The sequence below is a fragment of the Ambystoma mexicanum genome, chromosome 2q, assembly GCF_040938575.1.
Source record: "Ambystoma mexicanum isolate Mex_15411 chromosome 2q, UKY_AmexF1_1, whole genome shotgun sequence".
NCBI classification, from domain to species: Eukaryota; Metazoa; Chordata; class Amphibia; order Caudata; family Ambystomatidae; genus Ambystoma; species Ambystoma mexicanum.
Genome location: NC_090924.1, coordinates 510,498,129 through 510,570,217, shown reverse-complemented (window position 1 = coordinate 510,570,217; position 72,089 = coordinate 510,498,129).

Genomic DNA, 72,089 nt, shown 5'->3' with positions numbered 1-72,089 from the left:
CGATCTGAGGATTGTGCTTCTCTAACCAAGGAATTCCTAGAATAATCTGGAACTGAGGGGCCTTGCTCACATCGAACACGATCTTCTCATGGTGTCCATCTTGACTTACTAGCGTCACTTCTTGGGTGGTATGCGTTACTGGTCCGGAGGCTATCTCCGTACCATCCACCGTAGTAATGACGTCCTTTACAGCCTTTGGACAAAGAGTCAGATTCATCCTCAAAACCATTTCATGATCCACATAATTGCCGATGGCACCGCTGTCGACGTAAGCTTCAATCGCATGTAATCGATCCGGATGTTCAGGGCTAATGAGGACCATAGGTATCACGAAATGCGAGGTCACGGAACTGGTTTTAACGCTCGGCAAGAGGACCTCTATTCTTGTCGGGCGAGGTCGTTTCCCTGCTCAGAGTTTGTGACCCTGGTAACTGCAGCTCCTACTGCCTTCTTGGCTGGTTTCACCGGACAGTCTCGAAGAAAGTGCCCCGAGTTTCCGCAATAGAGGCATAATTGCAGCTGTTTTCTCCTTTCCCGCTCCTTTTGTGTTAGTGGTCCTTTCAGGCCCCCTATTTGCATGGGTTCCCCGGAGTCTACTCCTTTGGTAGGAGTTGGTGGTTTGGAAAATACTCGAGCATCAAACTTGGAACGATCGGCCTTCTTGTTCTGCAGTCTGTGGTCAATTTGAACGACTAAGTCAATATAGTCCGAACAGTCTTGCGGGGGATTCACTACTTGGGCTAACACATCTTTGAGCTCTCCACGTAGACCTCTATAAAACAGCGTAATCCTTTTGTCCTCAGGCCATCGAGTTTCCACTATCAGTCTGTTGAAAGACGCAATATAAGCCAAAAGGTCTTGATTACCCTGTCGCAATGAAAGGAGCTCATTGTCCAAGGCCTGCCCCTGTGAATGTCTTGCAAACAGTTTTTCCATACTGAGCTGAAAAGCTTGAAAATCATGGAGAACCGGATCATCTTGATTAACTAGAGGGATCGACCAGTCTGCCGCATTGCCACTAAGGTACGAAAGCACGAAAGCTACCTTAGCTTGATCAGTTGGAAAGGCAGCTGGCCGGCATAAGAAGTGCAACCGGCACTGATTAATAAATACTGCAAACCTCTTTGGGTCACCAGAAAATCGTTCGGGCGGAGCCAGAGGTACATTCCCAGGTAGGTTGATCTGCACTGGGTTCGTAGAGGATGTTGAAGGAAGATTTGCCCCTGATGCGGGTAACGGAGTTTGTCCGGCTTGTGACTGTAGCAATTGTCTAGCGAGATCGTCTGTTCGCTCCTTGGAAATAATCAGTTCCCTTCTTAGAGCATTCGTTTCCTGACGGGCTGCATGCACTTCTGCTCTTAGTTCCCCAAGTAACTGGGCTAGCTGGTCGGTATCCGAGGTTTCCATAGCGCCTGGGTGGGAGTTTTGCGGTTGGCTTTGCGTTCTGTAACGCTCACCTGATTCCCGCAGAGGCGCCGGTCTTGACTGGGTGAATGCCGTATCTTCAAAGATGATGTGTAACACACGGTTGGCTCTTTGGGCTGGACCTCTGTGCACTGTATGTCTGGCTCGAAGAGTAAGATGTCTGCAGATAGAAAATATGGGATTAATGAACTGGGGTTGTTGGGTGCCTCTCTCCTCTTCCCTTTCTCTTCTCCTGTAGAACCCCATAGGTTAACGCCCTCACCTTAGGCAAGTGAACGCCAAGCTCTCCATCTGCCTCGGGGCAGGGTGCCGTAACCAGTTTCTTCACTGGATAAGGGTGCAGGCCTCTTGACCTCAGAGGACTGCTGTCCGTCGTTAACTGCACGAACGGTAAGTTCTGGGCACTTCAAATGTCTTAAAAGTCTTTTGTAATGATATCTCTTGTTTTGCAGGGTTCCGGCGATGGCGGATGGCGGGCTGATGAGAGTTGAGTATCGAACCCGCGTGAGGAATAGAAGCGCCTGGAAGCACGTAAGTAAGCGCTTGTAGCCTGCTTCACGATGCGCACTAACTGTCCCTTTTATCTTGCAGGTACAAGTTCGGAGCTTTAGAGAAGCTGAAGGGTGCTGGAATACCCACTGGATTCGGCGTGGGAAGGAGTAATGGCACGTGAGTAATAAAGTTGCCCAATGTCTTTAAACGCACCTTCTTTTGTCTTTCAGATGCGGGATGCAGCGCCGAAGGCCTCCGGAGCGTGCGAAGAGCTGGTAAGCTTTTGTCTTTCAGATGCCGGAATGCAGTGCGAAGACCTCCGGAGCATGCGAAGAGTAGGTAAGCCTTTGTCTTTCAGATGCCGGAATGCAGCGCGAGGCGTTGGTGACAGCCGATGGACCAGGTAAGAGATGCGCTGCCACTGAAGACCGTAGTGCTAACCTGTTCTTTCTTTGTCTTTACAGGTGCTTTACAGACTGGATTCCAGGATGGTAAGCCTTTGTTCCCTTAGGCCCAGGATCAGAAGCAGAAGACACGATGAGCGTTCTGCTGCAGAGAATGCAGAATAACGCAAAGCAAGATTCATCCATCGGGTGTGGTTTAAATAGCCTCCTGTAGTGCTTGGGTGTCTCCTTCCACAGGCACGCCTAGGTAAGAAAAGAGTTCCTGCTTTCCAGAAGAGTTCCAGTGTTCTGAACCTAGGGAGTGGCTCCTGCCCCACCCAACAGGAAAAGTAGTCCCAAACAGAAGAGGATCAGGGGTTCAACTGGCAGGTAAGTAAGCAGCATGGTCTGCTGCAGGTAAATCCACCCAAGCATTATGAGCCCGGCGCTTCCAGTGCTGGGACTGGGCATCTTTATGAGCCTGGTGCCACTGGCGCCAGGACAGGGTCCAAAAGGTCCCAATTGGGACTGGCTGGCACTCGGAACCGGGGTTATGGGTCTGCTTCCAAGGGATTTGGGCAAGTCCTGATCTTTTGGAAGCAGCGATCATGACAGCTTTTGAAAGTAACTTTAAAAGTAGTTGTTTGCTGTCTAGAAGCTACACTACGTTAGAATGTTGAGGTCTACTGAAAGCACCCAGAGAAATTGCTACAGTACGGACATTTTCCTGAGGACTTATAGCTGATCATAAATGGAGAGTAATATATAGAGACTGACATACTAAGGAATCTCTTTTCTAATGTTCTAGTTGTACTCATTTTCATCTTTAGGAATGAATTCCACTGTGCTGCTCCCCTTCTTACCAAGAAGGATCATATAAATTGGCTGGCAAAGTAGCTTTAAAATTAGTTGTTTGCTGTTCGCTGGCTCGAGGCCCCGCGAATGAGGTACTGGTCATTTTGTGTTTTAAATAATATAAATAATTGTTTATAACTCCCCTTAGCAATTGAAAGCGGGCCTTTGGCAATCAAAACAAACAAAATTAAGTAATCTTTTTAGTAACTCATAAGTGTGGTTATTGATTGCTGCATATCGATCAGGGGCTCGCAGCTAAACATGTGTTTGTTTGATAAGCAGGAGAATCCTGGAAACTCTGTGTTTGTGGGGTGGGTGGTTAAGCACGAGAGTGATATAATAACTCGTAGTTAACCAGCCTGCATGGGAAAACACTGTAATATGCCAAGGGATAGGACATAATAAAAAGGATAACAACATTGGTGCCGTGTTCTGTAATTACCAGGCATACTGCTGAGGGGTGGTTTAGTAGGAGGTAGGGTAAATTTCCTAGTTAGATAAACTTGGGCAACACTGCACACCTATAGCTGGCAACTGGCCGCGAAGGAGGCTTTCAACTAATTGTGCAAAATTGCATAAGGAGGCGAACTAGCCCTACATGTGTAACTGGGTGTCCTGGTAGAATGAGAGAGGCACAGTATCATCAAGCAATATAGCCCAAAGACTAAATATATTGCAATACATCATGACACTGGGGCCTCGCCTGTAAGTATAAGTGGGTGGAAACTGGTGGGTGGTAAATTATCTAATCTAATAAATACTGGTTTTATTGCACTTCCACATTTGGTCTGCAAGTGTTGCTAAAATGGGACCCAAACTGCGCTCATATAACTTGAAAAAGAAAAAGGGGACCAGTAGTACCCCACAGATTAGCCCAGTATCAGTCACTAAAACCACCCAGAAAGGGAGAAAAAGTGTAAGAATGGGAAACAAAAAGAATTGGACTAAGGATAGATTGAGTATGGAACAGCCTAAAATTTCCACTAAACTAACTAACTAAAAAGGACACTGTTAATGAACATATGAATGAGGAAATAACATCACTGCCGGAAAACAGTTCCATGATAGACAATAATTCTTTATTAAAGTTATGCCATGATTTTAGATGGCAATCGATTGGACTCCCCGTGAGACTGGGTCTTTCACACGTGGAAAAAAGTAATGAGAATCTGGATAATATGGATAATGTGATTGGTATTAATTTGTCTGTAATGCCCGATCTGGGGAAATTTGCTCAAGATGATACGATAAACGATGTTGGGGGTTATACATGGAATGACCCAGAATACAGGATGAAACAGGTGGAACGGGGGTGAAGTATTTCAATATCCCTATCAATAAGGTAGTCGAATACTTGAATGCCAGAGAAAAAGATGTATACATGGGAGAAATGGAAAGATTGGCAATGTGTAAAAATAGAGGAGGAGGAAGTAAAAATCTGTTGAGTGGGCAAAAGGATAATGAGACCAGGGTTCTAAATTTGGGAAAGAGTATCAAGATAACTGAGAGAACCACCCAGGAGGAAACCCTGTTTTTAAATCATGCATGGTTGCTAGAACACCTGCACAAGATTCCCCAACTTCAAAGCATTAAAACCACAGATATAGAAAGAGTGATACTACCAGAATATGGAAGTCGGGAAAACTGGGCAATCATCCAAATTGGGACGGCAGTGATTGTAGACTTGATAAGGGAAAACTCAAAGGCACTGTGGGGCAAAGTGTTTGAAATTATAATATGCAATAACATTGGAAATACTGTCCTAAAAAGAAGTACCCTACCTAATCAAAAGGTGTATAAAGACTATAAAGACTTAGGTCCAAAAGGGGGTAAGAATATGGACAGGTGGATCCCGGATAGGCCTTATTTTGAAGATTGAGATGAGGCAGTTGGCAAAGAGCCAACAATCATATCTTGGAACAGCAGAGGTTTCCGATCAATGTTACACAAAGATGGAAATAACTTGGTGGAAGAGTGATATGTGTTTTCCCTGCAGGAGACGTGGGTGAGTGGGAGGATACATCTTGATGGGTATAAAATGTTGACGAAACACGCAATCTGTGGTGATAAGGGATGCCTGATAACGGGGCTTTGTGTAGGGGCCAAATGCCACATAACCATTAGAGAGTATGATGAATTTGGCTGTTCATTGGTTGTCATGTGCACTATTATAGGGAATTTGGGTCACATTGGGAACATGCTACTTATTAATGTCTACTCCTGCCCGGGGGTATCAATATGGTAGCTATAGGAAAGGTACAATTGAAAGTTGGATGTTGGAATCCCCCGGCACAGGATTGTAACGCTTACAGTGATGTGGCTAAGGAAGAGATGGATAAATAGAATGATTTGTGTGGAGAGTATGAGGCAGCCTTGCCTTCTAAAATGGGAAAATATGGAAATAAACAAAAGCACCAACTACAAATTATTAATGGGATCACCTGGGTAAAGCTTTTTCAGAACTTGGGGTTTTTATTATCTGGAGACAGGGGCTCGGGGGTTAAGTGATACAACCTGGACACATGGAAAAGTGAGCTACCGCCTAGACTACCTGTTTGCCAGTAAAAGGATAGGGAAACAAATAGAATGTTTTGATCGGAATACAATTTGGAAAAATGTGATAAAATGTTCAATATACTCCTCATAGATAGACAGGAGATTGCCCTTAATGGTCTGTAATGATCCAGAAAACTAATAGCAGAGTTAGTGTAACACAAAGAACAGGGAACACGTATAAAAATCTATATGATAGCCAGATCAATGATAAGAATAAGGTAGTCAAGGAGAGGAAATACATATTTTAAAGAAGGATAAGGAGATGGAAGAGGGGTTAAAACAGCAGAGAATAACAGCCATACAGAGAAAATATAAAAACTGGCTAAAAGCCCACAGACAAAGTCAACAATGCTAATGGGTGAATGATTTATGTTTTATGTAAAACATACGACTCCAACAAATTCTGGTACTTATACAGACAACATCTGCTTGAAGAGACGAATAAACATGTAAATGCTGTCTCGCAGGAAGAATGGATAAATATATTACACAACTCTTCTATGTTAAGAATAAGAAAAGTAGCATAACTAGAATGTGCTGGGATAGTGGTAAAATGACTTTTCCATTTGATATAGTATACATATTAAACATAATAAATAAAATGAAAACATCCAGAGACCCAGGGTTAGCAAATATAGTCATAAAATGTAATCCGAAAAAAGGGGCCTGTATCCTGTTACAAACATTTACATCCATATGACAAAAAGGTAAGATACCCGATAGTTGGCGCAAAGCCATATTTGTACCCATCTTCATTAGCTATGGCCGACACTAGCTGCAACATTTCCTGTTCTTCACTCTTAGAAAGCATTAATAAATGGAGTAAGGAGAAAAAGTTACTTTCACCACAACAAACTGGGTTTAGAGAGGGCATAGTACCCTAGACAATATGGTAATGCTAAACCACATAATCTCTGACACAATGGATAATAAGGGTACTAAATGATTTGAGTGTTACATCGACTATTCAAAAACATTTGATAGTGCTGACAGAGATAGAGTCTGGAGCAAATTAGCCGACCGGAATATCTGCCCATTAATATTACACTTTCTAAGAGAAATGTATTTTGAGACCACAGTCACAATTTGCCTAGATAAAGGCGCTAAAACTTCCCCAGCAATTAAAACTAATATGGGCCTGAAACAGGGTTGTGTTACTTCTGCCATATTTTATAATATTTAAGTAGCCGATATGTGGAAAAGGTTTGTAAGTATAAATAACAACCCCCCTAAAGTTGGAGAGACGACCATTAGCTCGTTGATGTACGCGGACAACACAGTTATATTAGAGAAAACACTGATAGGTTTGCAGAGGATGTTGAACGCGGTACAGCAATATTTCAAAGATAACAATCTAAGTATCAACATAGAAAAAACAAAGATCATACTGTTTGGGGGATATAAAAGGAAGAGGGACAAGAACTCTTTCAAGTGGAGGATCGAAACGGAAATCATTGAGGTGGTAGATATCTACCCCTGCTTGGGTATTCCAATTATGAAGAATCCCCCACTAAATTTCTACCAAGAGATGATAGAATTCAAGGTGCTTAAAAAATGGAATATTATGAGAGGCTATATGGCCAAAAGGGGGGGCCACTCCATGGACGGTTTCTTGGAAATATACAAGAGCTGCATTGTACCGAGGGAATTATACGCACTTGAATCGGTGGGGGGGGGAAACACACAGAGGACTTGGGGTAAATTGAGGGGAAGCTGTGGAGACCTGTGATGGGACATGCCAGAGCTTACCCCGGTGGAAGCAATAAGATGCAAATTGGGGCTAACTGCATTTAAACATTGTGGAAAATAAGATGTTGTAAGCTCGGAACTCTGAAGATGGTTTGATGAGTGTGATTGATAAAAGCTTGACAAAGAGGGATAAGATTAATACGTTTATGAGGAATTTGAAAAGCACAATCTCTCCTTTTGAAATGCTGTTGATCTTAGGCTGCGAACGGAAGTAGGCGAAATTAAATGCATGCATAAACGGCTGAAAACCAAAGCACTAGAATGGGAGGTTAGTGATAATTTGACCAATCTATATAAAAAGAAGCGATATGTATTGTGTGGCTTGCAGGGGCTAAAACCATTTCAACCACATAGTTGTCTGTGGGAGATTAGGAATAAAGAATTTGCCAGATTTATCACTCATTTACGATTTAATATACTACCATCTAACGAGTACGTGGGTGCCTGGACTGGTGTACATAGAGAGGAAAGAGTGTGTAGGTACTGCTGCAGAGAGGTCGAGACCATACTAACTGACTGCCAAAATCTGCAAGAATGGTACTATTAGGGTTACAAAGACTTTGTAAGTGATCAAAGAATAATAACAACAGACCAGTTGTGGTCAATGATCTACATGTCCGAAACCTTGGTGTATGTAGCGGCAGCATTTTATATATGGAAGAGTGTTGTGAGCAAATTGGCTTGATAATATGACAAATAATGTTTTGAGGGTATACCATTAGAAATATACATAAACGTTATAGAGGGGTAGATGCAGTATCAATTGTAAGGGGAAAATGATTTTAATAAATGGTCTGTATTAAATTGTATTATTGTTGTTAGAATGTACCTTTGATGCAAAAATGTTATACTGATATATTTGTTTTAATATTGATATGTTGGTTTTATTATTGTTATGAATGAAACTGTGTATATAAGCTTGTAAAATTGTAAACTATTTTTGGTTTAAGTATTTTATAAATTGTATAAGGTTTTAATGAACCAATTTGCACTATAAACTGCATTAAAAAATACATTTGCACATAAAAATGGTGGCCGAGACATCAGCCAATGATGACAGTTGGTTTGCCTTCCTGTTTTCATGGATTCCTTATTGGATGGCGAACGTGTTCAAATTCCTTACAGCAATATTGGTGATAATCATATTTGGATTCTGTTTGATAAGGATAATAAATGCACAATGCAAGAAAACTGCTAAGAAATCAGTAGGAATGAAGATCATGATTGATACCAAAGATTAACTGGAAGCAAAGGAGCTGACTGATGACGCCATCAGAGATTACATAAAGGCCAGCATTGTAGCACCTCAGGGAACACAGTTCTGGTATCCAAAGGATCATAAGAAACACATGGGACAATGAGTCTACTGTACCCCAAATGGACAGTGTATCTACATGACTTGGAGTGTGGAAGAACACATTAAAACAGAGGGCACCCTGAGGGGGGTGACGAAGGTATGGACACCAAAGAGACATTTCTTCAAAAGACGATAAAAGGACATCGAGAGAATTGAGGAGGAACTGGTTGAGTACTCGACCAGAGGGGGGAATGTAGAGGAGCAGCTGTGTGCCTCTGCAAGAGATCCTGCCCTCTACATCCCATGTATTGGAGACATGAAATCGTGCCATGCCTAACACCAGCCATAATACCAATACCGCAGCAAGTGTTTGAAAGAAGATACCCATTGAGACAACCCTACCGAATGTATCCTCGACGTGATGATAACCTGCAGGAGGAAAAACCTGAAGGAGTGTGAAAAGAAGCTGACCAAAAAATTCATGATGTCATAAGAAGTGTGCATGATGTCTCGAGATGCTGGCTAAAGATGATGTATAGATCCTGAAGAAACGAATGATGAAGTAAAGAATTTAGTGAGTTTCCCAATATAGAAAAGGAAGATTACACATGCTCGAAGTGCTGCAGAAAAATAACCTTTTAATAAATGTACAGTTGCTGAAATGAAAGATAGATAAAATCATCATAGAAGTTGGCTATGAGTAGTGAATAGAATGCAGGCAAAGCCGCTATTGTATGAAAATTGGATATTGGTATCACAAATTTAGTAGGCCAGAACCCATGAAGCTGGAATAGAAAATTGTGTTGCAGCAAGAATAATCAGCTCAAGAAGCTGAAGGGCAAGGCTGCCTGTCCTAGAGTCAAGATTCAACAAGCAAGTTCAGCTATCTGTTTCAGAGAAAAACTAGTAGGCAGAGTATGAACCTTTTAACATTAAAGTGCAAGGTAGAATACTAAAAATGCCAAACTTTAATTCATTTAGAGCATTTAAAAGCTGCAAAATGGACCAAATCGTGGTCTCCCATCACTTGAGCCAAGAATAGAAATAGAGCTTGAACTCGAAGTCCCAGACACGATAGCATGTGCCCTCACTCCGGTGCTTTCCAAAGACAAGGATATTCTGCAAGGCCAAGTACAAAGACAATTTCATGGCAGAAGGCATGAGTGATGAGAGATGTTGGGCTAATTGGGTGGTGAGGTAGCTTCATGACCTACCTCCCTTCACTGGGTCTTGACGTACATGCTGCTAAGTGAGCTGAATGTTCCAGACATGGCACAAGCGTGCCAACCAATTATATTTTTCCATATAACGAAGGACCTTATAGTTTGAAGACCAATGAGAAACTGTGAACCTAATGTTTATGAAATTACATGTTTTTTAGAGGAAGGCATAAGTTGTCCACCTGATAACGGCCAGCCAATAACAATCCTAGCTCTTATAGAAAAGTATACTTAGATGTTTTCCTTAACCAATCCAAACCCTCAATAGGCTTTTCATTATTGCCACGTAGTATGATGTCACTCTGACACATTATTGTTATAAAAAGTATGTTTTTTGTAGAGGTCATTGAGAGACTTAGCTTAGGTCCGATGATGTTCGTTGTAACCTCCCTGTTTTAGATAATTGTTAATAAAACAGTACTTTGCCATCTTCTTGAGCTGGTTCCATTATTTGGATCCAGAATTACTCTGGTATGATCCCATCCGTTACATATGCACGTTCCTAAAGGGGCATAAACTCACTAAAATTCACCATTCCTTTTTTAACTTCATTACTGCTGTGCCAGTATGCATTTCACCAGTTGTTTGATCAATCTTTGAAGAACCACCAACAAAGAGCACTTCCCCTCCTCTGGGAGCATTTTCTCTAACATGGGGAATATTATCTTGTAATTCGGTATATATTGTGCAGTCATGTACATAGTCCTTCTTTTCTTCTGCCTCTGCTATATCTATCACTGGATTCACTATTCTGCATCTAACAATTTTGGTTGCTGGATTTGAAATAATCACTTTGTATCCAGACTCTCCTTGTGTAGTTCATTTTTAAAACGTTGTTTTTATTATTGTTTATTTAGTTCAAAGTATTTTTACACAAATGTATCAAAAAGAGATTCAAGATAAGAACAACAAATGTCATCATCAGAACAAACCACTAAATCAATATAAAACATCAATTCATTACCTCAGTCAGACAGCACACTTCACTACACAATTGAACACAGAATATAATACAATAAAACTACCATCACATAAAATATAGTATCAAAATGAAAATCATGATAGGAGCTAAGAAAAGCCATATATACATTCCATAATATCTAATCACATTTTTTTTTTATTTAATTAAAGTGTTTATTGGTTAATTAAAACCTTATACACTACAAAAGACAAAAATGTTATATCAACCAAACACAAATACATATTACACATACAAAAGGCATACATCATATTACTCGCTTCCAAATATAAAAGGCTGCCCCAGTAAAAACCTTAATCTCTCCATCATAAATAACTGACCAACATTGGTCAGTTTCAATCCTTTGCATGTCCTCTACGAAATGTGCATACCCTTTAACATAACATTCCCTTAGTTTGGTGCATGAAGTTAAAATATGTCTTGCTGTCTCCACCTCTATATTACAGTGCCTACACAATCCTTCTGCACGGGGAATATTTGTTCTTGCCCCGATAATATCATTACACGGGAGAGTGTTCAGACGTAGTTGCAAGATAAATCTTCTCAGAGCTCTGCTTCCCGTGTTTAGCAGATATTGTCTTGGGATGGCAGGTTTGAGGCCTTGGAGAGCATAAACAGAGGATCTAGACTTATTATAGAGATAAGATTGATTTTCACATAGATCCCAAATAAAAGCCTTATCTTTAAGACTTTTCTTAATACACATTCTGTTATCTTTTTCCATGCATTCATTATAGCCAAGGGCTTCTAGAAAAGATAGTACTGTTTTTTGAAGATTAAGCATATAGGAATTCTTAAATCTGCCTTCACTTTTATTTTGTCTTATAAGGTTAAGCAGACTTCCTTCATCCCCATCCCCTGAAATTATTCTAAAATAGAGTTTGCAACATTCGATTTTCCACAGAGTCGAAAGGGATATGAGACCCAGTTCGCACCTTATAGCTTGTATTGGTACTGAGTTGGGGAGTCCTAGGGCTGGTCTCCAGATCTTCCCTTCTAGTAAGTGTAGTTTACTCAGATATTTACTTTCTACTGTTTCCAGTGCATACAGAATACCAGGTATAATGCAGCTTTTGTATATCTCAAGTAAACCTTCAATTGAGTGGCCGCCTTTACTAGTCATATATTTCCTTATGACATTCCATTTCTTTAGTACTTTTAGATTAACCGCCTCCTGGAAAAAATTTATGCAGGGATTGCTCAGAATGGGCATCCCCAAATATGGATAGGCCTCAACAACCTCCAATTTAATAGAGTTTATCTGCCATCTTGAGGAAAGTTTTTTCTTTTCTAACTTTGTAGCTCCGAATACCATTACCTTAGTCTTATTAATATTAATACTGAGGTTATTCGCTTCAGAGTAAGCTAGTAGGCCATTCAACATTCTTTGTAACCCTATCGGAGTCTTATCCAAGAGGACGGTGTCATCTGCATACATAAGGCCACATATGGGTTTCCCCGCCACTATTGGGGGAAAGTTATTTATGGTGGTGAAGCTTTCCCACATATCTGAAACATACAAGTTATACAATATAGGCGATGTAACGCATCCCTGCTTCAGTCCAGTATTCATAGCGATCTCCGGTGATAACATCCCTCCTTTGCCCAGGCATATGGAGACAGTAGTTTCCCTATACATTTCTTCCAAAAAATGCAGAATGTTGGGACAGATCTTTTTCTCTCTTAATTTCTTCCACAAAAGTCCCCTATTAACACTGTCAAAGGCTTTCGAATAATCAACGAAACACACATAAAGTTTTTCCCCCTTATCCTTAGCCCCTGCTATAATGTGTTTCAACATTGTTATATTATCGATGGTGCTATATCCTTTGCGGAAGCCAGTTTGGAGAGCAGACAGAAGCCCCTTTTCCTCTATCCAGTTATTTAAGCTGTCAACTAACAATGAACAGAAGATCTTACAGCTACTGTCTGCCATGGCCAGTAATCTATAATTATCGGGCAATTTTCTGTCCCCTTTTTTAAAAATAGAGACTACTATAGCTTTCCTCCAGCTATCCGGTATGCGGCCTGTTTCCCATATAGCGGAAAATAGCTGGAGCAGAGTCACTGCCCATTTCATGGGATTTTGTTTTATGACAGCATTAGCTAACCCGTCTGGGCCGGGGGCACGTGATGCTTTCATTTTAGAGATCATTTTAATAATATCCCGAATACCAAAGGGAAATGTATTATAGCTGTATGGTTTTATACCAGTAGGGATAGCAGGCATAAAACTAATCTTGAAGTAGAGATCAGTAATAAACTGTTTCCAAGCCTCCTGGCTCACATTAGTATTTTCCCTGCAATCTTCCTCCATCAGGAATTGTCGGTATAAGTACCAACATTTTTTTGAGTCATGGGTTTTGCATATCTTATATAAGCACCTCCAATTGACATTATTAGTACTATACTTATAATCCTTTAGCCAGTTTTTATATTGTGTCTTTATATTACTGATTCTCTTACTTCTTTCTTCGTCATCTGAGTCACATGTCTGTTTTAGTTTACGGATCTCACCAATCATTTCTTTTTTCCTGTCATAAATCACTTGATCAAATTTGTAGGAATGATTTTTTCCCTTTTTGTTTTTCACTATGAGGTTACTGTTTGTCCTCCGTATTATTCCCAACAAATTCGTTATCAAATTGAGGCCGTGACGCGCAATATCCAGGTCATCAATGATCAGGCGATCAAACAGCTCATTAAAGATAATTAAATTTTTATCCGACCAAGTGATCCTGTTTCCACCTGCAGAAAATTGGATATCCATCACTTTGCCCACATCCCAGCTTTGCTTTATCGGGCCATTGTAGAATTTACCCCTGATGGGTGTGTGGTCACTCAAAAAGATATCTATATGTTCAAAATGGATCATAGATTGGCTTAGTTTTTTATTTACAAACATATAGTCTAACCTATATCCTACCTTCCCATTAGTCCAGGTTGCCCCAGTGCCTGGTCCTATATTAGGTTCCAAATATTCTAACCCCCAGCTAGACATAAGGTTCATCCACCGGCTTTCCCTGCACGGAATGGGTATTTAATCCATCAACCAGGTTGCCCTCCTGTGTTACCAATGATGCGGTAATGAACGTTTCATCCCACAATTCTTTGCACCTATTCATCTCCCTTACAGCAGAGTCACAGTGGGCGTTAAAATCGCCCACTATACAAATTTCGGACTGAGGAGAGTCCAGGGTCCAGCTTTCAATGGTATGGTTTAGAAACTCCCCAATCTCATGAACATTATCCCCCCCTGGTTGAGAGTAGATGTTAATGAGAAGGAGGTTCCCTGATAGCCTTCCCCTATCTATGATTGCACACATAACATTAGGTAGGCTCCCATGCTTCTCATAAGGTTTAAATGAAAGATGTTTTTTTACCCCAATGCATAGCCCTCCATACGGCCGGCCCTTTTCACCTTTGGAAGCAACTTTACTCCAAATATTATATCCATCGAGTAGAATTTCCCCAGTTACCCAAGTTTCTTGTAAGGCAAAAACATCACTCTCCATCAGCAATTGGATACCATCCTTGTGTAATAGGGAATAAAAGCCTCTACTATTCCAAGAGAGGAGATTGAATTCATTAATACATACCTCATCTCAATTTTGAATAGTAGTATTTCTCTCCAAAAAATTTACTTCTACATTTTTATTTCTTAATTCCATAGTAGAAGGTGAAGCTCCCACCAAATTCATGTTTTTAATTTTCCGATCGTTATGAGTTGCGGAGTGGCATATCACAATTTCATAGTTATTGCCCCATATTCCATTAGAGTATTCCCTAATAAGGTCAACAAAAACTGCGGATCTAAATTGGACAATGACCCAGTTATCCCAGCTTCCATATTCCGGCAGGATAATAGATTCAATATCCCCTGAGTTAATATTTTGTAGCTGTGGAATGTGTGACAGTTTATTCAGTAGCCAAGTCCGATTTAAAAATGGGCTTTCATCCGAAGTAGATTTTTCTATGATTTTAATACTTTTCCCTACTATAAGTTGGGGTTCTTCATTTATTCCCACAGAATTTGCCATACTTGTTTTTTGGTTACTATGCATAGCCAATCGCTCCATCTCTTTGATATATATTTCCCTCTCCCTTTTTGTGAGAGGCATAATATTGTTGTTATATGGAATTTCAACATATTTAAAATTAGTTTCTATAGATACCATGTCCTCACATTCACTTTCCTCTATTGTATTATCCTTACCCTTTAGCCAGTTTTCTAATCCCTTACTTTTATTTACCACTTTTTTCCCACTGTCCGACTTCCGCTGATGTTCAATAATTTCATAGTGGTTCCCCACTTCAACGCATTCAGAGTCTAAAGGTGCTGTATTTGCTAGGGCCAGGGAGTTTTTTTTAGCAGTCTTAGTAGTTTTGGTCTTGTCCATCGCCATCCTCTTACGGGTGGATTTTTTATGTTTTCTATTTCACCTAGTGCGCCTCCTAGAGCCTTGAGCTGCCCTTATTTCTACCTCTCTCACACTAATAATAGTCTTATCAGCCGAGTTTTCCCTTGGATTAAGTTGTTCCGTGGGGGAAATATTAGTTTGTACAGTGGTATTCTCTTTTTCTTTTTCAACCGCCAAAACCAACTCACTCAAGTCTCCTAACACCTCATTAGACCCCATGGAATGCCTTTCCCCCTTTTTAAATTCATTTCCACAGCAATCTTCTATCATAATCCCAATAGATCTTGTATTATCAATATTCTGCAATACCAATGATTTTATGTCACTCTGTTCTTTAAGCAATTTAGTGCAAATGGTCAAGACGACATCCATCATGGTAGTAAGGGCATCCAATTTCTCACCGGATTTAAGTGAATATTCAATTACCCTACTTCTATCACTATTAGCAGAAATTTCAGAGAGGTTACCCATAGAATTATAAAACTCATCGCTCGAATTAAGTTCCACTTCTCTCTCGGCAAATTTATCCAAATCTGGAGAAGCTGACAAATTTGTACCGATAATATTATTCATATCGGTATCCTCAACTGCAGAAATTTCCAGATTTGTTCCTGTTCCCATAGATTGACGCCTGAATTTATGTACTAATGTCAAAAGCGAATTATTATCAATCATAGAGCTATTAACGGAAAGAGGGGGAGGTAATAAATTGTCAATCCTTGAGCTATTAAGGGGGGGAGGGAGGGGGAGTACATTATCAGCTGCCGATACTTTTTCTTTTATAGTAAAAAAGCTGGGTATCTTCGGTTGTTCCAATACACCTTTAGTCTCACATATAGGCTCATTCTTACTTCCCTTTTTTTGTTTTTTCCCTTTACCAGGCATCTCGATTCCTAATTTGATATTAGATGTGGATACGCTTTTCTTCCCCTTTTTAGATCTCAGATTATGTGAGCATGGACTTTGGGCCATGGTAATAGAGTGTTAAGGGGGATATATATTAATAAAATGTGAAGGATTAATACATAGGATTAACTATTAATCCCTAAGGAGGCAAATCACCCAGAAATTAAAGCAATCCTATCACAAAAAAATCTATAATAAATGTACCTAGGACCTAATCAGTTCAGTAGTCAATATACACTCCGTTTCTCAGAAATAAACGGGGAGAAGAGACCTTCGCAGCCCCTCAGATGAATTAAGCTAATATCAGTGATCAGCAAGTAATAGAACTATAAAATGAGCAGCCAATACCATCAGTTAAAATGGGAGCGAATAAAAACCAAAGGTATACAATTTCGTAAGAAGAATAGTTAGTTTGTTAGGTTAAAATTATCATCACAAGTCATACAATAAAAAAAGTTAGTGAATGGTTGGAGAATAGAGTTAGAATGTCAATAAATGTAATATCAGAGTGTCAATCCAAACGAACCACCCGGAATGGGAACGCCCGACAGCTTGAGGAGCGGCCTTAGTCCGACTCTCCCCCCCAGCCAGGTGGTAACAATGAATATTTCACTGAGATAGCTGGTTTGCTTACTTAAGATCCTGCAGATTAATCTTCCTTCGGCAGCATCGACACAACACGCACAACAGCCGTATAACAGCCAGAGGGCTTAACTCCACAGGGCTTTACGCCGCAAGGGTGGTTTAGGGTTGGTTTTGATGCCCGGTGGATGTCACGTGATTCGTCACGTGAGGCTGCAGCGCCCCGTCTCCTCCAGGAAGCAGGCACCAATGTAGCAAGAGCAGGAGGCTTGCATTGCTACTCGAGCGCAATGTTAGGCAGCAGAACGTTGGCGTTTGAAGAAACGCTTTTACACAATTCAAGCATCACATTTAGATCATATTCAGAGGAGATCCTACAGTACTCAGCAATCTTCTAGATTCAACAAATGTCTTCCTACATTTATCCATATCTGGACGACTACTATCAGCATGCCACATTTATATCCTGATACAAATCTCATCCAAAATAGGCCACTTGCAAAGACCTCTAAGTTTTTAACATGTCTACCCCGATAGTGCGCATATATAGTATTCATTGTAGGACAAGATGTAACAACATGTCGGACAGTTTCTATTTGATGATCATGTTCGCACAATCTACATGTGTGTTTTTCTTCCGGAAGACCAGTCCAGGCACCTCTAACATCTAGCAACTCGAGCCGGTTAAATCGTAAGCACATAAACATTCTCTGAGTTAGCTGCAATGGGGACAATTTTATATAGTACTGTGGCTTTTTAAACATGAAGTGCATCTTTGCAAGTGAACTAAGGGACTTCATTCTAGCCACTTTATCATGTCATTTGACCAAGTCCCTTTTTTTCTGCACTATTCTTAAATGATTTTGAAAGCGCTCGTTCACCATGGTCCCAGTGTGGATTCCAACCTATTTTTGAGAATTTGTGTGTAGTCAATGTAATTTTGGATTTCTCCAATATGGCAAATAGGGGCTGCTCGACAAATAATGTTATTGAGCATCCCATTTTAATACTGGTAGCTTTTTCAATCTGGAAAGCAGCAGCAACGAATGCTTGTTCACAATGTGCCACGATACCCGTGGGATGATGCGCGCTTTATAAATATTAATAAATAAATTAAATAAATAAATAAACAATGTCCTTTCCTTGCTGGGTCTTGAATCCCACTATAATAGGCTAATGGTTTGTGTCCATGTAATGTTTGGAGCTTTTTGATACAGCTTTGATAGCTTGAGCTAGCAGAGCGCTACAGCAATCGAGCCTAGGTATTATAATGGCTCAGACCAACATAGTACGGTTAGCCGATGAAACATATAGCTTCACTAGTCGCAGTAATCTCAAATGATATTAAGCTTTATTTACTAAATTGTTGACGTGAGCCTCAGCGCGCTATGGGTTCGAAAGTAACACCCAGGGTCATAACTTTAGAGGCTTTCTTAATGTAGTGATGGTCTATGGTGAAGCCAGAGTACCGGGCATCTAGCTTAGTACGTGCTTGTTATGATCCAAAGACGAGGAACTCTGTTTTAGCTCCATTAAGACAAATACCATTTGTCGCCATCTAGTTTTGGATCGATTTATAAATTGAAGAGATACTCTCAACATCTATCACATAGTCTCCGCACAGCTCCATATTGAGCTGAGCATTGTTGGCGTAATTAGTAAATCACACTCCCAGCTTATCCAAGAGATCACCCAAAGGGCAACAGTATGTGTTAAATAAGGCTGGTGAAAGGCATACGTCCTGCGGCACACCACATTCAATCAACTCAGGTTTAGAACAACCGTTACTAGTTAGGCAAGAATTGATGGTTACCTTTTGGGAACTAAACAACCCTTGTCCTTTTGGTATTAGGTAGCCCACCTTTTGGTATAGGCCTGGTATTTTGACTGAGCAGCCAGGCTTATGTCAAGAGGTGTACATGTGAGCTGTAGAGCTGTAGCAATGAAATCCACCAATACAAGAAGCAAAGTAACACTTACACACAAGGTTTCAGTTATAAATAATTATTTATTTATTTAACACCAGCTTTTAAATAAGCATTCTTTAGAAAGGGCAATATATGTAACAATCAAATATACTTTAAAATACATTTCCAGAATCAGTACAAAGCTAGTAGATACTCTTCAGAGATGCTTCCTACACACTTCCTACACCCAGAGGTAACTTCACTAACTAGGACAGTAATGGCATTTATATATCACTAGTACACTTTGTAGATTCTGAGGTTTGTAGAAATAAAAGGTTAAGGGAAGGAAAAAGGTTCAACAGGTTCTCAGAGCATATGAGTACTTAATTCTTCCAATGAAGTCAGATCAAAACTTGTCCCAGCAATAATAGTTAAAAACCAAGTTATCACCTATGAGGGACAGTAAGTATCAACATCCAATGGACTAGAAGCGTCTGCAGGGAGCCAGGACAGCCAAAGTCAATTGGAGTACAGTCTATGGAGCAGAGGCACTTCTTAGACAGCAAAGTCTTGCACAAAGTTAGAGAGTTTGTTGAAGAAAAATTACTGTAGGGTCACAAGCTGTTACACTTGTGAAGGGTAGAGCTGAAATAAACTCTGGCAAAGTAGCTACTGCAAGTCTCAACTGAGAAGAGCAAAGTTAAAGACACTAAGGTAAGTACCCCAAGTCAGAACAGCACCTTTGGTTAGAAGAAGAGTGGTCCAGCTGGCTGGCTTCTGCCTGGTTGCAGTGGTGCAGACCCTGGGCATCATTCATGAGGACAAGAGGGAGGACCTCTGGAGGACTCCGGCGGCACCAATTCAGAGGTCGGCGGCAGCTATGGGCTCTTTTCAGATCAGCAGCACTTTGCGGTTTAAGAGCTAGGTAAACAGCACAACTGCGGATCTTGGATACCGGCCGGGCTTCCTTCCCTCCTTGAGTGCTGCATTTTGGTGAGGGGACTCGAGCTCTGCTCATCCTGATTCTGGAGGGTCGTGGGGAGACTTGTGAAGCTTCTGGCCAGATCACAGATGTTGCACTCAACTACAGATTTCTCGACCGCAGCCAGTAGATGGTGGAGTGGAGTTCGCCTCTGGGTTAGTTGGTCCCACTAACCCAGGGAATAAGTCATCCCTTCCGGAGCTTCTCTTGTCGATCTGAAAAAGGAGTTTCAGCACAGCAGCAGGACTTCCCCAGGCAATTCAAAGGTCCAGGAGGATGCAGCAAGCTTCGTTCACGGTTTCTTTGTTAGGTTGTTCTTTCCAGTGGTCGACTCTGTCTTCAGTCCCATGCAATTATTCCTTTTGTGGCATCCTTGATCTCTGGCCAACAACTATTCTTTGTTGTCTGTGAATCCATTTCCAGCGTCAGTCAGGTCTGCATCCCTAGTCTCTCTCCTTCAAGTTTTTCACTTACTTTTATTCAGAGTCGACATCCATCTTCTCAACATAGCAGCTTTACCCATGGTATATTTTCTATTGCAGCAAGCTTCTATGTAACTCATCAACCTTGCGTGTCTACATATATATATTTACTACTCATCTGGTTAGTTATCTTCTTTGGATATATGGTTTCATCTCACTCATATATATGTTTACTTTGCTACTTCACTTACATCTTCATTCTTTAAGTATTCTTATTTCGTTTCTGGGCGTTATCGTGTCTTCTCCTTATGACATCACTTTGAACCTGTCAGATTTCTTTACATCGATTCGATGTTCAGGGGCATCTGTAGATCTCCTGCTATCACTTCAGTTCGAGGATATATTCGGTACAATTGTCTGAGTGCATAACATCTCACATACACCCGATGCAGTACTGGAATTATACCTGGTGTCATGCACAGTGTCTTCTTGTTCTTCATCCAGTATGTCGGATGTAAGGGGGCGGATTCGATCAATGATGTACTTCTTTGCAGATACTTACACCACTCTCCTTGTGTTTCAGGGGTACCGGCACAGTGCCTGTGGGCACCAATGGACATTGCAATGCCTCTTTGGACATTGAAGATCTCAAGGGGGGGGCAGTGCAGCCCTTATGGACCTGTATTGGCTTATCTCCAGCTGCCACCGTCATGATGGGGACAATGCTCTGTGACCATGTTACATGCCCCAGTCTTCGTAATGCCCGAAGCCCATCTCCCTATAGCAAGTGTGTCCCTCCCTGTAACCCATGAACCCTTTTGACAGTTGTAAAGACTGGACGGGGGGTCTGTACTTCTGCTCTCTATATGGCAGAAGAGAGGCACAGAAGACCCCAGCCATGATTCTGTATTATTGGTAACATAGTCGAGCAATCAAGGGCTAGCTTCTCAGGAGGTGATGCAGACTGGTTCTTAAGTACAGTGTAGCCCCCAAGCCCCCACAAAGGAATGTCCACACACTGTATTAGTTAAAACACAGTCTTTATATAATTAAGTTCAAGGTTATATACAATCACAATAACTCACTCAGTAAATCTACAATGGCAAATATATACAGTTCTAACGTGGTACCACAATTATTAGCAGATCCCATTAAAGTGCATCAACAGTACTTTGGTTAAATGTCACACAGATCAAATTAATAAAGGAAACCAACAATACATATAGGAGGGAAAGCAGTGGGTTAGAACAATTGGCAGAATACTGGCCCCGTTACCTAGACACAGTTCTGTGTGGAGATCCCCCCACCTGGGCAACTTCTAAAGTAAAGATATATCACAAGCCCAGTCCATATATGGTTCTATAAGTCTTATTTCCTTCTATAATGTTTTACCACCCCAATGTAGCTGGAATAGCAGAGTTCGACAGATCCTTCTTCAGCGGCTCCCTTTAAAGCAGGAGCCACGGATCGTCGAGATCCCTCGAAGAAAGTGAACTCCGGCGTCGAGGCGGCAGCTTCGGTCCTATCAGTGCTCGTTGACGGCGTCCTGCAAGGAAGAGGCGTGCGGGGCACCTCGGTGACGATAGTTCAGGATCGCAAAGTGTTGGTGAAGAACTGTGGCCCAGCAAGGGCATCGAGTCGTCCGGCGTGTTGTTGGGTGGTGGGAAAGCCACCAGCAGATGTTCCTCGGCGCGTCAACGGACTGGTCTTCTCCAGCGGGATAAGGTGGGCTGCGGTGCGGATGAGCACATTCATGAATCAAAAGTCTTAGGCAAAGGAGCATGCGGCTCCGGTTGTCAGCGGCTCGGAGACAAGCGGTCCCCTCTTCTGGGCATCACAACAACACCATATATGGAACTTCCACCCAACAGCCAGTCAGGGGGAAGGGAGAGAGTGAGGGATTCCCAGGACTTTTGGGAAAACAAGGTAACAGGCAATAGAAAGCAGGAGGCGACAGGGGCCATCTTGTTTCCTATCAGGAATCAACTAATTCCAATGGAAGGGCCTGGGTATCCCAAAATGGAGGATACTCAGAGCACCTGTCAAATTCAGCACAGAGCTGCCACCAGCCCATACCCTGCTCTGTGGGCCACAGAAAGGCACCAGAAAACATGTGCTAGTGGTACAGGGTTGTACCCCCACCCATGGGTGCCATAAGGTAGCCCACGCGTCTGTACACCAAACCAAAAACAGGAAGAACTGCACTGCCCGGAGTCCCACATGGACTCCTGGGCAGAAAACAATACAGAACGCAAATGAAAAAGGACTTCAGGACAAGGACAGGGAGGCCCTGCCCCTCCAATGCATTTCCAGCGTCACAGTCGCCCCCCGCAGACTGAGGTTAGGGTCCTAATCTCCCACGAGATAGACACCCTCATCCGGACGGTCAACATACCTTCTGGAAAGGCTATCTACATTATCGTGACTCTTCCCTGGTCTATGCTCTATGGTGAAGTCTAGCCCTTGCAGGCTAATGGACCACCTGAGCAGTTTCGGGTTCTCACCCTTCATCTGCATAAACCACTTCAGAGGTTTATGATCTGTTTGGACCTTGAAGGTAGACTCTGTAAGGTAGGGCCTAAAACGTTTGAGGCTCCAAACTACACTGAAACATTCCTTTTCAACAGTAGCCTACCTAGGTTCTCTACCCTTGGGTTGTCTACTGATGAAAATGATCGGATGTTCCCTCCCTTTGTCATCTAACTGGGACAAGACAGCTTCAATTCCGGTGTCGCAGGAATCCGTCTGGACGATTAAGGGTTTGCTGTAGTCAGGCGCCCACAAAACAGGTGCCCTACACAGACTTTCTTTCAAGCCATCAAAGGCCTTCTGACAGTCTTCAGTCAAATTAACTTTTCTAGGCTGTTTGGGTGAAGTCACAGCTGTCAGTGGTGCAGCTATGGTTCCATAGTCCACCATGAAACTGCGATAATACCCATTGAGGCCCAAAAAGGCTCTCACTTGGGTTTGAGTAGTGAGAGTCTCCCAGTCCTGTACATCCTGTACTTTGCTGGGGAGAGGTTGGATTTGACCCCCTCCTACCTCATGACCAAGATACATGACTTTCCCCTGAGCTATCTGGCACTTGGTGGCCTTGATAGTGAGGTTAGCCCTTTTCAAGGCCTGCAACACCTTATCCAGGTGTGTCAAATGCTCTTCCCAGGTGGAACTGTCGACGGCAATGTCGTCTAGGTAGGCCACACAAAAGACCTCCAGCCCTCTGAGCGCATGATTGACCAATCTCTGGAAGGTGGCAGGGGCATTCTTCAAATCAAAAGGCATTACCCTAAACTGGTAGAATCCCTCAGGTGTTGAGAATGCCATCTTTTCCTTTGCATGGTCCGCAGAGCTATTTGCCAATAGCCTGAGGTAAGGTCAAAGTTGCTCACAAATTTGGCAGCACCTATGGTGTCCACGAGCTCATCAGCCCTGGGCAATGGGTGCGCGTCAGTTTTGGCAACGGCATTGACTCCTCGGTAGTCCACACAGAACCTCCAATCCTTGGTACCTGCCTGGGAAAATGCCTTGGGGACAAGGACCACTGGACTGGACCAGGGACTGGTTGAGGGTTCGATAACACGCAAATCCAACATCTTGGTGACCTCAGTCTGTATGTGGTTCTTAACTGTATCTGGCATATGGTAGCACCTGCTTTTGACAGGCACACTGTCACCAGTGTCAATTTCATGCCTACACCATGGTGTAAGGCCTGGTGTCAGTGAAAACAGAGAGGCATACTGCCAGAGCAAAGCCCTGCAGGCCCTCTGCTGCTCTGTCGTCAGATCGGGAGAGAGATGTATTCCCTCCGCTGAGCCATCCTGAGGGTTGCTATGCAGCAAATCAGGAAGGGGCTCACTCTCATCCTCTTCTTGCTCTGAAGCTAGCAAGGGACATGAGACTTATGCTCGCTTGTGGAAAGGCTTGAGCCTGTTAACATGGAATACCTGAGGCGCTACCCCTGGGATTCCCATGTCAACCAGATAATTGACTTCGTCCATCTTGGAGATGATCCCGAACGTTCCAGTCCACTTGTCTGCCAAAGCTCTAGGCTTGGTAGGCTCCATCACAAGGATTTCCTGTCCCGGAGTCCAATCCACTTCCAAGGCTTTAAGGTCATGGCAGTATTTATTCAGTTCCTGGCTGGCCTTGAGATTTGCTGTTGCCTGTCCCATCATCTGTGCCATCCTCCGTCTGAGGCCTAACACATAGTCCCCCACTTGCTTGGCGGGACCTGGAGGGGTGGCCTCCCAACCTTCTCTGATCAAAGCAAGGGGCCCTCTCACGGGATGTCCAAATAGTAACTCAAAGGGCTGACACCAACACCCTCTTGAGGTACCCCTCTGTAAGCAAACAGCAGGCATGGCAGAAAGAGATCCCATTTCCTCCTTAGGGACTCTTCCAAAGCGCCTAGCAGGCCCTTGAGAGTTTTATTAAACCTCTCAACCAGACCATTGGTCTGGGGATGGTAAGAGGTGGAGAACTTGTAGGTTACCCCACACTCTTTCCACATGGTTTTCATGTAACTAGACATGAAGTTGGATCCTCTGTCAGAGACAACCTACTTAGGGAATCCATCATGGGTGCAAATGCCCAGGAGAGCCAGTCAAGGCAACCTCATGCACCAACTGCAGCAGGAAGGGCCTGTAAACCTGGGGCACCACCAACCTTTTGAGGGCACCAGGTTCAGGTTTAGTGGTCTCACTAACAAGGAGCTCACAATCCCAATAGATCTGGAATGTCCTAGGCACTTCTCCTTGTGCCTGGGACAGGGCCTGTTTCCTCAGACCCTTGAGAGAGTGGCACTCTCTCTGTCCCTTACAGAAGTCCGCCCGGGAGGGTCCCCCTTCAGCCAGCAGGCATTGAAGGTGGGGGTGGTCCTCCAGATTGAGAACCTCTCCCACAGCAGAGCCTTCTGTCTCTTCTCCCTCAGGAGTTGAGTTTGGGTTTTCCACTGGACCCAGCCCATCCGGAGCATGGATCCCAATGGGTGCTGTAGGAACAGCAGGAAGAGAAATAGCCCCCTTCACAGAGGTGGCATTCTTGTTCTTCCGTCTTCTTGCCTTAGGCCTCGTCGGGTACCTGATTCACAGCCAGACCCGGTGTCACTTGTGACCTAGTGACTGCAGCAGCAGTCATGGGAAGACCATCCGAGATCAACCCCAACACTACTAGATCATTTCCTAACAGAATGTTAGCAGGGACATTGTCTCCAATCATGAGTGTGACTAAGGCTACAGGTGATCATTTGGGAGGCCCGCCAGCTAACCTGGTGGTTCTCAGAGGAGTACCTACAAAGTCCTCTGGCTTGAGCAGGGTCCTGTCCACCACTGTCATGCTTGCCCCAGTGTCTCTCAAGCCAGTAGAAGGCTGACCATTCAAGAGGACACTTCTAAAAAATCTATGTGTGTTCTGTGGGATAGTCGCCAGTACTTCTGCGTACTGGTCCCAGGCCCCAAGAGACACTAAGGAAATCTCTACAGGAGCAACAAAGGTGTTCCCTGTAGAGGAGGGGAGGACAGTGGCCCCCACCTCAGACATGGGGTAAGGGTAGGTCAGGCTGACAGCCTGTACTCCAAGTGCCTTACCTTTACACTTGGAGTCACCCTTCTTGTGATCCAGAGCCCCACATTCCCAACAAGTGCCAGGAATGTGGGATACGGTACTGGATCCACTGGGAGCCTGCTTTGAAGCAGGTGGACCACTACTCTTATTCCCACCCCCAGATGACTTATCCCCACTAGATTTTTGGGTCTTAGGAGAGGAAGGTTTTGGTTTACCCGACTGTGACTGCTTTTGGGTCTCCTCAGCTTTCTGAGAGGTCTCCTTTTCTTTGTCCTTGGCCTTGCCACTGGAGTCCTTAGGGGACACCCGGTGGGAGACCCACTTGTCAACCATCCTAGCCAGCTTAAAGGGATCCAAAATGTTCTGGTCAGCAACATACTTATGCAGCTCTGGTGAACAGGCTTCAGAAAAATGCTCAAAAAACAAAAGGTGAGACAATTCAACAAAAGTTTTCACTTTGAAACCATCAATCCACCCCATCATGTTCATGTGGCAGTACTCAGCCAGTCAACCCAAGACACATTCTCTCTTTTCTTAAAATCTCTGAACCTTTTAAGGTGTTTGGTAGGTGTCTTGCCAAACTTTGCTATCAAAGCAGACTTCATGCACTCATACTGACCCCTTTCTTCCTCACTCAGTTTCAGAATACAGTCATATCCAGTTTGAGGCACTCTGCTTAACAAACACTTAGCCCAATCTCTCTTATCAGCATCATGAATTGCACAAGCCATCTCAAACGCTTCAATCCATTGGAGGATCTCTGAACACTCCAGAAACACCAACCAAATCTTTCATAAACTTGGTGGCTGGGGACCTGCCACTCTCAACTGGTTTAGCTGAAGTCTCCACTCTAGCTTTCTCTAGCTGGATTCTCTTGTACTCAGTGTCCCTACCTTTGAGTATCACTCGCTGCGCTAACTCCTCTTTCTTCAACTCAGCTTCTGTTGCCAACTTTTTGCATTGAAAGGCTAACTATTCCCGTTGTAGCTCCAATTTTAAAAGTTCAATCTTCAGGGCTTCCCCCTGAAGAGCAGTGCTGGGGTTTGGAACAGAGGCAGCAGGAATGGTGGCATTCCCAGAATCAGAATCAGCAAAAACCCCAGGGGCAGAGTCCTCATTGGTTACACCCCCCCCTTGCAGAGTTTCACCATCAGTCTGGTAGTCCACCAGGCAGCTATCAGCTCAGCCCTAGACCTATCCACAAAGTCTAACTCCCTGGCTTCACAAGCACTCTGGAGATCCTCTAAGCTCATCCTAGTCAATTTACCATTTACAATAGATTCCATTGCTTGTAACGCAGTTATCTTGTACACAACTAAAACTCAATTTAACAAAGTGCAGATATTTTGTAAGTGGCACGGTTATACACTGATTCTTAAAACCATAAGCATCCCACCGCTGCCACCAGTGTAAAGACTGGAGGGGGTCTATAATTCTGCTCTCCATATGGCAGAGGGGAGGCACAGAAGACCCCAGCCAAGATTCTCTATTATTGGTAACGTAGTCGAGCAAGCAAGGCCAAGCTTCTCAGGAGGTGATGCAGGCTGGTTCTTAAGTACGGTGTAGTCCCCAAGCCCCCACAAAGGAATGTCCACACACTGTATTAGTTAAAACACACTCTTTATATAAAGTTTAAGGTTATATACAATCACAATAACTTACTTTGTGCTCAGTAAATCTACAAAGGCAAATATATACAGTTCTAAGTGGTACCACAATTATTATTAGATTCCATTAAAGTGCATCAACTGTACTCTGGTTAAATGTCACACAAATCACTTAATAAAGGTAACAAACAATAGATATAGAAGGAAAGCAGTTGGTTAGAACAATTGGCAGAATACTGACTCCCACCACTAGACACAATTCTGTGTGGAGATCCCCCCACCTGAGCAAACTGTAAAGTAAAGATATATCACAAGCCCAGTCCATATATTGTTCTATAAGTCTTATTTCCTTCTATAATGTGTCTGCCACCCCAATGTACCTCGAATAGCAGAGTTCGACGTCGGGTCGTCGACGCATCCTTCTTGAGAGGCTCCCTTTAAAGCAGGAGCCACGGATCGTTGAGATCCCTCGAAGAAAGTGAACTCCGGCCTCGAGGCGGCAACTTTGGTCCCAGCGGTGCTCGTCGATGGCGGAGCGAAGACGTCCTGCAAGGAAGAGGCGTGCGGGGCACCTCGGGTACGATAGTTCAGGACCGCAAAGAGTTTATAAAGAACTGTGGCCCAGAAAGGGTGTCAAGTCGTCCGGCGTCTCTACGGTCGTTGGGTGGCGGGAAACCTATTGGCAGATACTCCTCGGCGTGTCGACGGCCTGGCTATCTCCAGCTGCCTAAGGCGGGCTACGGTGTGGTCAAGTGCGTCCGTGAATCAAAAGTCTTAGGCAAAGGAGTGTGCGGCTCCGGTCGTCGGCGGCTCGGCATCAAGCGGTCCCCTCTTCTGGGCAACACGGCTTCGACGGGCCTCCAGCAGTTACAGTACTTCCAGGGCGCTTAGGCGAAGGTTAGCGGTGCTTGGTGGTCCCTCGGAGCACGGTAAGAGGGCGCCTAACCAGGTCCTCTCTTGGATCAGCCTCGACAGCTTTCAGCTTTCAGCAAAGGGAGACAGCAGTCAACCTTCTTCTTCAGGCTCGGCTTCGAGGTTAAGCATCCGTTTCAACTTCAGCTTCTGAACAATTTCCAGTAGTGAGAGGTCCCCATATATACTATTCTGTCTCTCATCCACACTGCTGGGTCACACTCAGCAGCCAATCATACAGAAGGGCATTCATGCAGTTAGTCAGCCAATCGGGCATACAGTGCATTCAGGCCATACTCCTCCCTCTCAGACTCTCACAACAAGGAATTTGGATTCGGACAAGTACCCAGGCATTCAACACTACACACTACATTTATACCAGTTTCGGGCAGGGCTGTCTCAGTCATTGTGTCAAACACCAGAAACCAGACATCCACAACAAGCAGTGCATATTGGTCACACACTCCATTCACCCAGGTCCCACCCACAGGGTGTACCCAAACATACAGTCACTGGGAAAGCTCCAGCCACTCTGGCCTGGACTTCACAACAACACCATATATGGAACTTCCACCCAACAGCCAACATAGTCAGGGCTTCCCAGGACTTTCAGAAAACAAGGGAACAGGCAATAGAAAGCAGGAGGCCACAGGGGCCATCTTGTTTCCTATCAGGAATCAACTGATTCCAATGGCAGGGCCTGGGTATCCCAAAATGGATACCTGTCAAATTCAGCAGGGAGCTGCCACCAGCCCATACCCTGCTCTGTGGGTCACACATAGGTGCCAAAAAACATACACTAGGGGCGCAGGGTTGTACCCCCACCCATGGGTGCCATAAGGGTATCCCATGGGTCTGTATACCAAACCAAAAACAGGAAGAGCTGCACTGCATGAGTCCCACATGGACTCCTGGGCAGAAACAATACAGAACACAAAAGAAAAAGGACTACAGGACAAGGACAGGGAGGCCCTGTCCCTCCAATGCATTTCCAACATCACAACAGTCACATCAATCAGTCAGTATCATGATCACTGCTTCCAAGGAGCCAGGACCAGCCCAACGTCCTTGGAAGCAGGCCCCTAACCCTAATCCCAGGCACCAGCCGGTCCCCACAGGGACCTTTTGGACCTTGTCCTGGCGCCGGTGGCACCAGGCTCATCAGAATCATCGGTCCCGGCACTGGAAGCGCGGGGCTCATCATTGGTGTGAAAGTGCTTGGGTGGACTTACCTGCGGCAGACCATGCTGCTTACTTACCAGCCTCTTAGAAGCCCTCTGTGAACACGGACTACTTTCTTACCTGGGTGGGGCAGCTCCACTCCCTGGATACAGCACTGGAACTCTTCTGGAAGCGGGAACTATTTTCTTACCTAGGCGGGGCCGTGGAAGAAGACGCCTCATCACTCCAAGGCTATTTAAACCACACCCGATTGATGAAACGTGCTTTGCGTTATTCTGCATCTGCAGCAGAACGCTCACCGAGTCTGTTCCAGCCTTTCTTCTTTTGATCCTGAACCTGCAAGAATTATACTTACCATTCCTGTACCCGATCAACATCAGCACCTGCAAAAGACCAGAAACAACAGGTTAGCAAGACAAACTTTACACGCAGTGCTTGCTCACCTGATCCATCGGCAGCGGCCGTGTCTCACGCTGCACCTTCGCCTGCGATCAACAGCATTGTTATACTTACCGGCACGCTGTGCATTCCGGATTCTTCACGCTGCATCTTCACCTGCAAAGACAACAGCATTGTTACACTTACCGGCACGTGGCGAATTCCGGATTTCTTCATTCTGCATCGTCGCCTGTAAAGACAAAGAAAAAGACATTAAGCAGGTACTTACTCATGCCCATCACGCTCGTCGCAATCAAACGCCTGCGAATACTCCGGCGTCTCTTAAACACGAACTAATCTGCAAGGAAAGAGACAGTTAGAGCGCTTGCCATACTTACGAATTTCCAGGTGCTTCACTGCCACGCATTAAAAGACTATAAAGACAAAAGGTGTCCAGAAACTTACCCGTCGTGCAGACAACGACGGTAACCATCCTCTGAAGTCAAGAGGCCAATGTTTCACCAGTGAAGGAACTGGCAACGGCACCCTGCACTAGACGCAGATGGAGAGCCCAGCATTCACCTATGTAAGGTGAGCACGTTGACCTGGGAGAGGGGCTCTACAGACAAGCTGGGAAGAGAGAGAGAGAGAGAGATAGGGACATTCAACAACCCAGACCTTTAATCCCATATTCTTTCACCTGCAGAAACCTCACCCTTCTAGTTCGACACACAGTGCGAAGAGGTTCGACCCCAGAAGCCAATCGAGTCCTGCACATCACTTTTCGAGTCACAGACACCTTCCTGCCAAGACCCACGCCTCCGTGGGAATCAGGTGAGCGTTACAGAACGCGAAGCCCACCACAAAACTCCTACCCAGGCACAATGGAAACCTCAGACACTGATCAACTAGCCCAGTTGCTTGGGGAATTAAGAGCAGAAGTACATGCAGCTCGTCAGGAAACAAACTCTCTAAGAAGAGAACTGATAATTTCCAAGGAGCGAACAGAGGACCTTGCTAGGCAGTTGTTACAAACGCAGGCAGGACAGACATCTTTGCCCGTTCCAGGAGGGAGTTATCCTTCTGCATCAGCTTCAAAACCAGTGCAAATCAATCTGCCCGGTAATGTGCCCTTGGCTCTGCCCGAACGCTTTTCTGGTGATCCAAAGAAATTCGCAGTGTTCATCAACCAGTGCCGCCTACACTTCTTATGTCGACCAGCTGCATTCCCAACAGACCAGGCCAAGGTGGCTTTCGTGCTTTCTTATCTCAGTGGCAGCGCTGCAGATTGGTCGATCCCTTTAGTCACCCAGAATGATCCGGTTTTACATGATTTTCAGGCCTTCCAGTCCAGCATGGAGAAACTGTTTGCAAGACATGCACAAGGGCAGGCCTTGGACAATGAACTTCTCTCATTACGACAGGGTAATCAAGACCTCTTGACTTATATAGCCTCTTTCAATAGACTCATAGTGGAAACACAATGGCCCGAGGACAAGAGAATAACGCTTTTCTACAGAGGCCTGCGTGGAGAGCTCAAGGATGTGCTAGCACAAGTTGTGAATCCTCCACAAGAATGTTCTGACTATATTGACTTAGTTGTCCAATTGCACCATAGACTACAGAACAGGAAGGCAGATCGTTCCAGATTTGATACTCGAGTGTTTTCTAAACCACAGACCTCGAATAAGGGAGCTGACACTGTGGAACCCATGCAAATAGGGGGCATGAAAGGACCTTTAACCCAGAAAGAGCGGGAAAGTAGAAGGCAGCTGCAATTATGCCTCTATTGCGGAAACTCAGGACACTTTCTTCGGGACTGTCCAGTGAAACCAGCTAAGAAGACTGTAGGAGCCGCGGATACCTGTACCACAAATTCTGAGCAGGGAAACGACCTCGCCCGACAAGAGTAGAGGTCCTCTTGCCGAGCGTTAAGATCTGTCCCGTGACCTCGCATTTCGTGATACCCATGGTCCTCATTAGTCCTGAACGTCCGGATCGTTTGCATGCAATTGAAGCTTACATTGACAGCGGAGCAATCAGTAACTATGTGGACCGTGAAATGGTATCAAGGATGAATCTACCCCTTGTCCCTAAGGCAGTAAAAGACGTCATCACTACTGTGGATGGCACGGAGATAGCCTCCGGACCAGTAACGCATGCCACCCAAGAAGTGACGCTAGTGAGTCAAGATGGACACCGGGAGAGAATTGTGTTCGATGTAATCAAGGCCCCTCAGTTCCAGATCATTCTGGGAATCCCTTGGTTAGAGAAGCACAATCCTCAGATCGATTGGCGAGCAAAGACGGTTCAGTTTCCAGAGTGTTTTACCACTTGTTATCCTCGGCCTGATCTTTCACTGGCGGCGATCTCTTCTGAGGAGGTTCCCAAATTACCTCCCGAATACCAGGAATTCCAAGACGTCTTCCGGAAGGATCAAGCTAACACCCTGCCTCGTCATAGGTCTTACGACTGTCAAATAGATCTGATACCCGGAACAACTCCTCCTTGCAGCAGGATCTATGCCCTCACCGAGCCAGAGAACCTTCACCTCAGACAGTACCTGGACCAATACCTAGCTAACGGGTTTATCCGTCCTTCAAAATCTCCAGCTTCATCGGCTTTGTTCTTCGTTCCGAAAAAGGAAGGAGACCTTAGGACTTGCATAGATTACCGCGCCCTGAATCAGATCACTGTTAAAAACAGATACCCGTTACCTTTGATCCCTGAACTCCTGGACCAAGTCAAAGATGCATGTATATACACAAAGCTGGATCTCAGAGGAGCCTACCACTTGGTACGGATAAAAGAGGGCGATGAATGGAAAACGGCCTTCCGCACCAAGTACGGGCTATTCGAATATCAAGTGATGCCCTTTGGACTGTGTAATGCTCCTACTGCTTTCCAATATTTTATGAACGATGTCCTTAGAGAACTCATAGACGTGTGTGTTGTTGTCTACATTGACGACATCCTCTGAAGAAGAACATCAGAGACACGTTAAAAAGGTTCTCGAGAGATTGCGTCAACATAATCTTTTTGCTAAACTTGAGAAATGCGTTTTAAACGTAACGTAAAGTCGAGTTCCTGGGATTCATATTGTCACCTAACGGAGTCCATATGGATTCAAAGAAAGTTGATGCAATTATCAAGTGGCCATCACCAACCTCTGTAAAAGGAGTTCAAAGAATGTTAGGATTCGCTAACTTTTACCGCAGATTCATTCCTGAATTTTCTCGGATAGTCCAGCCCATCACCGCTCTGTTGAAAAAGAACAAACATTTTGAGTGGTCTTCTGAAGCAGAACAAGCTTTTCAGGACTTAAAAGCTAAATTCATTTCTGCACCTGTTTTAAAACATCCTCGCCCAGAACTTCCTTACATCATGGAAACGGATGCTTCTAGTCTTGCTATGGGGGCAGTGTTATCACAAAGAGATCCGGTCACACACCAACTACATCCTGTTGCCTTTTGGTCCCGCAAGTTTTCGCCTCCCGAGATCAACTATTCAATTACAGACAAGGATCTTTTGGCCATCAGATCGGCCTTTAAAGCCTGGAGGCATTATCTTCTAGGAGCCAGACACACAGTCACCGTAATGACTGACCACCGCAATTTACAATATCTAAAGACAGCCAAAGCTCAGTCTTACAGACAGCTTCGCTGGGCTCTGTTTCTAGCAGAATTTGACTTTATAATTACTTATCGACCAGGCAGTAAGAACGGAAAAGCGGATGCCCTCTCCCGGATGGGAGTAGATGAACATTTGATCAATCCAGATCCAATACCCATAATCCCAGAACAAAGGATTTTGGGTTTGGTCAGCACTCAATCTTTTGAAGACATCAAGACCACGGTTAAATCACTCCTAACTCCGGCCAATTTGCAGGACTGGCAATTAAAGGGAAAAGAATTCTCAGTAGATCAAGACCTACCATATTTCCGAGGACGATTGCACTTGCCCTGTGAGAAACTACAAAAACAAGCAATCTCCTGTTATCACGATTCTCTAATGGAGGGGCACCCTGGCATTACCAAAACCATGGAAAAGATTAAAAGACATTTCTGGTGGCCATCGTGGAAAAAGGATATTAGAGACTTTGTAATCTCCTGCGGTGTGTGTGCCCAGAATAAAAGTCAAAAGCAGAAACCAGCCGGCCTATTACAGCCACTTGACATCCCTCCCTGTCCATGGCATACCCTGTCCATGGATTTTATCACGGACTTACCTCCATGCTTGGGGTATACTACCATATTAGTAGTCGTGGATCTATTCTCCAAGATGGCTCACTTCATACCCCTGAAGGGTCTACCTTCAGCCTCAGTATTGGCCCGAGAATTCTTGGCAAACATCGTTCGCTTACACGGTTTTCCTTCGGTTTTAGTCTCCGATAGGGGAAGTCAATTCATCTCCCACTTCTGGCGCAGTTGCTGTCGTCTAGCCCAAGTTGATGTAAGACTTTCTATCAGTCACCATCCCCAAACTGACGGACAAACCGAAAGGACAAATCAGACACTAGAACAATATCTACGTTGCATGCTCCAACAAACAGAAAACCCCTGGAAGGATATTCTTTGGATCACTGAATACGCTTACAACAATTCGACTCATTCTGGAAACGGGAAGACTCCTTTTTTCCTATTATACGGACACCATCCTAGAACCTCCAACCTGGATCCTCCCCAAGAAATTGAAGCACCTGCTGTGGATCACTTGCATTCGGAGATCACCTGTGCTTTTAAGGAAGCCACTGCCCATCTGCAAAGAGCTAAAGCTCAATTCAAAAAGGCAGCCGATCGGCACCGTAAAGAGGCCCCTCACTACGCTGTAGGAGATCAGGTCTGGTTATCCACTAAGCACCTGCCTTTAAGAGGACCCCGCACCTTCATCCCGAGATACCTTGGACCCTACCTCATATCTGCCATAATTAATCCGGTGGCTGTCAAATTGGAATTACCTACGCATATGAAAATACATCCAGTATTCCATGTCTCCTTATTAAAACCAGTACAACCAGAAACCCGATTGACTGAACTCCCAGAACCCGTTTTGGTAGACGGAGAACTCGAATTCGAAGTAAAGAACATCCTAGACTCCAAAATCTCCAGATCTAAATTATACTATCTGGTTGATTGGAAAGGATACGGTCCCCAGGAAAGGTCTTGGGAACCCTCAGAACATGTCCACGCACCTCGTCTGGTCAAGAGATTCCATCTGAATCACCCCGACAAGCCAAAGCCCCCAGAGAAGACACGCTTAGGAGGGGCCTTGAGGGGGGGTACTGTCATGATCACTGCTTCCAAGGAGCCAGGACCAGCCCAACGTCCTTGGAAGCAGGCCCCTAACCCTAATCCTAGGCACCAGCCGGTCCCCACAGGGACCTTTTGGACCTTGTCCTGGCGCCGGTGGCACCAGGCTCATCAGAATCATCGGTCCCGGCACTGGAAGTGCCGGGCTCATCATTGGTGTGAAAGTGCTTGGGTGGACTTACCTGCGGCAGACCATGCTGCTTACTTACCAGCCTCTTAGAAGCCCTCTGTGAACAGGGACTACTTTCTTACCTGGGTGGGGCAGCTCCACTCCCTGGATACAGCACTGGAACTCTTCTGGAAGCGGGAACTCTTTTCTTACCTAGGCGGGGCCGTGGAAGAAGACGCCTCATCACTCCAAGGCTATTTAAACCACACCCGATTGATGAAACGTGCTTCGCGTTATTCTGCATCTGCAGCAGAACGCTCACCGAGTCTGTTCCAGCCTTTCTTCTTTTGATCCTGAACCTGCAAGAATTATACTTACCATTCCTGTACCCGATCAACATCAGCACCTGCAAAAGACCAGAAACAACAGGTTAGCAAGACGAACTTTACACGCAGTGCTTACTCACCTGATCCATCGGCAGTGGCCGTGTCTCACGCTGCACCTTCGCCTGCAAAGACCAACAGCATTGTTATACTTACCGGGACGCTGTGCATTCCGGATTCTTCACGCTGCATCTTCACCTGCAAAGACAACAGCATTGTTACACTTACCGGCACACGGCGAATTCCGGATTTCTTCATTCTGCATCGTCGCCTGTAAAGACAAAGAAAAAGACATTAAGCAGGTACTTACTCACGCCCATCACGCTCGTCGCAATCAAACGCCTGCGAATACTCCGGCGTCTCTTAAACACAAACTAATCTGCAAGGAAAGAGACAGTTAGAGCGCTTGCCATACTTACGAATTTCCAGGCGCTTCACTGCCACGCATTAAAAGACTATAAAGACAAAAGGTGTCCAGAAACTTACCAGTCGTGCAGACAACGACGGTAACCATCCTCTGAAGTCAAGAGGCCAATGTTTCACCAGTGAAGGAACTGGCAACGGCACCCTGCACTAGACGCAGATGGAGAGCCCAGCATTCACCTATCTAAGGTGAGCACGTTGACCTGGGAGGGGGGCTCTACATACAAGCTGGGAAGAGAGAGAGAGAGAGAGATAGGGACATTCAACAACCCAGACATTTAATCCCATATTCTTTCACCTGCAGAAACCTCACCCTTCGAGTTCGACACACAGTGCGAAGAGGTTCGACCCCAGAAGCCAATCGAGTCCTGCACATCACTTTTCGAGTCACAGACACCTTCCTGCCAAGACCCGCGCCTCCGTGGGAATCAGGTGAGCGTTACAGTCAGACTCAGACTTTTAAAAAAGTCAAAATATTGGTTGACAGACTCTGCTGAAAGAGATGAAGAAATCTCAGATCATTATAGGTGTCACGATCTTGGCCTTGCGCGGAGGTAGCATGTACACCTACCTCCCCGTTGGGTCTTGGGGCCTGGAGTGTTAACAACACAGGCTTCCGTGACCCTCCGGGGAAAGAGGGTTAGGGTCCGCTGGTTGGTTAGGTCGGGGTGGTTAGGAAAACCGGGTAACAAGGTAGAAAAGGGAAAATGGAGGGATAAGGGATGATTGAGAGGTTTAGATGAGATGCCCCTCCTGGGATTTCATTAAGCAGTTGAAACTTCGCCCAGCACTCCTTCACTTGAACACACATATTCTTGGTTAGAAACCTAGATGTTGCTTTCTCTAGATTTCACAAGTAAACAGCATTGCCTTTTCTGCTATTTTAGCAATATGAGAATTACAAGCATACCCACTGATCAGCAAGAACATAAGATCACAAACACATTCGAATTACATTGGTTGTAACAAAGTAACAAAAAGAAAGCACTTAGCATCGGTTGTCAGCAGGAGACTCGGGGTTAATTCACCAATGTTCTATCGTGCTGTGCGAACAACGGAACTCCGTTGTGCCTGAGCTCCGGCTCGCAAATAAGCGAGTTAACAGTGCCGGTGCTCCAATCGTAAGATTAACTGTGCCGGAGTTCCGGCCGTAGGATTAGCATGGGTTAAAGTGTCTAAAAACACGACTCCGCTTCACTACTTGGCGCGGAGCTGCACGGCTTCAAATATACACAATGCTGGGCTCCGAAGCGCAACTGTCTGTGAAGCGTAGTTCAAAAGAACGCCCGACACACTCCACGAGTGCTCGAACTGTTAACCAACAAACAATTGAAAAGTGCACTTATCTGTAGAAATCAGCGGGGCCTGCAGAAATCGCAGGCGGGGTGTGGCCCCGCTGATAGCTGCCTGCAGGAGCCCGCTGGAAACACGTCTTGCCTCTTCAAGATCCCGTAGAGCAAGCGGTGTCCCACGTGTTCCTGGCGCGCATGCAGGTTTTGCAGGGCGGTGTCCAGAAGCTTCCCAGTGGCTCTCATGCACTCGAGGCTGCTGGGAGTTGTAGTCCGGTTCCTTCTTTCCTTGTTTTTAAGGGCTAGGGGGCTGGTTTGCCCACACCTAGCTCTTTGCCTGCAAAGGACAGAAAGCAAGGTCCTAAAATAAAGAGGTTTTAACCTCTGTGTTACCCTTTTCCTGTGATTCCCACCACTTACAATGTTTTGGTGCTGCATGCTCCCACCAACCACCTGTGGAATCCTGACATAGGACTTTTACTAAAACAGAGACTTTCTTCTCCTCTTTGTTTGTCCCTGGGATACAAAATGCAGCCAATGCCATGTGGCTCCAGGAAACCAAGTGGGAATTTATAAAAGTGACCAATCAAACAGAACATGGCTTGCATGCCATCAAGGAGGATCTAAGAGCCATGCAGCTAATTACTCTGCACAATCGGTATATTATCTATTTATTAACGACACAGGAGGGTGAGCCCTGTATGGGAATTGGTGCCTCCTGTTCTGCGTACTTCCACCCCACGACTTGAACAATGTGTCCCTAAATCAAGCAATTGGGGCCCTTCATAACCTAAGAATGTAGATGAAGAGCAAAGCTGGTGTGAAAATTCTGATTGGTTCAACTGAGCTCCCTCCTGGCCGGGCATAGCCATAAAAGCAATAGTGCACATTGTTGTCCTCTTACTTGTTGTGTACTGTTCCTGCAAGCTTGTCCTACAGTGCTACATAAGGACAATGTCCAGAGGCTGAAAGAGGTCTCTGACCCTCATAACGGTATGGAAACTCACATTGTTAAACATGCACACCCACAGACAGATAATGATGATTTAGAGAATAAAACGTTTTAATTACCAAATGAAACAGGTACTCTGGGTTCATTTATATTTACATATCCTCCACTTGACCCTGAACATTACAAGGAGTATTGGATTGATGGAGCTGGAGATGGGGGATGTTATTTCATAATGTGTAGACTGGAAGATTATGTTCAAAGTGGGGATAGTTTGAGGTATGTCTCTCAGATGTGGGTAGCAAAGGATGAGTTTGATAGGGATGGGGAAAATAGCGGATTAGTTGATAGTGGATTAACTAAAGAGGGGAATGTTGGGATGCAGTACAGTGTCCAAACAGAGGCAAGAGTTTCAGACTGTGCAAACTCTATGAGCACAGAGGTTTGACAATGTAGTATGAGTATTTTTGCCGTTTAGCCTGGTAGGTCTGCACGCAGCACCTCTGTCATTTTTATAGATAGCATTAACACAATCTAGAGAGCATCAAGGGATCAAAGGAAGAACAGCAACATTTGTTGAAATTAAGAGTCTGAGGCTAAGCTGTTTTGAGGACATGCATCCAGTGGTAGAGAGCTATGCCGTGTTCCATTAATATGAGAAAGAACACAGAATGTACCATGTCATTTTGCATTTAGGGAACTCTTAGTAGCATATGGATGAGAGGCCAAAGTGCCTGTTAAAGCACGCATATATTATAGGGAAGCTGGCTTGCAGTGCTAGGGCTGTGGGCCACATTAGCTTGGATTTGGTCTGTTAGGAATACATTCTGCTGGAAAGGTGTGTGGGGGAAAGTGTATAAGATCATGTTTTTAGAAGTCCACAGTTTGGTCACCTAATGAAAAGGCATTTCCCTGCCTCCACGATAATCAAGGCTGAGAATAACAGAGCGAAGTGCTGTGTAAAATAAGTAGATGATTTAAGACGGTAGGCCCGGCTGCAGGAGATGGGAATTAATCTGGAGTAGATTTGTACCATGGTTTCATGGACAAATCCTATAGGAAACATAGAATGGGTGTCAGACGTGGTGCCAGCTAAGACACATAAATAAAAGAGCGGTGCATAGTTGTATTGTTGTAAGGATATCTGGGTTCCAAAAGTGATAAGGAAGAAACATGTTTTAGGGAGGAAGCGTTTTTCAAGATGGGAGTAGTCCTAGGTGAGCCATGTACATACATTGCAAGGTTGACCGAGCCATCTGGGTTTGCCAAGTTGTTTGATCATATGACAAGACCATCATATTTTAGAAGGGGTGTCCAAGTGGTATACACATCTTGAGTTGATCAAAGTGTCTCAACTAACAAAAACGATCCATCAGTGTAACATAATATCTGATTAGCAGAGAACAATTATATTATAGTGCTTTATGATGTATACTAAATTAGATCATATTAGGGATGTGTTTTAGATCCTGTGTAGCAACATGTATGTGCGTGTTTAGGGTTATATAGGGTTTTGTCCAATGGGGAACTTGGGAATGGTTTTATCTGATATGTTAATTCCACGGGTTTATCATTATAAAAACTTGCAATATTTATGTGTAAGTGAGTGAGTGATAGTTTTCACTTCCAAAGAGCAGACTAAGCTCCCTGGCCTGTTTTGCATGTAATAAATCGTGTTATTCTTGCAAGAGTGTGCACTCGTTATTTGCTGCTTTGATTATCCTGTTGTTCGATTTTGGACCTGCCCTACATTAGGAAGCATAGAGATATTGTTGGCAAGAGGAAGGAGTGAGATATCATCTTGGAGAATGAGTAGAGGATATTACTGGAGAAAAATAAATGTCATACCACGATCTGGGAGAGGCAGAAGAGTCAAGACCATGGAGGTGGAGAGGATTTGTGTGTGAAGGAGGAGGGAGAAGACAGAGGTTGGAAGAGATTTGGGGAGTGGAAGAGCGATACCAACGAGAGGAAAATATGCATGTTTAGAGAGGAGGACAGAGCTAGAACCTCCTAGGTGGAGACAGAGGAACCATCCACTTAGCTCGAAATAGTAGATAGGTGCCAGAGGGCCATGTTGGGCCAGGGCACAATATAGAGGTGGGAAAGGGAATAAGATGGCATGAGTGTACGAGAGAAAGCCCATGAGTAGTCATGAAGCAGAAGGACCCAAGAGAAACCACTGCGGTGAGACGTTCGTGAATGAGAGTATGAACGCATTCCTGTATGAATCCCACCAGGGCACATCAGACCAATCCAGAAGTGCCAGCATTGGGCCCAACATTACTCGTGCTCTGAAACACTTGTGTATGAGCGCGATATAAATAAAATATCATATCATAGAAGGATCCTACCAATTCACCAGGAAAGAAACCTTCTCTAGACCATGTAAACACCTGCCTGCCCAAGAACTGTAGATCCTCAACACAGGAAATCTCGCAACTTAGGTAGGGTCTCTAGAGATCAGACACCCTCTCTCTCCACAACCCCTGAAAGCAGAGAGATACCCCTGTTGAAAAGAGAAGACCTTGTGGGCACTTCCTGTGTTTTGGACACACCAGAAAGACTGGGAACCTTTGTTTTATCACTTACCGCCAGAGTTTTGGATTTGTTCGTTTTTGGAACATCAAACACTTTGTTACAGACCGACCTTAGAGCAAGTTGTGACCTTCCCAATTCTCTGCCTCCCATCTCCTCCCTTCTTTGTTGAGACTCACTGGTCCTTCCTTCATATTATACCTGCACATTTTGAGATGGCATACAGGCACCTTACCTGCTCACCTTGTACTAATGTGTTTAACTGTCAAGCTGACACCTCATTGACTTGTTTGAGGACATAAGTAAATAAAATCCTTAAACTCTATTGCTTGGTGTCTGGTCTTTCGTTCTGCAACCACAATGACAGGCAGTCATTCTATCGGCCTGTCACAATGGTCGGGGTTTGGTATTTAGACAGGTTAGTGGTTGACAACCTGCAAATGAACACCCTGGCCATCATCCTCTGCTGAGCTTGTCCCTTGCTTCCCTATTCCTGCGTATGGAGTACTGCAGCGGTAATACATTCTGAGATGTTCCTGTCTGAAAATCCTATAGATAGTATCCTGCTGCCTCTATGGTGCAGTGTGGAATGGTTTTGTGGTCATGTTGCCCTTTTATACAGGTTCGACAGGAGATGAATGCCTTGTTTGGAGTGATGTACATTTCGGGGGAGTTGATCCATGGATTGAGGGCACTGTGAGCACACAGTAATACCACATGCAGTAATAATGTTGCAGTCACAATATTTGGAAACTGCACATTTCGGGTAAAACGTGTGTCGGAATGTGTACAGCTTCGTCAATGACAGTGTGGGTTCTTAGTACCCTGATTCTCTCCACATAAAGATCTGGCTTAGGATGCCAAACACCAAAGCGATTCAGAAATGGGATCCATTTATTTTTTATGGTACACTTCAGGCAATCTTTGTTTCCGCATTTCCCTCTTCCCCAAGCTTCCAAAGGCTTCCCTTCGGGGCCCATCACACACGCATTTTCTTCTTTGCAATGCATGCTCTTACAGGCATGCACGATCACCGTGTGTGCTCTGGGCACCTTCTTTGCTGTCTCATTTGGATTCCTCTGCTTTTGCAGTCACTGGACGGTCGCTGATTGATCTGAGAGGAATTCACTAGCTGCTGCTCTATAAATAGCTGCTGTCAGACCACATCAGGCACAGTGCTTTCTTTTCCCCTGTTAGCCCTTGAACATGAGGCAGAGATCTTCGAGACTGTGGAGTAGCGTATGAGCTGGTATCCTGGAACAGGCAGGCAGAGAGGTCCACGCAATGACGCCTGTACGTCATAATCAGGATTGGAGGTAGGGGTGCCTCCCCTCCTCAGCAGATGTCCAATCACAGTGCGTGCTCCCCTTAATGCCAACACATCCGATGAAAACTTATTAAGCAATTTCATTGCAGCTGGTGCATGTCTGGGTCTGAGGTGCAGAGGCAGGGTGGGGGCCATGGCCATTGCTAGATAGCCAATTCTGTGGCGAGGAATCAAGATGGGCTGGATGGCGCAACAACGCTGTCAAGTGTCTCTCCAAATGCAGCTTGTCAGTTCAGCTCCAGCCCAAGGCCATGCGAAATGAGACGTCGCCTCCAGCTGACAGGATTTTGGGGTCTTTATTTGAGATAGCGAATTCGGTTCATTCTCGGTGCAACAGGTTCCCAGGTGAAATAAAATCATCGAAAAAAACGCTTCCTTGCGCCTTTTAGTCTCAGCTCATAAATCCCTGATTGAATGAGCATGGCATATGAGCACTAAAACACTAGATGAGGCCTTTCACACCAGGCAAAATGGAGGCGTTTATGGGGCCTGGAGTCCCTAGCAATGTCGGCTTGAATTATCTCCCCGACCTGTGATGGACGACACCCTGTTTCCAGAGCGTTCTATTCCATCAATCACTGTCACTCACGGTCAGGTCCAGGCCTATTAAAAAGTATAGGCTTTTGCAGTGTAACTTCGCACCAGGTGGGAGCTGTGTTGTACTCAGGCACTTGAGTAGTGTGCACATTGACAGAGTTGCCTTCTGACGATGGGGACGGGTTTTTCTGGACCTGAAGCACTGAGGGAGCTATGGAAAATTCCGTCTAGTTTTGTACTACGCATGCAGTAAAAGAACTGCATGCGTAGGTACAATGACTGACATAGAGGACCAACAATATCGTGGATACTGTTGACCTAAATCACTTGTTCAAGGAGTCAAATGAGAAGCGGCCGCAAGGCATTGAGCGGACGACCCGCATGTGGTATTTCTTCACTGTGATTGGAAATACCTTTGATGCTCACTAGCAGTGCTTTAAGCGGGAGAAGGACTTGAAGGGGGCCCTAAAGATTCAACAAAATCTTTGGAGATGGGGACCAAGAACTGTTTAGCCTGGTCTAAGAATCATAAGCAGCTAAGGAGGGACCTAAGAGCAAGGCTTTAGGTGGGCCGGTGCTGGCAGGGGCGGAGTGCAGTGGTCTCCTAAACATTTCCTTGAGCTAGGGATCCCTCAGCCCTAATAGCACCTAGTGTGATTTTACCCAAGAGTCTGTGAGTGCCGTAAGAACAATTACCAATGCTGTATAAATAAATAACCCTCACCTGACTTTCAAAAGATAACTCTTTCACGATGTGTATATAAGACATGTAGTTTGTCTTCACTTACCGATAGTAGCAGAAAGGCCAATGTACATTATGTGCTCACAAGGTTTACAGGCTTGAACCACTGTCACAGGTACATCGTGTATGTGTGTTGTTCTTATGCTTTTAAAATGCTCTTCGATTTTATGCAACGAGGCAAGCAGTTTACATCGGTGCTATTTTTCCTCCTGCCCTATCTCACAGGGGCGCTCCTAGGTGATTTTAGGGCTAGCAGAAGATGTCATAGATAAGTTAAAACCTTGAAGTCTGTCATTGGTCAGCAAAACACATTTAAAGTCACACAGCCTTTTGTTTGAAAAGCCTTGAGCCATTTTAGGGAATATGTGCATACTATTAGCCCTTACTTGCGTGGGATTAATAGCTACTGAATATCAAGGTGCAGACAGACATCAGGGGATCAGAGCTAGTAAGCAAACTGGCTCTGGGTTATTCATTTAAGGAATTAAAGTGATTTGATCACTGATTGAATTGCTTATATCCTAAGTCAGAAAGGGAGTTATTAACAGACAGCAGTTTATATAGAAACTGAACAAGAGGGAGTTGTATTTACAGTATGCAGACTAGATGCAAACAAGACCACCTGAGACCATGCTGGGTGACCCAAGGTAGATGTTCGCTGGGCCTAATGTCCTATTGGTTGTTTGGGGCAGGTGACCCTTGCTTAAGTAACCTGTTCCACTTTTAGGCCACACCAAGCACCATTTAGCCATCTCTCCTTTCCAGAGCCCACTCGATATGCAATCCCACTTAAATAACCTCCTTATAGACATGTTCCAGTTTTTGTACTGGCTATGAGAGGGAGAAACATCTATTTTAAAAGTTGTGTTAATTGAAATGTATTTAATTGGCAGTCAAAAAAATTGACTAAAACACAAATATTCCAATATTGCCAAACTCCATATAGTTCAACACAGGTTCTAACCCATCAATTATTTTAAAGCAATTCATGAATCTTATGTAATATATCTATTTGTTTTATTTTGTCTTTATTGGCTTTCTTGATAGCACAGATGCAAAACAAACAGGCAACACAGATATGTATGAATAGTTTGAGTGGGATAAGGTCAGGAATGAAAAGATCTCAAGTCCACCACACCCGACAATATTTTGCACCAGTTATTGTCTGGCCTAGACAATGCCATCACAGTTAAGTCTTGATTGTCAAACTGGCTCCACTTTCCATAAACTTACTAATTAACAGCAGATAAGAAACACACATGCCAGCTAACACAATATTTATCCCTCCTCATCACCTCCTTTGTTTTCCACCCACTAAATTGTCTGTCCACTGTCTAATTTACCAATCCTATCACCTCCTCTGCCCTAACCCTTCTTCTTTTATTTCCACAAACCAAAGTCTGATGTCACCCTGGCGGTGTCACACGGTACCACTTCTCGTGCAGGGTCAGGCTGTGCAGTGTAAATCCTTAATAACATAAGATAGGTGTAAATGAAATTCAAAGGGGGGATGGAAGACCGGATCAAAGGAAATCTGATCCAATACGGCTGGTGAGGGAGGTCATGAGGTTGCAGAGAAACAAAAATGTGGACAAAGGGCGAGCAGAGGTAAGAGGCCAGAATGGATATCAAAAGAAGTATTGAAACATGAGTTTATTACGAGAGACAGCAGAGACCCAGCTGGAGTGAAAATCCATAAAAGAGAAAATGGTTGCATCCAGTTTAAGTGTGTGGAGGTGCTGATGTCACTTGTAGTACACTGTTAGAAACAGCTTCTCTGTGTTTCATCCTGAGAGACAATCACTCTATTGTAGGCCACTCGCCATGCCAGATGGGCATGTTTCCACACACGGACTGGTTCTGCATATCCAGGATCATAGAAAATGATGCTTAGCTTGCATCGGCCATCTTACAAGCCATATCTTCAAACTCTAGCAAGGCGGGTGAGTGAGGTGAGGTCTTTGGAATTAGTTTGATATTGAGGTTGACAATCAAGCTAAGTCAAGTTTCAATGTCTGATCACCATGCCTCCACATGGTTACCTTACACGAATGTGTGGGAAGGATTTGATTTAGGAACATTCCACCTCCAGCACTCTTGGAGTAAATGGTCGGTGTGCACTGAGTGTGTAATTTATGGAAGATGTATAGAATGCTTGGTAGGCTTATGAACTTGAGAGCATTGACTTTTCGCAGATACTCCAAAGTACGACCTCAATCAAGTGTCCAAGTCTTTCACGGTGCACCCAATCTCCTTGGTAATGATGTGTGCCAGGACATCAGTACCTGTGAATGAGATATGAATTCCAGGGTATTTGACCTCCTGGGGCTCTCGCTGAGGGGCCCCCATGTTAACTCTGCCTTGTTGATGTGTTGGAGATGGGCATGAGGTTTGATGTTTGCCAACTGATTTTATAATCTGTGAGACAGCTAAATGATTCCACTTGGCTGAAAAGGTTAGTGGTCCCATTGGTCCCCCGGGATGGAGAATCATGTTGTCTGCCAAAAGGGACACCTTGTATTTCTTAAAACATATTTGTACACCCTGGATGCTAGGGTTTCCCCTGATGACTATTACCAAGGGCTCTAAGGCAGTGTCGAATAAGAGGGGTGGCAGTGAGAAACCTTGTTTTGTGCCGCACTTCATGGTTAATTCCGGGGATACCAGTTTTTTGGGTGATTAATTATACAAGCCAGTGTATAAAGATCTAATGTTCTCACAGAAGTGGGCTCCAAGGTTTGCCAAAGTGCACAGCCCAAAAAAGCTGGACCGATATGGTCTAGATCCGAAACAACTTGGGCATGAAGCATGGTTTGGGGTTATTCCGTTCAGTAGTTTTATCAATATTTGACGGGGAGGGGGTGCTCCTTTCCCAAAACCCGATAAAGATATCTCAGAGATTTACCCAAAACCAGGGTTTTTAGAAATAAAATAGCTGCCATCTTGTGTGTCTGTCGATGGGAGCGATAACAGAGGTTATAGCCAAGGATAACAGGAAAAGATAAGTAATTAAAAAGATATTTGCACGTTAAAATGATTGAAAATTACTTTAGTCTAGAGGTGGGGAGTTTGGGTGAGGACAGCAAGTGAAATTTGGAAGTTATAGGAGGTCCAGTGACCGAGTTTGCAAGATGATGTTTTCTGTAGCCTCGGTTATAGCCACAAATAGCCGACATCTGAAAGCAAACTGCATCACAGAAACAATGTGTGTTATGGTGGGCAAGGGAGAGGGTAGTGTTGGGATGGACATGCGTTTATCCCACCCCCTAGTTGCTTCCAAGTTAGGCAAACCCACACAAGGTAATATTACCCACAAGAGGGGACCAGCCCCCACCACCAGGGCGCATATGAAAGTTCTGTAGGGCATAGAAGCAGGCAAATAGCACTAATCATACCCCTACCCCGCAAATCCATTTTGTATTAGGCCTAGAAAGGAAACACTGATGGCTTGTGATGCTCACATCCCAAGTTCATGCAGAGGTGCCAAGCCTAATATCGGCACACCAAGCCTGCTCTGCACAGGCCCTGTTCCCACGAAAGTCCATTTCCCTCCTGTCCCTTCAGTGTTGCTAATAGTTAGTATCACTTCCAGGAATGCGCCCTGTGAAGAGTGTGAGACAGTACCAGGCTCTGTGCTGCGTCCATCCATCTCCACTAAACTGCTATTGGGCCTCTGACCCCCACCCAGCCAAGCTGCAGCCGGCCACACTCCATCTACCCAACCCCATACCTTTTGTATATAATGATAAACATCCGCCCCCAGGCCCTGACCTCCCTAAGGTGCCTACAACAGATCTAAAGCTGGCACAACTGTATATCTCCCCAATGGCACCACACGTCTCCTGTAACATGAGGTACCAGGAAGGGTAAATCACAGATCAATCCCCAAGGGAGTGACCTTGGGTGCAGGAATGGCAGTCTTAATGAAGTCCTGAATGTATGGGTCAAAATGATTGTATTTTATCCTCCCCCCTCTCCCTGGTACCCATTTTCTGTGCCACCCAGCTGCCTGCCATAATGAACAAATAGTCGGTTTTAGTTGTTTAGCTTAGATAGATACTTTTGTATTTATGTGTGCCCTGACCTTCACCGCAAGGATGAGCCCAGATGACACACGTGCACCAAGATCGACGAGGAAGAACCAGCCAATTAGCGCCTGGCATCCGTATGGGAGAAGGCCCCTGTATAGGCTCTCACCAACTCGCCATGTGGATTTGTACCATATAAGACGATGTCACTGATGACTGATTGTCCCTTCTTAATGTGCTGCTCGTGTATGTTGTGGCAGAGCGCTCTCGAACAGCAGAGTTCTCTACTGGCACTTTTATTCTGTAAGAGTAAAACTTGTTGTCCTTGCAAAACTATCTCTTGGTTTTAGTCCCTAGTAGGTTGCATTTACTCTGTAGTGCTCGCAAAGTGGGTACATGCCTTCAGTAGGGGAGGTGAGGAGGCTATGTGGGAAGTGGGGGGAGCTGGCACAAATGAGGGGGCTGCTCGGTGAGGAGGTGGGGACCAGGAGTGATTCTTTTTTACAGACTTTCTTCGTTATTCACGGCTATATCTGAGGATACGATAAGACTACAGATAATCACAGATCTCAGTAGTTTCGTGCCCATGGCTATATATTTTGGGGTGTCAGTGGTTTATTTCTTTTTGAAAGTTATTTGTATAGGTATAGTGATGATGGGGGTGAAAAATCACTGGCCATGGCCAGTGACACTGTGGGTATTTGGGAGTCTTTTTTATTTTGGCTGAGTATTTTCAGACTTTCGTACATGTGAGACTTTGGAGACAAACAGAAGAAAATAGTTTAACACAATTGATAGAAAAAGGAGCAATCGTACTCTAGTTTTAAATGCCCCAAACACTGTATTTTAGCTTGTGTATTCTCACTTTTGGTATTATATTTTGTGGCTGTGAAATGTTTGCCTACCCAGTTTGCTGTTATGTATTATTCTCGGATTTCTTTATCTTGAGCTACTTTAAAAAGGTACATGGGTAGTGTTGTACTGTATTGATCTTTTAAGTTATATTGTAGTATAAAACCTGAAGTGAGCCCCCCTTTAACTAAGAATTTGTAACCACAGTTAGAATAAAAGTCAATGAACTGTACCCGTGGGTATAGTAAAATAAAAAACTTTGGGTTATTTTATTGTATTTGTGTATTTATATGTGATAAGTAGCCCTTTGAAAGGACTTTTTTGGGGAACACTGAGTGTAGTATTTTGATATATTTGGAGTACTGTTTTGATGTTATGAAGGAACACTGCATTTCCTTCATCGGTTAGGTGTACTCTATCATGGCTATAGAAATTGGCCATGTAGAACTGTGTGTTGTTGTTTGAAATCCATAATTGGTTGTGGTCTCTCATGAATGCTGAAACTACTTTATTAACATTTCTCTGTGATTTCTGAATGTTACTGATAAATGTGGTGGTCCATCTCATTTTTGCCTCAATTTGGAAAAGATAAAGATGTCGTGATGAAATAGTTCCATTAGTTTTCCCACGCCTTGTTTGATAGTAAAGTAAGGGACACAATTTCTGTCAACAATAACCAAAAGAAAACGAATTTTGATTCCATAATAGATGAGCTTATGTAACCATATAGGTAAACAATTAAACACACAACGGATCTCTCATTTAGATTATAGAGAAATAGGCAGTTAATTTGCAATAATTCATGTATATAGGTTTTCATGTTGTTTAAAGTTCATAAGAAAGATAAAGAAGCTTAAGAAAGTTCTCATTGTTAGACATTCTCACCTTATTAGGTGTTCCAAGGAGTATGTGCATTGTTTGCAGAATCTTTATAGTTAGGAAATGATTACCGTTGATGCCCCTACGTTCGTTCAATGGTTTCAATTATGTGATCATCGTTTTCTTTCTTTGAATGGTATTTCATGGCTAAGCGCAGTGGTCTATGAATAAATTGAACACGCCATTTAATTACGGATCAGACTTGATCTAATTGTGACAATCTATATGTTTAAACAGTACTAATGTGCTGTTTGAAACATTCTTACCTTAGAGTCTTCCGATTGAGACTCTTGTGTTTCAGCGAGCGACCTTCGTTACAGAAAACTGTTGGGGCACGGATTCACTTTAAGATGGCTGCCTTATATACACAATTGCGTCATGGCATCCAGAAATGGCGTATTGTAGCACCATTTTGGATCGGGTCAGTTTGGATGGTTTAGATGCGGTACTGTTATAAATGCAAATTAAGTTAAGTTTGAGAAATGGATCAATCTACACCTAATTTTATGAGAAAACATTAAACAGTTGGTGATGCTTACATAACACTTTAATCATTATAGATTAGTTGAATTTGGCGGCACGCCAGTTTTGAATCGGATCAGTTTGCATAATTTTAATGAAATGTTTTTTGAAACTGAAAGGTTCAGTTATCTTCAAAAAGATGAGTGAATATGAGCTTATTTTCATGAATACATTTTTCCCGGTTGCTATTATTGAAATAATAGTTAAATCATTGTGAAGTCATTTAGAATTGGTGGCACATCATTTGGGGTTGGGATGCTCAAACCTGTTTGAGCAACAAGGTTTATAAACCTTATTACCAAGCAAGTTGTGTATCATTCTTAATGGGGATTACTCTAATGGAACCTATATATATGGGTGAAAATTGGGTTTAAATAATCTTTGAGAGAATAGATGCATGTGTTTGTACATGGTGGTGTCTTGGGTCAATGTGCGCAAGACACTATGGGCCTCATTACGAGTCACCCAGTATGGAAATAACGGTGGCGGTTAACCCGCCGCCACCGTTGTTTCCATGCCGGATGATCTCGAGTCCTGCAGTTGGAGGTGTCATTCCCGCCAGGTCTGACCTGGTGGGTTTAAAACCGCCCACCTGCAGAGACTTTAAATAAAGTAAGGGAAACACCTCTTACATTTCCCAAATCATTGCCTCCACAATCAATTGGTACGAAGTCTCGTTGCCTTGCACTTCTCAGACTTGGAACATGGAAGCAACACTTTCCTGCAATCCAAACCATTTAATTGTAAAATCTCTCAAACCCAGCTCCATGTCAATATTTAATTTCTCACAAAAAGACAGTAACCAAAACAACCAAACAGTCTCCGATCAGCCACACAGCTTTCAAACCTGCCATGATATTTGCAGTCTTTCTCTGTTTCCAGGAAAATGATTCCTAGTTTGAATTTGTAATAGTTTGAATGTATGAGCAGGGTATGTATCGTGTGTGTTTTCGAGATTGTAATTGGTTGATGGTGCTGTTGTAATTATCCACGGCTATGCAGCAGCCACGCAGGTAGATCTTGCACCCTGTGCAGCCACGGCTATATTCTGGAAAATGGCACATTGTGTATTTGTGGATGTGTGTTATCCGCGGCTATCCGACATTTTGGGTGGAGTGGCATCATAGATGTATTGAGTGTTTTGGGGGTTTGGAAGAGAGTTTGGGGGACTATAGCCACAGCTAACAGTAAATGGCCATTAAGGACTTTTCTATAACTGCATCTATTGAAAAGCACGTGAGTATGCGTGTCAATGCTTTTGTCACTTTATTGGTTGTACTTGTAGTCACAGTTATATTTAAAGCAGCATTTCCAAACTATAAATTGTCCGCGCAATAATCATATTTTTATATGGATGATACATTACAGAATTGTATTTGTGTGTGTCATTTTATCTGCTTAGGTGTTCTCCTATATAATTTGAAGGTATGAAGGCCGATTTAGTTTGGTTTTGGGCTTGTAGAAAAATGAACATGTAGCCGTGGATACAAAGCAAGGTCTGCAGCTCTGTCAAATGGTTGCAAGCTATGGAAGAGACCGTGTGGGAAAAAAATTGATTTCTGCGAGTTTCATTGTTTGTTATTGGTTGTTGTTACTGTTCTATTTGTGTAGCTCTTTGTGATTGGTTGTAGTGACAATGTGTCAACCATTTTATTAGTTTTAGTAGTTTTATTGGTATAGAGTCCTCTTATTGGTATTCAAATTGGAAAGTATAAAATCCACAATTTTCAGCAGTTTTATCCTTTTGATTTCAGAAGTCTCACTGTACGCATGGCAGGAGTGTGGCTTGCTGATGTGAAAGTGTTAATAAATATTGATATATTTGAAGGTTTATTTGCTTTGTTGGTTTTTAAGTTATGTTAAGCACTGCTACAAGGTGGTGTTTATTATCATTTTTTTATGTGCTCTGATTGGGTGGCAAGTATATTTTAATGTATTTTTTAAGTTTACTAACATAGACCTACAAAATTAGATTTGTCAATCCGTGGTCATTTTTATGCAGGCGGTTTTTTTATTCATATTAGTGGTGTTGACATTTTATTTGATTGTATTTGTTGTAATTTTAATGCACTTTCAGCTATGAAGTACTCTTAGCTATATTGAGTTTTCTGGGAGGTAGTACAATTGATGGTGTTTTGCAAGTTCATATTGTTTTTTTTTAAATTGTTTTATTTTGTTGTAGGTGCATCGTTTTCATCATCCCCGTTTACTTGCGCCAGATGTTGTATGGTTAACTCCTGTGAATGGGCAACCTATATTCAAAACCTAGTGGCATTGCTAGAGATGGGAGCAGTACTTCTGTAGTCAATTAATGAAAAGCCTCCTTTCTTAACCGTTTTAGCATTTCCGAGGATTTTCTTAATGAAGTTGTCTAGTGCTGCAGGTTTTTTAAGACTCTGGCTGTTGGTGGCAGCACCTTTAATGTGTGTAAGTTGATTGAGCACAACCACCGCTCACAGCTCCAGTGAAGAGGGAAGACCACATGTAGGTCATAAAAGGCTGTGGCCTAGTACGGGGCGGACCAGCTAGAAACATTTGAAGGTCCACATCTTGGTTGTTTTTTTTCCATTGGACTTTCTCCATTTCTTTTCTGCCACACAATATAATGATTATTTTTAAAGTACTGGTGTATCTACCTGTTTGATTGTTTTTTTATCCCATGTGCTCCAAGTTTAATTAATCTTCCCCATCCTCTGTCCTCCCATCACCCAGCATAATGTCCTTTGTTTATTCTTACTCAGGTCATATATCCTTGTTTGTTTATTGTTGTGGTATTTTCTTATACTTCTTTATATTATTGTATGTTTTTTTTAGCCCAAGTTGGATTTCTTTTCCAAATGACCCAATGATTAGTATGTGCAAAGAGAACAACAGTTTTGTACACACACATGTTGTATCTTATATAGTGTCTGTGATGCACTGCATACAAGATATGAGTGTCATAAAGATTTGTATGTTAAATTGTGTTTCTTAAAGTGTGTGTGTTCTTTAACTGATTATGTTTTCTTTTTTTCAGACAGAAGAATATATTTTTTTTAAACATAGCTGATTAACCATGGCTATACCCGTGGCTATAGGCCTCAATGTGCAAAAAAGTACACTGTTTCCAGTGAAAAAACGTTGTTAAAGGGACGTTAGGGTTCAGTTGACCCAAGAAAAACCTATCAAGTTTTGTGCAAAACGTTTTTTAAAGGGGCATTGCAGTTACTCTGTAGTAATACCAACCTATCCATATTATGGCTACATGTAAAACCGAAAAACCGCAGAAATGTGCAAGTTATGGTAAGCTAAGCAACCATAATTCACTTCACCACTGTGCAGAAAGTCACTACAACACAGTAAATACACTGAAGCTTCTCATATAATTGCACAGTCTGTGCAGTGTGCAACAGTGAAAAAACATGATCGTTTTTTTTGTTTGCAGAAATGCAAAGCACCCTAAAATGGCTGGTAGAGAATTTCCCTCTTCACGAAATGAGTAACAATAGTAACACCATTGGTACGTAGCACAGTCTGAAAAGTAATGTAGTTAGTATGTATTGCTTCATATACACCTAACAGATATTTTTATCTTTAACAGGACATACTGGAAATTAAAGCAATGCATCAGAAGCGGCAACTCTTGCACAACAGTTTATGGCCACAGGAAACGAAGGAAACGCTTTAAAAGTCAACCTATACAGCCTGGATGTCAAAATAGAACAATTACTAAACAATTTAGCTCCCTTAAAAGATGTTGTACAAGGACATATTGGGCCTCATCATGAGTCTGGCGGTAACCCTTAAATGTGGCGGTAGCGCTACTACCGCCGCATTTAAGGGTCCGCCAGATCATGGCTTTGGTGGATTTCCCCCCAGCTCTGAGTTCCCTTTGCGGGTCCTCCCTTAAGGCCTGGTTTTTCAGGCGTTAAGGACGGGACCCGCAAAGGGACTCTAAAGCTATAGCTATAGGGGCTCAAATGGGAAAGGGGAATGGCCCTGGTGAATGGGGAATTACCAGTCCCGCCAACCTTGGAATGGACCGGTAATTGCTCCATTCACCAGGGCGGAGTCGGAATGAGTTTGAAGGCAGCCATGACGCTAATAGCGCCATGGCTAACTCCAACTCGTAATGAGGCCCAATGACTGCCGCCTACTTAAGTGAAGGCCACCCAACATCTTCCTCTCTGTGCACTTGCCCTATCTTATCCTTGTGGGTGGTGGCCCTCGGTAACCTCCCTTTCCTTCCATTACTTCTGTTTCATGTGTTAGAAGACCAAGAAACATACAAAACAACGGAAAAATAAAAAAATAAACTGCATTCAGAGGTAAAAAAATTGAATTTGCAATGAAAGGATGCAGGCCGCCGCGCAGTGTATACTCTCCACACATTGCGCGGCAAATATGGGGAGGCGTGGCTCTGTGGAAAATATTGCAGTCAGGTCACGTAGAAAGGATTGGCTGTAAAAAGAGGCTTCCTCTTGTGTTTGTTTGCATTTTGGTGGGTTGAAGTGCGCAAGACCTACTAGAGAATTGCTTGCTGTACTTCCAAAAAGGGCAGCAATGCATTTTGGATAGGTTGCAGAAGAAATCTGATTGCCAGGATCAGTGAGATGAACGCCATTAGTGCGAAAAAAATTCGTGCTGTGAAATGTAATATTTCCATTGTGGAAGTAGGACATGGTCACAGGTCGGAAAAAGGCACAAATACCCTTCTTGACAATGTGCCTCGTTTTCTCCATTTGCGGACCAAATGAAACACATAGCCATAACCATACGCTTCTGCATTCCTCTCTACAAATACACCTTCTACCACAGTCTGTGTGTACACATCACACCCAAAAAGCTTATTGGGCAATCCCTTAGCCTCCACAGTGCCATTTCCATGCCTGCCATCCTCGAAAGCCCCATATGTGGCATGTGTAATGTTGAACCTACCGCAATGTCCACAGACTTTTCGGGCTGTGTGCGGGATCGGGTGAACGGGTGAATACATTTCAACCAGGGTAGGGCATTTCGTGTTTACTGGTGGCTCTGAAAATAGTTTTTTTTTAGGTGCTCGCAAAAAAACACATTTTTCATTTTTTATAGGGGTTTTTGTTTTCTTCTCCTCCTCACATTCTTACAATAACGTCTTCAGTGCAGCCTGTAGAATGCAAAACAAAGTAGCATTGCCACTGGTGGACAAAGAAATACCATTTGCATTAAAAAGGTGCCCCTTTTCGAGAATCAATTATCTCATTGTCACAGGAGACCATCTCAGCAGCCCTCACAAAATCACATATGCTCCTGTTGATAAGACACCTTCCAACCTCTGGCTGACAACAAAATACATTGGTATAGTCCCATACCTTTCTTGGTGGTATGCCTGAGAAAAACACCTTTGCAGTGGGAAAAATGCACTTCACTGCTTTCATCAACTTCTTCAGTTGATGGAACACATGTGAACAAGGCACGAGAACCAAATGCAAGACTCCATAGTGCAACACCACAACATGAACAGTAGCGAAAGTAGCCACTTCTCTACAACATGCAAGCACAATGCTGAAACTGCACACATTGACACCGCACCACAAAGCCTGCACTCCCTCCAAATTGAAATTGCCATGAAAGCGTGTTTCCACAGCATATCTGTGTAGATCTAGCACAAAGACATCTTTGGGAAATCCGCCAAAGGTATGCTTAAGATATATCTGGTTCTTAATATACATAGAATTATTGATATATACTTGTTATAGATGGTATAGGATAATGCAACTTGCAGACCATTGGATTTAGTCATTCGCGCAATCCTTTCTCACATCTCGAGTTGATTACATGATTTTAACTACAATAAGCTCTTTGCTGAGATGCCACTTAAGATGGCCCGATATGGCTATGTGCACACAATCCCATGTGCTTTGGAGTAATCACGCTGCTACTGTATACTTAACAAACACTCTCGCCGCCGAGCAGAGCGCTTCCGGGAAACTCATTGGTTGCTTAGCAACAGGGAACACGTGTCAGGTCATATGACCGGACCCAACCTTATGTTGTTTAGCTACCGATGTTACTACCGATGCACCCACAGTTCCAACCTGCGTTAGCCATTGTGCATGAGACTATTTTAGATACATGCCGGTGAGTATCCTATAAATATTACTTGTATATAATTTCAAGGCGTTTGAAATGCCTGCTAGGATTTCCTATAGACAGACTTAATCGAAGACTGATCAGGGACGTATCTTTCTTTATTTTCGATCGTGCAGAATACGGCCAAGTAACGATCAGAGGGAAACCTGCCCGGAACTACCGTTCCCGTAATGTGCTGCTAATGATTCCACAACTTAAATACCATACAGGTACAAGCCAACCCCTTTATCAATATCGATATACTAACCACAGTAATACCAATGCAAATATATTAAAAACCATGCCCTAAATGTGTCTTTTTCACTTATCTGATTTACTTTGCAGTGGCCAAACAAAAAGTTAAATAATAACTGGCATTTACAAGAATTACCATTTGGCAACTAATCGCACTTATAGGTAATTATATTTCCTTTTTGTTACCTCAAAAACGATCTATTGGAATGGGAATTATAACTACAAACCAAGAAATACTAATTGGAATTTATGTTTTAACAAAATGGTATAATGTTGGGGCCTTACAAAAACCACATTCACGGGTAATCAGATATTAATATACCATTCCACGTGAACCAATCTTTGCTGAACTCTGCGGTACAAACCGATATAATGCAAATCTGTGGAATTACTATGATTACAAAACGGGTCTTGAATTATGGTTGGTACTAATTAAGAGTGCAATATAAAAAAAGTGTTTTGAAAATGTATGTGAAATACCAAAAATGGGACATATTTATCAATCATTTTTCTGTCTTCTTCTTCTCTGTGCTCTACTTGCTCTACTCCCCGCTCTGCCCCGTTTTTTGTCCCCCCACTCTCATTTTAGGGGAAACTACTTTTTGAAATGCTCTAAAAACTAATGGTTCTGACTAAAAATTGTAATATAATATGATGTAATATTATTTTGTTATGTGCCCTGAGGACGACCTTTGGTAGTGTTGAAACAAGTGTCGGCGTGATACATATGGTGTGATATATGTGTTATACAAATGCATCTACCGACTTTGATTTATTTGATTTTGTCAATCTGTATGAAACACAATACAGAAGTGGCGTGATATATGTGGCGCACTGTGTTTTAGTTGACTTTGTTAAACTGTTTGAATTACAATACAGTAGTTTAAATACTGACCATGACTCAAAGTGTATTCCACATTTTTAACTGAACTGCCAATACACTATCTATTATTTGAGTGGTCAATTCGAATAGTTATGATTGGATGGTAGAGCGCAGCCTGTGAGGCCAGTACTTTTCCCTCATATGTTCATTACATAGGTGGTAGTGGAAAATGCCTAACTCACCACACGACTGCAGCCAGCTCTGAAACATACACATATACTAGTTTCTACTTTCCTTTTGATGTGCGCACACCCACACTGGAGGCCATTTGTTTCCACAAATCCTCATTTATCTTTCTGCAGTATGTTTATAACTCTGTTATAAGTGCCTCTGAGCACGGTATCTGCCACTGAATGTCCATAATGCACTTAAAAACATACTGGTTTTTCTCCCATCACCTACAATCAAGTGCCACTTCAATGATATATGCTTTCAACATTTTCATTTAACCATATCAGCCATTGTAAAATCCAAACAGGAACTCTCTTCTTTCCTTCCAACAATGCTTCAAATGTTTCTCCTACATAATTCGTTAGAATTTTGCACAAAAGCAGCACTGAATGTATCTTAGCAACCTAAACCAAGTACACACATTACATGCATAAAAACAGGATGCCTGCCACTTGCCTTGCACACTTCACAGAATTTCTTTCCGCATTAAACCATTTCCTACAAAATTCATAATAATATGGCACAAAAGCAGCACTGAATTTATCTTAGCAATGTAAAACAAGTACACACAGTGCATGCATGCAAACAGGATGCCTGCCACTTACCTTGCACACTTCAACCATAGGCTTCTGCATTTCTCTGTACAAATAGACCATCTGCCACCGTTTTTGCATTCAGAACACAACCAGAAACATTATTGAGCAATGCCTTAGCCTCCACAGTTCCATTTCCATGCCTGCTATCCTGAAAAGGGCGGGATGTGGCACATGTAATCCTGAGAATACTGTGGAGTCCGCAGAGTTATCATGCTAGGAACGGGAGTGGGGGAGAGAGATTTGAAACAGGGTAGGGGATTTCATCTTTAGTGGTGGCTCTGAAAAGAGTTTTTTTTGTAATGTGTTTCCAAAGACCCTTTTTAGTTTTTTTCTCTTTATATGACTTTCTGTTTCCTTCTGCTCCTTAAATTTTTACTGAATTCTGGTCAACGCTTCATGCACAGTGTAAAAGAAAATAGCATTGCCAATGGCAGTCAAAGAAATGCCATTTGCATGGAAACAGTGCATATTCTGCAAATTCATTATCTCATAGTGGGTGGAGAACATCAGTGCACATAAATTCACACATGCTTCTGTTCATAAGACACCTTCCGAGCACTGGCTGGGGACAAATTACACCGGCATGGTCCCATACTCCGCTTAGTGATATGCATGAGAAAACCACCTCAGCAGTGGGAAAAATCTGCATCACTGCATTCATCAACTGCTTCAGGTGATGGAGCAAATGTTCACATGACATGTAACCCAAATATAGAGCTCCATAATGCACCACGACAACTTGAACAGTAGCGACAGAGGCCACATATCTGCAAAGGTGAACCATACCGCTGAAACTGCACTCATAGAGACTGCCCCACAAAGACTCCACTCCTTCCAACCCGAAATTAGCAGCAATGCCTCTTTGCATGGCATACCTGTGGGATCTTGCACAGAGGTATCACCCACGATCAACACTGTGCATCTCTCCATCTCTGCCAATCTCACTACACAGAGTATTGGGAAAAAATAGTACCACCCCTTCCTGTGAACCACACCTTGAACACCTGATTGGATAATCCCCAAAGTTCCATTTCTATGCGCACCATGATCAGAAAGGCAGGATGTGCACGTGTGCACGTGTGCTTTCCCAGCTACAGCGAGGGCCAGGGCTTTGTCACTGCAGCATCTCCAGCCATACACCGAAAACTGTAGGATGTTCTAACAATCACCACACCCATGGAACCAAAAATACACGCATGTCAGCTCACTTCTGGTGCTGTACCAAGTTTAGAATGTGCTCCACAACCATTCTTTAAAGGTCACATCCCTCTTCTGAGGGATGCAAAGTGAAAACTGCATGGCTGCAGTGGGTGTGATCAAGGCCTAGGCTCTTGGGTGCATGGCCTATGGCCTACAGCCTTTGGCCATGCACCCAAGAGTCTAGGCCTTGGCCTCACCCACCTCAACTTAATGCAGCCATGCATGTGAACATGCAACAGTTAGCAGATTCTACAAACATAACATAGCCTCCTGCACCTCTATACCCACTTTCATTCACATACTATGGTGTTATTGCCAACCGAACCACAAAATCTTCACAACAGTGGCCCTGCTCCCAGCACTCTATTAAGTGCACAAAACCAATACTTCATAGTGCAGTACAGTAGTCAGCACTCAGCACAATGGACACTACCCAAGCTGATGAAATATGCAGTTGAACCCTATCCACTTCTAGGCACACAGTATTTGAGCATTGCACCCAGTTGACACACTGCAGGAGTGTTCACTCCATCAGCTCCAGGCATGGACTAAACACTATAGGATGTTCTAACAATCACCACACCCATGGAACCAACAATGTATGCAATGCTGATAAACCACACACACAAGGCAACAATGTCAAACCTACTTGCAACCAGGGCACATAGTTGTGAGCTCCCACCATGCATGTAAGGGGCTTACCAAACGCAACACACCATAGTACAGGCTATGCTAAAATGTTCATGTCATATGCAATGCATTCCCCTTCTGCAATTGACCTGCCACCAGTCACCATGTAAAGAGCTCGCCGCACAAGCTATCATGCCGTAATGAAGGCTGTCTGCATTCACCACACAAGGTAGTCACCTGTGGAGGTACCCGCGAATTGGCGCAGTATGCACTGATAATGTGGGCACACCACCATCTTCTTCCACATAATGAGATATATCAGATGAAGCACTTCTCACACCACCACGCTTTCCATCCCTTCTTCCCACCACCACATGGCATAAAGTACGTTTCCCAAGCCCTTTCGGTGCTGCACTGTACTCGGATAGAACTTGGTGGCGTAACCCGAAAATGTGACGCACCGCACGCTTCCCTCCAGCCAACCACTGGCCGTGTCCAATGTTCGCCGACATCATGGCATACTCCAAGCCAATGATAATTTTGACCGCGGAGCAAACAGGGAAATGCGTCTGTGGAGCGGAGCCAGATATCAATAATTTTTTTAGATAAACATTTCAGTTCTTTGCAATAAAAGTACTGGTTGGATTTCCACCAAACATACAAAAGCATGCTTTCGGAACCAAGCCGCAAATTTGGTTAAAATCCGTCCAGCCGTTTGGGCTGTAGGCATGCTCAGTTTTTGCCCATTCAGTCAATGGAAGAACAATAAAATTTGGACCCCCTATAACTTTGCCCCCCCTCCACGTAACCTCACCCAACTTTCCAAGAAAATTCACAGTTGCCCATATACTTTTTTTGCAAAGTGAGAATTCAACCAGGGGAAGCAAAGTTATAAGCCTGCCAAAATGTGGTCTTCCTATAGGTTGAGCAACTTAACCGTAACTACACAGCTGCTACCGAGGGCCGTGTAATATATATATATATATATCTATTCAGTAAAAAAACTTTGTTAAGGGGACGTTATGGTTAAGTTGCACTAGTAAAAACCTATGAAATTCAGTGAAAAAAACTTTGTTAAAGGGACTTTATGGTCCAAGTGAAACTAAAAAACCTCTGAAATTCACCAGTTATGGTAAGCTAAGCAACCATAACTCGCTTCACTACTGTGAACTGCTAAGACTAACACCCAGGACATCAAAGGTGACATCACTGATGACATCACATATCTGGCTCCCTCTTTTTTTGTGCACTGATTATCTAGGCCAGGTGGCTTTCTTCATTGTCAGTCAGGAAGACCTTACCCTTCTCATATGTTGTTACACTACTTTCTTTAGGTTACAGTCACATCACATGATACATATACATAGGAGAAGAAGGAATCCTGAATAACATGAATTTCATAGGTTTTTAGAAGCGCAACTTAACCATAATGTCCCTTTAAAAAAGTATTTTTGCTGAATTTCATAGGTTTTTACTAGCGCAACTTAACTATGACATTCCTGTAACAAAGTTCTTTCACTGAATATAGATATATAGATAATGTAAATTTGATAAATGTTTACTAGGATGCCCTTAGTTTATATACATATAACATAGAACATACTTAACCCCCTACCTGCGCTATTGGGTCTGATATCCGCGGACCATGCGCCTGTTCGCGGACGTACTCGGACAACATCAACACTATCCAAAAACTCAGAGGGTATCTTACCTTGTTATATCATCAAAAAAAACACTAAACATGTTAAAAAAACAGTACATAAATAAATTACATTCAATAATAAATAAGAAGTGAAACTGTGTATGTAAGACACTAACAGTCCAATTACATAGCATATGCAACATAGTGGAATATACCAAAACACAAAAAATATGCGTCCAACAGGATTACCTCACAGAAATTGCACAGCAAAAATCAACAGGACACATATGCAGCAGTAACAGCAAAACTTAGCAAGCAACTAGTGAGTAGACTACATTTATTGTATATATTTATAAACTTTCTGTATTAGGCTAATACTAATATTTTTATTTTACACAGAAATGTCCAGTACTTTGGAATGGCTGGAAGAAATCTTTCATCGGGATGAAATTAGTGAAGACAGTGATACTAATGGTAGACACTACACTTCTCTATATAAGCCAATTAATAACCATTACTTTATGTTTACTTAACATTTTTTTTTTAACAGACCATACAGGCAATAAATACAATATACCAAAAGAGACGTTAGACAATCCTCTGCAGCCATTGGAGCTAAAAATGGATCTGTTAATGAAAAATGTTATTCATATAAAAAACTTTGTGGTGGACCATATAAAAGATAAAATTAACTATCACTGTTAATATTGTACCTGTTCCCCATCTCCATGTCCCAGCCAACTATCCCCAAAACCTCCTCAGCAAGAAAAACGTTATGATGAGACTTCAATCCCTTCCTCCCCTACCATCCATCATGTCCAAACCCCTAATTCCCCTGTATTTGTTTCAGTTTCTGGTTCCCCCTCTCTTTCATAATTTTTATACTTTTATACAATAATAAAATATTAAGTGTGTTAGTATATTCCCCTGTGTCTTCTTTTTTTAAAAAAAGGCAGTGAGGTTGTCCTCAATTAACCAAAATGGAGGTGCCCTATACCTGTTTGCATTGTTGGCATTCAAAATGGAGGTGTCCTTAGGACACACTAGATGTCCGCCTGTCTGCAATTAACCAAAATGGGGGTGTCCTAAGGACACTATACCTGTTCGCACTGTCCTCAATCAAGATGGTAGTGTCCTTAGGACACGCAAGATGTCTGCCTGTACGTAATTTACCAAAATGGGGTGTCCCAAGGACACTATATCTGTTTGAATTGGCCGTAGTCAAAATGGAGGTGTCCGCAGAACACTAAAGCTATGCAAAATAAAGTGCCCTAAGAACATTCACCCTGTTCGCATTGTCCGTAGCCAGAATGAATATGTCTGTAGAACACATAGCCTGTCCGCCTGTCTGCAACGTTGTGACGCACATTTGTTTTGTTCGAGGACCTGAATACTGTCCGTAGAACACCTGCACGCATGCATAGTACACATTTGCCCCTACGAACATCGTGCCTGTCCGCAACTGTCCCCCGAACGTGTGTCGCACTTTTAATTAGTTCGGGGACTGCAACACTGTTCGTAGAACACACGCACACATGCGTAGACCCAACCGCGTGCATTTGGTGTCCTATAGACAGCCGTCCCATTCGTCAAAATGTCCTTGACGTCATCATGTGACTGCACCCGTGCCAAGCGTAACAAACACGGTCCGGGCCCCTGGACACCTAAAAAGTGTTTTTATCAGCAATCCAAGGTATTTTCCTGGGAAAGTTCAGCCTTGCACATGTCCCACACTATGGGCCTCATTACAGAGACGGCGGTGGACCAAGGTGCTATTAGCACCTTGGTCCATGCCGGTAAAATACCGGCACCTCCTTGGTGGAAAGGGGAATTACCGCCCTATTCCAAGGTTGGTGGGGCGGTAATTCCCCCTTCCCCCATTGCCCTTCCCCATTCCCATTTTTGCCCCATAGGGCATAATGGGAATGGGGAGGGTGCTAATTACGGCACCGCAAATTGCGGTACCGTAATTAGCTCCCTGGTCCCTTTGCGGGTTGGTTTTTAACGCCTGCAAAAAGCAGGCGTTAAATTCTCCAACCCGCAAAGGGACCTCATAGTAAGGCGGTAAGGGTTTACCGGTACTGGTAAAATACCGGTACCGGAAAACCCTTACCGCCTACCCTGTAATGAGGCCCTATGTCCCTGGCAATTTGCATACTTTTTGGAATTTTTTGAGCCCTCTCTTGGTGTTCGAAATGTTCGGGGACAGCGCGAGTGTCTGCGGACACATCGAAAAAACTGAGAGTGGGGAATTAAAATTTAAATAGTGTGCCCCATTTCCCGTTTGAGGTTGGCTCTGAAAAGAGCCTTTTTTTGGTTTTTTTGCAGATGCTTCAGAAACACCTTTATTTTGTAATTCTTTTTTTCTTATTTTCCTCCAAAAATCTTCACATTAGCTTCTCCAAAGCAACCTTTATGTTTCAAAACAGCATGGCATTTCCGACAAAAGATAAAGAGATGCCATCTTTTTTAAAGTAATCAACATTACCAGAGTCAATGTTGTCATTGTTACAAAAGAACATACCAGCTCTAAGCATAAAAGCAAACACGCCTTGGTTGATTAAACACCTACCAATATTTTGCTGAGTACAAAAAACCAAACTATTGTCCCATATTGCCCTAGGTACCAAACCATAAAAAATTACCTTGGCATTTGGAAATATTTTCATTACTGCCTGAACCAAGTTTTGTAGATCTTTTAACAAAGTAGGGGCACTGACCTAACCCAAATGCAAAGCCCCACAGTGCAGGTCAACCACATGTGGACTGTTAACCCTAGCCATATCTTGGCAAACTTCTACCATTGCCTGTAAATTCAAACCAGGCACAGTGCTCCACACCACCTCCACTCCTTTTACATCAAAATTCTTTCCCACATTCCTACATTTGGATACTGCTCCAAACCATTCACAAATATATGTCCAAGCACCACCACCCTGACTTTCTCCACCTCTGCCATCTTCACTACACACAGCGTCTCTCAATCCAAAGCAGAACCTCAACACCTGCGTGGCTAATCCTCAAAATACAATCCAATTTCATCCTCAGAAGCCCCGGATATGGCATGTCCTGTCTTCAAACAGCTGCACTGTCCGTGGAGCACGTAAGTAACACTGGGGCAGCCCTTCTATCCTTTCCACTTCACTCTCTGAGCCATTCCCTCATTGGCTACTGTTAAGCAGTCACACAACCATCCACCAATCACATGCAAGACCTCTATAGCTAACTCAATCATCACAATTCAGCGCTTTAGATGTACTGTTGATTACTCCGAGTACAATTGAGCTGTGACTGCAAAGCACCTACAGCAACTACTAGTAAATTCTCCAACATTTCTACTTGCAGATTCATGCACATCCACATGCATGAACACAAAGTACAGGTATGGATATTTTTTCCACAGTACATCATACATGCCAACATTCTGACCTACCTGGGAGGCACATTTCCTCCGAAAAATCAGGAGACAACATTTGTGTCATAAGAATGCTTTGGGCAAAGATGTATTTTCGGCGGGAGAACATGAAAAATAACATTATTTTTCATGGAAAAATGGGGAGTCTCCCAGCGAAATCAGAGGATTGGCATGTATGGTACATGTACATCTCTTGTATAAATGCAAATAAAGAGAGTAACTGCCACTTACCCTGTGTAACCTGTAAAACAAGCTTACTGTCATATCTCCCATCTGCTATGATCAAGTGTCACTTGCAAAGTTGTCTGCTCTCCAAATTTGTATGTACCCATATTATTAACTGCAATGTGCAAACTGTTATTTTCTTCATTCATTCTATAATTTCTGTAACCACTGCCACGTATTTAACCACATTTCAACCATAATAGCATGTAATGCATTATAGTGCATAAAATGTACATACATACATTCTATCATTTCAACTTCCTTCAAAAATGACTATATTAGTAATCAGACACAACACACACAGCTATCTAACAAAGTGCCATTTCATGGTAAAAGATGGGAGAAATAACAGCATAATTATGGAAAAAGGCTTTCTAGTGTGTTATAAAATTACACGCAGCCAGGCTGAGTACATGCATCTTTATTTATGCACACAGATAGCCAATATCATTTGAAAGGCTCCCAGCTGAAACAACACCACTGCCTATACAACTCTTCTTCCAATCTACACAGCTCTCTCATTCCAGCTGGTTGCCCATTCCGTTCTAGGTTTCACAACAGCATTCAACTATGCACAGGTGCAGTCATATCTATCACATCATATACAACTATGTACAGTGTTGTAAAGCAACACATGCACCAGGTCATTCCTTGAAACCCTTAGTTTATTTCAGACACTCCCATCTCCAAGCACCACAGAATCACCCAGTACTTTAGTAATCACCCACTGAGTAATAAGCTGCTGAACCCATCAAATCCTTCTGATTTGTTTCCCACACCTTCACAAATATATACATTGCATACTTGTCCAAACAGTTCTTGCCATTTCCCCTGTAAAAATAGCAAACAAAGCATATGATTATTTATTCTATCTCCTAACATACAATAACACTGCCGTACAAAGCCAAGTGTCCTTACTATTGTACTCATTTCTAAAGCATATTCAACTAACATATTCTAATTAAAATATACAGAATGCACATAGGCAAAGAAAAGTGCATGTACATACTATGCACAGTTATCAGAAAGCACTACTACTGCAAAACAAACAAAATCCCTCTACATTAACAACAGTGCTATTAACACACATATTTACTTATTTCTTTCACAATTGCAGTGAAGACCACTCTCCTGAAAAGCAGCAGCATCTGAAGTACGAACAAGAACTTAGAAGAAACCTACCCTTTCCATCCAAAAAAGTAAGTGCAATACTGCCATAATGTTCTAGCTGTTACTCAAACACTGTAGAATTCTAGTATTCTAGAAAAAACAATTGTATTAACCCTGCAACATTAGATTCAGTATTAGTGCTTCCCCTCACCAGCTCCATACTTTCAATTGCAATCTGAACACCAGTATAGTAACACACAAATACACGAATAGCCTTCCCGACCTGATGTAGCAGACGATTGCACAATCATACACCTCTACATATATCCTTACCATCATACTCAGACACTCATGCACAAAGCACACATAACTTGCACAAAATCCCAACCCACACTTTCTTTTTCTCCAACAAACCCCAAAGAATACCTACCAAAAAGCAACTCCAAAGAAACTAACACAAAAGTAAACACAATCAAACTAAAACTCTCCAAAATAAGCATCCACTTCTAGCAGAATTTGTACAAAAAGTTCAAACAAAACAGGTAATACAGTCATTAAGTGAAACAAAACAATCCTCCAGTATAGAAACATTGCCTCCTCTTTCAAAATGTAAAATGAAAGAAAGTGATTAACAAGACGGCAGCTACCACTAGTGCTAACATTGCACCTATAAATCTTGATGTAGCGGCAAGTGAGCATACCAAAAACATTTTTTTACAAAATATGTTCCGCCACAGAGTCCTTCAGAACCTTATAAAAACAGGAGAGAGATTACACACAACCCTTAAAACCTACCGTAGAACATTAATCCTAGAAGCTCTCATAGACAGTGCAATCCTTCTCAAAAAGAAATTATTTATTTTAGTTTTAAACAGAATCAAACCACTAACAAAACTAAGTACAAAACTACAAAAAAGACTTCTCAATAAATGGAATATCAACAAAGATAACTTCACAAACATCTGTGGAGGTGAATGGAGTCACACCACGAGCACAGAACCATATTTCAATGAAGAAGTATAAAAACAAAAGCAAACAAACCCAATTGCCATACATAGCAGTGGACGAGGGTATGAAAAATGTAATAATACCATTACGGAACAAGAAACGCAGCTCACAAAAATATCCCCAGAAAACTCAGTGTCACCTGTCAATTCCACTAAACCAATAAGTCCAGTCTACAAATGGCCGTGCACATCAATGTCTAACATTGCCAAAAAATCTTTCAAATCTTTAGGCCAGTTCCTCAATCAGTATGTGAAAGGCAAAGACAAATTCAAACTTAAACTACTACAAAATATGGACCCCTGTCCAGTGCGCAAATACACAGTACTACAAGGACATTCATTAGCTTGCATTTGTGGACCTATTTGCAAAAGCACCTTCCATCATATCAAAATTTAGCACTAGCCAATTTGAATAACGATCGTCTGCATGGTATAGCCAAACAACTACTCGAAGAAATAGAGCATAGCCAGAGAAAATATTTTGGAATTGAAAGCCACTTACAAAATACAATAGATTTACAACAAACTAGCAACAACTGTACAGATGGCAATCTTCTTTTACACACATACAAAAAAGAAATATTAACGTTTAAAAGTACATCTGCTGAAGTACCAAACCATTTGTGTGTGTGTTGCCGCAGGACTTTTTATAAAAATAGCACAAAAACTATAGACATAATGTACAAAATAGAATACAATGAAGATTCCAAATTGTTCCAATTAGCTCTCTATCTTATATCAGAAAACAAATACGAGATTACTGACCCCTTAATACTTTGCAGTTACTGTACTGCAAAACTTGACAACAACCAAACACCTTCACATGCTATCACAAATAACTTGGAATTATTCCCATTACCAAAACCCCTGCAACAACTCAACTTATTTGAGAGCAGCATAATTCAAACAGCGCACCCATTTCAAGCAATAATACTCCTTCAACCAAAAACAGCAAAACTACCTCCCTCTGAATTAGTGAAAAGCATTTGTGGCAAAGTAGTTTATTTGCCATTAGATCTCAAAGAAAATGTACACACTCTGGGAGTGCTACGTCCAATAGATCAATCTTTATTTATCTTAGTAAATGGAGTACCTACAAAAGAAAAACAAATTTGGCAACAACCCGTGGACTTACATAAAGTAAGACAAGCACTGCAATATCTAAAAGACAATGAATTCTACAGAGAAATTAATATTGAAGAAAACCTGAGGGAAACCACTGAAATAATTCAAGCGTCACCAGAAACTGGTCAATTTGAACTTCTAGATCCTGCTACAGAATCCAATATTTTAGACCATTATAAAATTCACCCATTACACTCTAAAGACACCATAGGTGATGCACTGGAAACATACCAAATGCGACAAGCCAAAGGATCTCCAATCAGCATATGGGAAAAAAACGTATAGAAGCACGTGCCTTTCCTCTACTCTTTCCTACTGGAAAAGGAGGATGGTATGATGATAGACACACATACCTCATGTGCTACTGATGTCATGGAACAATTAGCACACAAAAATGTCAATTGTATGTCCTTGATGCCAACTCTTGCAAGCTGTTCAAAATTTAATGAAACAATGTTACAAAAAGAAATGCAATTAATAGTTAAAATTGCCTCCACAGACAAACTGAACGTACATGGTATGACATTACCCATGTGTCCACAAGCCACAACAACGCTAAATACCTTGGAAAACTCTATCTCTAACACGGCTGGTTTGGAGAAAATATTAAAATTATCTTTAAACTGTAGAGTAATACTCAAATGTAACCTTGATGTGGACCAAGGACTAGTTAATGGAGCACTTGGTACAGTTGTTGTCTTTCAAACATACCCAAGTGACAACAACATTCAATTTGTCAACATTCCCTTTGACAAACTATCTGAAATTAAAAGGATAGGATGCTCAACTGCCTGCTTCCTTCTTTTCAAAGACATGTATGTACGCAGAGAACAATTTTCTCTAACTCTAGCATATGCAGTCACCATTCACAAATCACAAGATCTTACCCTAGATAAAGCATTGATAGATATTGGTAGCACAGTATTTAAAGAAGGCATGAGCTATGTAGTACTACCATGCTTAGGTACACTTGACAGACTATTTCTAATCAACTTTGATGCAAGTAAAGTAAATGCTGATATTTCTTGCATTCTAGAATACAATAGACTGCGTTCACTCTACACCCCCATCAAAACACCTATCCTGTTCCGCAAAAAGCAAAACGTTGTAAAAGAAAACTACTTCATCCTCAATCTATTCAGGATCTCACAGCAATTCCTCCAAAGAAAGTAAAAGAAGGTATCACTTCATCAAGGACCACAACCAAAGAAGAATCTACTGCTCAAAGTAACTCAACTACCTCTTCAAAGAAGCAACGCACACTCCCAAAAAATGACTTGGACACAGAACTGTCAGGTCCATTCAAATTTTCAAATACAACTGGTGTAAATTGCTTCGCAAATGTAGCAATAAATATTCTATTCCAATTGCCATCAATTATTGACGACATTTACTTACACAGTACAGACCAATTGTGTTTGCAAATGTTAGTCCTTCATAGAAATGAAACCAACAATCCTGACAACACTTACAGTGTTCATGGAATAAGACAGGAATTGGACTACTGTGCTGGAATGGTCAAATTCACTATAAACTCACAAGAAGATCCACAAGAATTTCTAATGTACTTGCTACAAGTACTAGAAAACAAAAACATACCAATAAATGAAATCTTCCAGATTTCATACATGTGAAACATACATGCACTCTTTGCAGGCATGTAGTACAAGAATATGTTCCTAATGAACGCTTCGTGTATGTATCCATACCTAACTGTGAATCCATTCCATTTCAACAACTTGTACAAAATGCAAACCATGGCAGATTATGTACTACTTGCAATTGCGATAAACGTTCCACATTACAAATACAGACACATAGTAAATATGTAATAGTAATGCTTTTACGTTATAATGCAGAAAGTACCAAAAACAACTGCAAGCTGACTGGATTCACATATGGTCAAGTATCACTTAGTAAGAAAACCGTCACAACAATAGGTATAATATATCACGGAGGAGCCACAAGCAATGCAGGTCACTACACTGCACATATAAAAAAGAATTGTGGATGGTTCGAATGTAATGATAGTATCATTACTCTAAAGCAGAGATTACCAGCAAATCTTATAAATTCTTACTTAATATTCTTAAAACCAAAATTTAATAACTAATCTGTGTATGAACATAAACAAAACTAGAACTTCAAAACTATGACCAGTTAGAATACGCCAACAGGTATCTAACTGCCCCAAGAATCTGCAACAAAGAAACAGATAAATGAATACCACTAAAATTAAACAAGAAATAAACAGTTAGAATTTGCCAATAGGTATCTAACTGATCCAAAAATCTGCAACAAGCCAACAGATAGATGAATACCACTAAAATGGAAAAATAAATAAACAAATAGAATAGACCAACTACTATCTAATTGCAACAATACTACCACCACTTCCAACTGAAAAACCATACACCTATTCAATTCTACCTATTGAAATCAATGAAATAAATATATTGTACCACAATGTAGAAAGGTTTTTCTTTTTTTTTAATCCAGTATGGATTTGTTTCCCACAGACCCAATGATTTAATCAAGAAACACAGGAAATGAGCAAATTGCACAGTACACTGGTTTGAGCTATAGCACTTCTAAAGTACTAACTATGAGGGTCGACAAAATACAGAAATGTCTACTCTGCAATGCAATACTCATTATAAATTACCTACACTAACGTGATTTTTTCTTTTACCACAGTGATTGAAAAAGAATGTGTGTTCCAACTACCCATGTCATGAAAAAACTGCATACAACCACAGGAAGTCAAACAGTAAGTATATAGCGATTGGACTCACAAACACCACAGCATAACACACCCATTCAAGCAAACACCTGACCATAAACCACAATCCAAAATGTTTGCTTCCATGGGTATCTTATGCCGCAGCACTTGTGGCCAAACACTGCAATCTTGACTGGATGGCCTGGACAAAACTCTTCATACAGCCTCAACAAAGGAAACAGTAAGTATATGATAATTAAACCTACAAACACCGCAACATAACACAGCCATGCAAACAAACACCTCACCAATAAATACAACCCAAAATGCCTAGAGTCTTCAATACCAACAATCTTAACACAATCCAACAAACAAACCCACATCATCTCACTATCCTATAAACACTATTACACTACTACCAATCAGTACTGACATTTTTGAAAATATATCCCTTAGGCAGCCCACATACCACAATCAAAATGTTTGGTAGCATTGTAGAGTTATGCTGCAGTGGTTGTGGCCAGAGCCTAGAATCTTGGGTGCATGGCCTACGGAATATAAACAAACACCTACCAAACGACCACAACCCAAAAACATAATACATCCACCTCAACACTATGCATTTCAATTAACGATCTAAAAAATAATTACAACAACGTACAAACTCTTCAATACATACCCTCTTCACCCAATGCTCTGAACCCAAGACTCTAGGCCTTTGCCACAAGCACCACAGCATAATACACCCATAAAAACAAACACCTACGAAATAACCACAACCCAAAAACATGATACATCCACCTCAAAATTATGCACTTCAATTAACAATCTAAAAAATAATTACAACCAACGTACAAACTCTTCAATACATACCCTCCTCACCCAATGCTCTTCTAACGACCCAAAATCAACATCATACTAAACTAAAATAGCCAGTAGTGCGCCCACACAATCCACCAAACAAACTAACACACATCATCTCACTATCCTATAAACACTATTACACAACTATCACCCAGTACTCACATTTTTTAAAACATATCCCCTAAGCAGCCCACATACCACAATCAAAATATTTGGTAGTATTGTAGATGTATGCTGTGGTGGTTGTGGCCAGGGCCTAGAGTCTTGGGTGCATGGCCTACGGCCTTTGGACCTTCACCCAAGACTCTATGCCATGGCCACAACCACTGCAGCATAACACACCCATAGAACCAAACAGCTACCAAACGACCACAACCCAAAAACATAATACATCCACCTCAAAACTGTGCACTTCAATTTACATTCTAAAAAATAATTACAACCAACGTA